The sequence below is a fragment of the Primulina eburnea genome, chromosome 3 (genome assembly GCF_022965805.1).
Source record: "Primulina eburnea isolate SZY01 chromosome 3, ASM2296580v1, whole genome shotgun sequence".
Taxonomy (NCBI): domain Eukaryota; kingdom Viridiplantae; phylum Streptophyta; class Magnoliopsida; order Lamiales; family Gesneriaceae; genus Primulina; species Primulina eburnea.
The window spans coordinates 26,234,578-26,306,666 of record NC_133103.1 but is presented as its reverse complement, the minus strand read 5'-3'; the positions used below and the strand labels follow the sequence as shown (position 1 = coordinate 26,306,666).

The 72,089-nt window shown below is 37.9% G+C and overlaps 4 protein-coding genes, 1 long non-coding RNA gene and 1 other non-coding gene across 12 annotated transcripts in view; 3 read left to right on the top strand and 3 right to left on the bottom strand.

Moving 5' to 3' along the window:
- LOC140828441 (protein PIN-LIKES 3-like) overlaps window positions 1-3,199 on the top strand; it is a 5,512-nt gene extending 2,313 nt beyond the window's left edge. For 4 of the 7 annotated variants that reach the window (XM_073191403.1, XM_073191402.1, XM_073191405.1 and 1 more), the window contains 10 exons: window positions 1-92; window positions 221-300; window positions 377-501; window positions 943-1,064; window positions 1,217-1,417; window positions 1,762-1,854; window positions 1,946-2,046; window positions 2,132-2,184; window positions 2,288-2,473; window positions 2,680-3,198. The exon at window positions 1-92 is cut by the window's left edge. In XM_073191403.1, coding sequence (XP_073047504.1) covers window positions 1-92; window positions 221-300; window positions 377-501; window positions 943-1,064; window positions 1,217-1,417; window positions 1,762-1,854; window positions 1,946-2,046; window positions 2,132-2,184; window positions 2,288-2,473; window positions 2,680-2,807 — 1,181 coding nt within the window. In that variant the 3' untranslated portion in view covers window positions 2,808-3,198. Of the gene's footprint in view, window positions 93-220; window positions 301-376; window positions 502-942; window positions 1,065-1,216; window positions 1,418-1,761; window positions 1,855-1,945; window positions 2,047-2,131; window positions 2,185-2,287; window positions 2,474-2,679 lie in introns of all 7 variants that reach the window. The other 3 variants (XM_073191406.1, XM_073191409.1, XM_073191407.1) reach the window with 1 other exon arrangement.
- Window positions 3,200-3,533: 334 nt separating this feature from the next.
- On the bottom strand, window positions 3,534-10,255 carry LOC140827495 (pyrophosphate--fructose 6-phosphate 1-phosphotransferase subunit alpha). Its single transcript, XM_073190168.1, has 19 exons — window positions 10,104-10,255; window positions 8,901-9,073; window positions 8,644-8,756; window positions 8,285-8,359; window positions 8,076-8,189; window positions 7,920-7,987; window positions 7,633-7,716; window positions 7,034-7,087; window positions 6,758-6,838; window positions 6,563-6,656; window positions 6,422-6,495; window positions 6,072-6,182; window positions 5,938-5,982; window positions 5,798-5,854; window positions 5,052-5,156; window positions 4,612-4,728; window positions 4,407-4,510; window positions 4,060-4,225; window positions 3,534-3,954 (listed from the first exon to the last, which is right to left on the bottom strand). Exons 1-19 carry the CDS (start codon window positions 10,191-10,193, stop codon window positions 3,829-3,831), a joined length of 1,851 nt encoding a protein of 616 aa, XP_073046269.1. The 5' UTR covers window positions 10,194-10,255; the 3' UTR covers window positions 3,534-3,828.
- Window positions 10,256-18,886: 8,631 nt separating this feature from the next.
- On the top strand, window positions 18,887-26,557 carry LOC140828440 (uncharacterized). The gene is made up of 3 exons (XR_012117202.1): window positions 18,887-18,994; window positions 19,518-19,577; window positions 26,381-26,557. It is a non-coding gene; the product is annotated as an uncharacterized lncRNA (long non-coding RNA).
- Window positions 26,558-48,913: 22,356 nt separating this feature from the next.
- On the bottom strand, window positions 48,914-49,020 carry LOC140828756 (small nucleolar RNA R71). The gene has a single exon (XR_012117322.1). It is a non-coding gene; the product is annotated as a small nucleolar RNA R71 (small nucleolar RNA).
- Window positions 49,021-50,893: 1,873 nt separating this feature from the next.
- LOC140827186 (uncharacterized) lies at window positions 50,894-55,680 on the top strand. Its single transcript, XM_073189803.1, has 3 exons — window positions 50,894-52,393; window positions 53,354-53,378; window positions 54,374-55,680. Exons 1-3 carry the CDS (start codon window positions 50,894-50,896, stop codon window positions 55,678-55,680), a joined length of 2,832 nt encoding a protein of 943 aa, XP_073045904.1.
- Window positions 55,681-62,371: 6,691 nt separating this feature from the next.
- LOC140827494 (bZIP transcription factor 60-like) lies at window positions 62,372-64,358 on the bottom strand. The gene is made up of 3 exons (XM_073190167.1): window positions 63,839-64,358; window positions 63,348-63,571; window positions 62,372-62,829 (listed from the first exon to the last, which is right to left on the bottom strand). The coding sequence occupies exons 1-3, from the start codon at window positions 64,255-64,257 to the stop codon at window positions 62,528-62,530; spliced, it is 945 nt and encodes a 314-aa protein (XP_073046268.1). The 5' UTR covers window positions 64,258-64,358; the 3' UTR covers window positions 62,372-62,527.
- Between the last annotated feature and the right edge of the window lie 7,731 nt (window positions 64,359-72,089).

Genomic DNA, 72,089 nt, shown 5'->3' with positions numbered 1-72,089 from the left:
TGAAAGTGCTTTTGGTGACTGGACTGGGATCATATCTTGCTTCAGACAGTATCAACATTCTTGGAGATGATGCAAGGAAGCATATGAATAATGTAGGCATTTGATCCTCGTCTTGAATGTTTTGAACTCGGACTTCATTTGGCTCCTATTATGCTACTTACGTTCATGAAACATTATGCACAGGATTCTTCGAAATAATTTCAGTGTCTTTTGTGGACAGGTTGTGTTCTATGTATTCAATCCGGCACTCGTCTGCAGCAACTTAGCCAAATCGATAACATATGAAAGCATGGTTAAGATGTAAGCTGCAATCTTGCTCTATCCTTTTACTTTCATGCTGTATCGATTTCAAGTACAAGTCTAGCTGATTTTGCAGGTGGTTCATGCCTTTTAATATCCTTCTCACATTCATCGTGGGTTCGGTCCTCGGATGGGTGGTCATTCAAGTTACAAGAGCTCCTATGCATCTCCGAGGACTTGTTATAGGTTGTTGTGCTGCAGGTACTTATAATAACCTTTAAATAAACAGTCGCCCCAGCCCGCGTAAACTTTTCTGTAGTCAAGTTTACCTTTGTGTATGATCCCCCTAAGTTGATTCCCTGGCTAAGCCACAGTATAAATATGCACCAGTTGTAGTAACATTATGAAGTTATTAGTTTTCTTTTTTCCAGCCAAAGATGCTTCCTCCGTTGTCCGTTCAATGATACACACATTAATGGTTACTATATAACAAAAAGGATCCAGTTACATTGTTCATTCAGTCAGGAAGCATCTTTTAAAAATGTGTATCAAATGGATTATAGTTTTCATGTGACTTAAAATATCGGCTCTAGAGGTTATCTGACAAGGGCGAAAAGAAGAAGAAACCAATTAAGGCTCGCATTCTGTTATATCGAACAATTTATCTGGAACCTAACATGTTCACTATATTCGTGTGAACAGGGAACCTGGGGAACCTGTTTCTCATCATAGTTCCAGCAGTTTGTAAAGAGCAGGGAAGCCCATTTGGAAATCCTGATGTTTGCCATACATATGGAATGGCTTATGCTTCTCTTTCGATGGCTGTAAGTTTAAGCTAACAATGCTAGCTTGTTAGGAAACATGACTAATCAATCGAATTTGACCATAGGTTAACAATGATTCTTAAATGTCATATATTCTGTGAAGTTAGTTTTGAAATTGAATTATGTTTCTTCTTACTCTTCTTCCGGTTTAGATTGGAGCAATTTATCTGTGGTCTTATGTGTACAACATCGTTCGAGTATCATCAAGTAAGAGCTTGATGGAAGTTGAAATAAGTAACTCTCCAAAATCAAGCTCGTCGCCATCCGGAAAGACTTGGACCGAACCTTTACTTTCGTCAGATGAAACTGGATTGACTCTTCCACGAGATCGATTTGATAATAATACGCCTCTGGTAATTGTTCACTTTTTCTTTGAAGCTTCATAACTTCATAGGGAACATATATTAATGCCGTTAAAATCATGGAAAATGTTGAGATTTTATGTTCAGTGTTAGTATCAACCATGTTCATTCAGTGTTACTGTACATGCAACATTAAACAAGAATGACCGACCGACGAATGTAATTCCAAATTGTACCATTAGGGCTAGACATGCAGCCTAGGCAGGCAGCTGCTTGCGATCGTTTTGTATTTGCAAGAGAAGCAAATAGTCCTAAACAACTGGCATTCCCTGTTTGGAAAGAAAAGTTACAAAAGACTTAAACTATTAAGCTTTTGATATCTGACGCAATTGCAGGTAGGTGTTTCAGATAAAATAAAGCATCACTTAGAAAAGCTCTTTAAAAAGATGAAACTCAAAAGGTTGCTCGCTCCATCAACAATTGGTGCAGTATGTTTCTTTCTTTCCTTGATATGCATTATGGAACTCGTTTGTATGCAACTTAATTATGTGATAACATTTGTCAGCTAATTTTGTGCAGATTGTTGGATTTATTGTTGGACTTGTACCACAAATCAGACACTTGCTGATTGGTGATACGGCTTCTCTCCGCGTATTCCAAGATACTGCTCTTTTGCTGGGGTATAGAAGCTGTGTGCTATATACATGATGACCTTCCATAAGCTTATGAAGCTGAATACATATACTCTTTGGTCCTAAAATGCAGGGATGGAGCCATTCCAGCTGTTACACTGATCATGGGAGGAAACCTTTTAAAGGGTACGTCACATGTATGCGAATGATCATTGAATCTAGTCGATCATTTCTTGATCCTGTCCGGAAGTTTTCTTTGCTGAAGGCTTACTTATGGTTCTTCTGTCAGGCATAAAAGGGTCAGGAATTGAGAAATCAGTTATTTTCGGCATTATTGTCGTTCGATATGTTGCAATGCCTCTGATAGGCATTGGTGTTGTCAAAGGGGCAGTTCGGTTTGATTTAGTGCATGACGATCTATTGTATCAGTTCGCTCTCTTGCTGCAGTTTGCACTCCCTCCTGCAATGAACATAGGTACATCAAATCTTGAAGCATTCCCTTTCCCCATTTCGTTGTGGTGTATAACTAAAGTTACAGCTTCCCTATGCCCACGGGAACACACAAACAATACATTACACAATAGACAATATTGAAAACATCATTATCTATCTTAAATTTACAAAAACAATTGACTCGAATAGTGAAAAGAGTTACTTGATTATCTATTTACACGGCCTCAGGTACCATAACCCAGTTATTTGGGGCTGGAGAGACAGAATGCTCGGTCATTATGTTGTGGTGTTATCTGCTGGCTTCGGTTGCGTTAACATTTTGGTCGACGTTCTTCTTGTGGCTTCTGCTTCAATAAGTTGTGCCTCGTCTGTTTGGGTTTACATGCAATGTTCTGTCACTGGACCATCGGTAGTTGGCGCATGATGGAATAGTAAATGGCCAGAATGGCACAAGCGACAACCAAATGAAGAAGCATTTGGGTGATTTTGTCAGCCAACAACCTATGATAATGAAATAATAAGCATTTTTTGTAGGAGCTCGAGTATTGATTAGTGCGTTGGCATTTTGATGTAGAATTTTAGCAGGAATTCTAATATGGCAGCGGTACAAATATCTTGCAGAAATTAGTAATTTTTCATGTCGTGTGTTGAGACCAATGCATGTTCAGATTTAGTACTAAATGCACCAAAGCTATAACTCGAGTTGGTTTCCATTGAAATATTAGAAATAATTCCTTAAAACATTTCTGCTTATTTTTGTGAAAGGCTGGAGGAGATACGTATCGCCCCCACTACCGTGCTTACAATTTACACAGACCATTACTTTGAGATAATGAGACTACAAATCTCAAAATCAATAAGAACTACAGCATTATTAAAGCTTTCTAGTTTTTTTTTCAACAAAAACTTTCGGATAATTTAATTTTCAGATTAAATTGTTAGAAACCAAAAAAATCAAATTTAAAATTTTATGTATCAAAAGTTCAATTTAAAATATTATTTTAGAAATCCGGAGCAGAAGTGAAGTAGGGACATAAAAGAAGGATTTCGGTGTAAATGTACAGCACAATTGAGAACTAGCCTGAAGCAGAACAAGTTCTTAAGATATCTTCAAACGAATAGAAAAACTAGTTCTTGACATGTTAAAAGGGGACTAACTTTCCCATTAGCCGCAAAGCAATTCCTCACTTTATTTTTCAATCTTACATACAGCAATAGAAGAAACTGAAACATAAAATCAAAACTGTGTTTGTTACCCTCGTCTTATACGTCTATACCTGCATAAAATTTTCACTGAGATGAAAAAGAAAACGAGAAGGGGAATGAAGGAGAGGTGGTGTTTCGGCAGCAGGAGAAATATCTCAACAGTAAAAATCTTTAGAAGGGAGTAGTCCCACTTGAAGGAGAGGACATCACAGAAAGAATGTCAGTCACAGAAGCCATTGCACTCAAAGCAGCTTTAAGAACATCTTGAGAACATCCTGGTTTCACAATCGAACGCACCTGGAAAAGTAGCAGGAGAGGGGGAATCAAATTAAGTTCAAGAATCGATGATGAATTAAAAGGATTCAATTTGAACCCGATGACTATGCTGGGGAAACGCAGTACCTTGTCGAGGTATTCCTGCAATTTCTTGATGCGACCCATGTAATCCTGATCTTCAACACAAAGGCTTACGGCCTTTGCGTCAGCCCCAGGGCCGTCAAATTGAAGGGGTCCTGGGTTTCTATATACATCATCCATTAAAAACTTGGTTGCGTTTTGTCTCAACAACCTGGCAAGCACAACAAACAATGATAAACAGCAAAGCACCAGTAAGTTACCTGCCATAGAGTACAACGAACAAAAGTTGTTTGAAACTGAATAATGAAGACAAAATAGATATTTCAAAGAAATCATTTTTGAGTTATGGGTTAATCAAGCATGAAGCAAAGGGCCACCGAGGTATGACATACTCATAAGCCTTTCCCTTCAAATCAACAGTTGCAGGATGCAGAGCTGGTTTTCCAAGGGTTGAAGCCCCATGGCCACGGCCATAACGCTTAACAGTCATCATAGCCTGGAGATGGAAGTAAAAAACCAGGTGGAAGTTAATTTATTGTTGGATAATCATTCACGCAGTTATGTGTGTATAGCTCAATGAAGAAATGGGAAACCTACGGTTATAGGAGCAGCACCGCACCGCCACTTGTTTACAGGATTTTTCAAATTTGTTACAGTGGCCATATAACCATTCAATCCAGATGCGAGTACGTGATAGCAAATATGACCAAGCACCTGTAATAAAATTATTGTTAATTTCACTTTCTCAACATTTTCGTTGAATAATTAAACATAGGTAAATACATTGACAAATTAAACCAACAAAAGAGGAATCCTGTTTCTCTAGAATTAAACCAAAATTCTGCACTACTTGACAAATTTCAAGATTCAAAAGTAGGTAAATACACAAGCAATCATCATATCAGACAGGAAGGTGACATAATCCAAGAATTGCCCTGCTTTTGCGACTAACACCACTACCATTTGCATGACTTCGCTTTACATCCACCATTACAAAACATAAAGAAATAGTCAAATGTATTTCACGTAAAACTTACATAGGCATAGTCACAATCAAATTTTGATGGTAATGAACCTCGAGCTTGATAACCGAAGAAATGGCATATACCATTGAACTTCTTTCCCCTGTAAGTTCCTTCTTTCTGTACAGACACAAAAAGCATATAAAAATTAACTGCTAGTCTACTAGGCATGATATTTTGGAACAAAACAAACCCATTTTATCTACAAATAAGTGAAATAATAAATAATTCTATTACTTTCTAAGGCCGAAAAGGATTAATTAAAATTTAAGCATCAGAAAGCTTTCATATGGTAAACAATGGTTTTTGAGCAACAAGATATAAGTGAAGTGAGATGGAAATCCCATTTAATTTCCACACATCTACAAGAGACTATAAGAAAGATTTTTAGCCAGATAGTGTCGAATGGCATCAACAATTCATTCAGCCAAATCCTATTCATATAAGAATAACATAAGATCCCTGAGACAGTTCAGTATAGTTGAAAAGCAGGAGTAGACATTCTAAACAAGAAAATTAAGCTGTATACAAATGTACTAAATGTGAAAGAAAAAGACAACAGCCAACCAACATCACAGGGTTTGTTCATTAACATAAACAAATTCTACATTCATGTGTTTGAGGAATGTTTAATTCGGTGATGAAATTATAATAGCATGAAGAAATAATAAAAATATGTAGAGACAGATGCCCAAGGCTCTGAGAATTGATTCAGCAAATATTAGGAAATAAATCATAAAAAAAATGCTGAGACAATTTACCGATCGCTTGTTCATTTCTTCTTCAACCAGATGAGCCAGCAGCTTTTCTGTCTCGATCTATCAACGTAGGAGAACAATATTAACCAAAACAAAATTAAGATACCACTTTGGGAGATATAAAATGAGCAGATTCAATTCACCTGAGATAGTTGAGCAGAGTCATCTGATTCAGGATGAAGAAGAAGCTAACATGATATAAACTTCAATACAAGTAAGATAATGAAGAAATTAATAAGATGAAAAAATCAATCAAAAAAATTGCATGAAGAAGTACCTGTTTCCTTATAAAAGGTGGCAAGAATTCAAACAAGGCAGAAGCCCATGGTGACAGTTGAGCAGAAATATTATCAGCAGAGACACCTTGCTTGAGCAAACCATGAATTTCCTGGGAGGTAAAATATTTCAATGCAGATTCAAGAGAAAATATTCACACTTATCAAGTAAAACCAAACCATACACAACTTAAGCTCTCAACATTTCAAGGCACTTTCTATATGATAGGGTCATCAAGAGGAAAATCGAACATCTAGTTCATCTATATTATCTTCCTTAAGCAGATAATTGGAATCAGGGAGTGAGTAGAAAAAAACATGTCATAATAACAAGTCAAATAACTTTCCATACCTGCAATAGAGCATAAACCTCTGGGATGCTTTCTATTAGCCCCTCCGGCAACAGGATAACACCGTGGTATTTATCTGAAACAAGAACCAGTTAGCAGGCAATGGTGAACTGATAACATTAATGGCGCCTAATGTATAGTACCTTGTTCGCCCCTGGCTTGAACTGCATCACATATTTGTTTTGTAATATCAAAAAGTGTAAGCTTTGATGCAGCCACCTCTTCCCCTAGAATGACCTAAAAAGAATGATCAAAGCTCTATAATGTAAACAGAAAGAAATTTAAACTCATTGCTCTATCAAAATTTCAATCAACATGACACATAAATCAATACAAACCATATTGGGATGGGATTGGAGAGTGCATTCCAAGGCAACATGCGATGCTTTGCGCCCCATTAGCCGAATAAAATAATAATACTGCAAATAAACAGTGAGAACAATAAAAAGGAAAATAAGAAGCTAAAAAGTAAAATAAAAACATTTTTAATATCCTTGTAAGCAAACCGAGTGAAATATTCGAAGATTTTTTTTATAGGTAAAGAAAGAATATTCCATAGTCCTTCCTGATAGAAACCCAAAAAAAGAATGCAGGACATGAATTGAATCATTTACCTTCTCTGCAGAGAGGGCATCAGTGCAGACATTGCTTATCAGCTGTGAATTAACCTGTAACGTCAAAAGGTCATTCAAAATTTCTCTTCGAAGAAAAAAAATTCAAAGAAAGAGGTAACCAATATTATAGAGGTATAAAACTATCTAGCAAGATCACAGTCAATTAAGATAATGTAAAGGGATAACATGCCATGAGCAAAGGAGATTGAAGAAACACTTTTCAGCATACTATCAACTATACTTTAACGAATAGAAATATTTCAAAGATAGAGACAATCCATATTATCTAGGCATAAAACAATCCATCAGGATCACAGACAAATAATATAATGTAAAGGGAACACATGCCATGTGCAAAGGAGATTGAGCAAACACTTTTCAGCATACTATCAACACTTAACACCTCGTTAAATGGATAAATTGTTCAGATCTATGTATTTTGAGCATCTTCGAAACGATAAGAAAATGTTAAAACAATCATATATAACAAAATCCACAAGCTCACATTACCATCACATTGCTGAACACATCAACCTTCAGAGAGAATTGATCAGGTTAAGGTTAAGGTACAATAAATTTGGGAAAGATAAATATAATACCTTACATATTGTATCAAAGCCCACATTTGTCTCAACAAATTGGTTTTTAAGATCTCCATTTAATGTGACAGGAACACCAACCACCTGAAGAATTTTATCACACTTATATCAGAACGGTTAAGAAAAATAAGAAAGCAGGTGAAAGGAACACAGTACAAGATTTATAGAAACATGATGCACCTAGACCACATTTGAAGAGATCTATGACCGTAGAAAAGTGGAAGTAACTAATTAGATAGTAAAACTGGACCAAGCAATTATTTTGATCAAACTATCAAGTGATATACCTTTGTGGGGCACTTTCTTTCTGCAAAAGTCTCGGCAAGTTGGGCAGCATCTGTGTTTGATGTCACTCCTTAGAAAGAAAAAAGGGCTTGTGTCAACAAACCTATAGTACTACATTCTGGATTATTATGGAACCTTAAGAGACAACAAATGAACACCTCCAATGATGGCAAGAGCATCCAACTTCAAAGTCGTGCATGCATTGAGTGCTGCATTGACTTGCTCAGTAGTTCTAATTTGATCTTTTGTTCGTCCCAGCAAGTCATAACCACCTTTGAAAGGTTAAAAAGAAAAAACAATGATGGTAATTTTATCCCGAGGAGAATATAATGCGAGTAGATATATTTTGTTTATGACCCTCGCATACCCTGGTTTTTATAAGTTGCAAGAATATCATCGGTGACCTCTAAAGTTTTCTGTGCAAACAAACCTTCAGAACCACCTGGTAGAACACAAAAAAGGTTCCAACATGAATCAGCTAAAAAAACATATTGCATCATGAAACAAGAAGGAAACATAGAATAACTACTTAGGAAACATAGAATAACTACTTCGATGATTCGGCAGATCAGACAACAGAAAAAATCATTTTCCCGTCAAAAATAAGAAAATTTAAGCTGATAGAGATTAATACATGGTGGTGTCACAAAAAGTATGGAATTCCAGCCCTAAAAGATCTTAGATGGCGAGAAACATCAGTCTAAGGAAAGAAATGAAGCCCCTTACCTAAAAAACCAAGCAAAGTACTTTTGGGGTTGTGAACTTTTAGAGCATCAAGAAGACCCCAAATAATATTATGTCCTCCGGGTGACTGACGACCACAGAAAACCAGTCCAACTCTGAGAGAAGGTACGAAAGAATGGGCTCATGACAATTTTTTCTTAGCAGAAGCAGACAGATGATAACTTTGAATGAATCAAAACATGACAAGCACATGAAGAATAACATAATACAAAAGCACCGCCAATCCCAATGCAGTATACCTGGTAGCAGGATGATCAGTAATTACTTGAGCGTCAGGGACCTTAGCAGTTGCCCTCAAAAAGTGAGCTATAGGTTGACCGTAAGTGTGAGGAAATGACCTACTAATGGTGTGAGAGCCTGAGGGGTCCGCAGCTGTGGTTGCATCACCAAACTCTACACGGACTGTAGTTCCCTGTCCAAGTCACAATAAGATGATAGATGCTGAAAATTAGATAAAGAAATTGGAAGGGTCTACAGATGAGAAAAGTGACAGGTGATATCTGCATAAGGGGATTCAGCTAAAAACGTACACGTAAGGATCAAAATTATATCTGAACTTTCTGCATGCAAATAAAACTGATACAGAAGAATTACTTCAAACTAAGACAGCCACTAGATGGCGCAGGTGGTTTACAAAGCAAAATTACTTTCTATGGGGATCTATGCTTAACACGTAATATGTAGATAGATGATTCATAGTACACTGTTCGCATATGATATGTCCAGATTAAACAGAAGCAAATAATAAATTTCAGATAGACAACTTTGGATGTTTGCTTGTGATGTGTGTGTTTTGAAGGTTATAAAACACGTCCACATAAATTTTTAGCCTAGGTGCAAAAACATACTACAGGCCAGACAGAATCAGCTCTAAGAAGGCAATAATTTAATCTCTGCACCTGAAGTTCCAGATTATCGAGTAAAATAGACCAGAGAGAAACTCGAAAGAAAAACGTTCTCCACCTGGGTTCTACAGAACAAAAAACCCAATCTTGGCCCAAGCATAAAGGCCGAAATCCAAATAATCTGCATTTTAGTGACATGTGTACTTTTTAAACAAACAAAAAAATTTAATTCCCGGAACGATACTGTGCAAAATCAACGACAAGCATGGCATCAAAAGGCAGGAACAAAATAAAGATAAAACAATAGAGGCGATCCAACAATACATCTATTCTCTTCGACGTTACAATTCGTGGAAACACAGTAAAATTCGGACTAGATTCATTCCCCAGCGCATGCATAAAAATCTCCGCCAACTCCGAAATCAATCCTCCAAAAAAAAAAAACAAACTTGTTTTGCAAAAATTCCAATTATTAAAAAAAAACTGAAATGTAGCATTTGCAGTGCAAGAATCGGTGATACCTCAACCCAAAAAAATTAATTAATTCATTAAAAAAGCACGCAAGCACGCACACACAGCTAAAGATATAATTAAGACCTGAAGGCAGGGAGGTAGCTCGGGGCGATACTTAGATCGAAGCTTTTGCAGATCGGAGAGTTCTCTCTCGATTCCGAAATCTGAATCCATTTGCTCTCTTTCTTTCTTTCTTGCGTCGCAACATACACTCACCAAACCTACTGATAAAATTGGCACTACTATGTTATATGTATATACATATATACATGTGTATTATTTTATTTTATTAAGGAAAAAAACGAAGGGCGATACTACCAAGTACCATTTATAGTGTGTTTGGTAACAGGATTTGAGAGAATTTCGTGGGATTTGAAATTAGATTTAGAATTGGATTTGGAAATTCAAGTATTTGAAATTTCATTTGGTGTTTGGTTTAAAATTTAAAAATGATATTTACAAATTCATTTCTTGTTTCGAGAAAAAAAAAGATTCAAATTTGGAATTTTAAAATTTTATTAAACTACCCTTAGAAATCATATAAACATAACTAACTAAAAAAAGTTTAGAAATTAATATTTCTTCTCTATTATTTGTATTTGTAAATTCAAAAATTAATTATTATTTATTAATCATGGTGCACATAAAATAATAATTAAAAAACCATCAAACAACTTCAAACTTTAACATGAAATTAATTATTAAACGTAAAAAGAGGCTTCGATAATTACTATAATTTTTATTATATTAATCAATAAATAACACAAGAAACTTATAAAATTTAAACGAAATCTTTCAACTTATAAAAAAAATTTAAAAGGAAAAAAAGTCTAATCATTTAGAAACTTTTGGTGGAGAATGATGTGTCGGATAAAAAAGTAATTTAATGTTTTTAAAATCCAAATCCCACCAAATCTTATTTTGATGGGATTTAGAAATACTTGTTGAAATCCTATGAAATCCCATGAAATCCTAAGCAAATCCGAATCCTTTTTTTTTTAACATCTTGCCAAACAGTAAAAATAGGATTTTGAAATCTAAATCCCATGAAATCTTCCCAAATCCTGGTTGTCAAACACAATGTTACCAAACCACGAGCGAAAATTGATTTTAGAATTTAGGGAGTTTGTGTTGTCCCTTCGGATCGGCTAATTTAAAAAATAGGAGTGAGACAGAAAGTATTTCAAAAAACAAAGACTCTAAGGGGGTGTATTCAACGTGGGAAATTTATTGACTTTTAATGACTTTTGTAGATTTTAAAAATCTAGAGATATTCAATCAAGATTTTTGCAAACTCTATAAAAGTCTTGTGGTATTCAAAATAGACTTTCATGGAGTTTTAAAAAGTCAAGTGGTATTCAACATTGACTTTTATAAACTCTATAAAAGTCTACAGGTATTCAAATTTTCCATGCACTTTTAATAACTCAATGGAATTCATTGAAATACAAACATTAAAGCCTAAGGTACAACTACAAATTGTAAAAATTTGTATTTGGTTCACCCCAAAGATTTGAATGGATTTTTAAAACTTCTAACTCTCTCTCTGTCGCTTCACATCACATATCTTCATATCTTCTCTCATCTCATCTATTTCTATTACTCTCTCAAATTTTCGAAGTGTATCTCTATATATATTTTCATCTTTCTTTTTCAAATTTTTCATTTTTTGGCTGATTGTTCATTTAATAATTTTTTTATTTTAATAACACAGGGAAATTTTGAATTATAGAATTGATTTTGTGATTTTTAATTTATGATTTATACAAATTAATGTAATATTCAATAATAATAAAAGATGATCAAAAAAATGTTGTTTAATTCTTAATAATTGAATAGTTTCGTAACAACAATGATTTTTTAAATTCATTTTCGTATTTTTAATTAATATGTAAGCTATGATATTTTTATACAAAATTATATTCACACAATAATAAATAATATTATTTTTACATTTATATTATCAATTTAAAAATAAGATTACATGTTAATCAATTGATGTATTTTAAAAAATTTACAAACATGCATATAAACCCACATATATATACATGTAAGGATTAAACGATTTAACTTTTAAATAAGTAAATTTATTTATTAATATAAATATTAAAAATAATTTCAAATTGAATATGTTATATATGTCAATTAATTATTGGTTCAAAGAAATTAATAAAAAATCACATATTATAGTTAAGTACAAAATTTATAAAATTCTATAAAAAAAATCTACAAAAGTCTATAAAAATCTTGCAAAAAAGTCTACATAAATCCACATAAATCTGTTCATAAATCTGTGAGATTCCATAAAAGTCAATAAAAATTTATCAAATCCATAAAAATCTATCATTTAAAAAAGTCATTAAAAGTCATCAAAACTCTGAATTGAATACACCCCACTAAAGGGGTGTTTTGGTCATAGACTTTTAATGACTTTTATGGAGTTTAAAAGTCTAAATGTATTCAAACTAATCTTTTATATACTCCATAAAAGTTTAGTGGTATTCAATGTAAACTTTTTACATTGTAAAATTTTAAAAAGTCATGTGGTATTCAAACTTGAATTTTAAAAACTTTACAAAAGTCTATAGGTATTCAAAATGTCAATAGACTTTTAATGACTCTATGGAATTCTATTAAGTACAACAATAAAATGTCAACAAAATCTTTGATTCAACCTAAAGATTTGGATGTACATTTAATACAAAATTTCGTTCTTTTCTCATCTATTTATTTTTCCTTTTATTTGTACTTTTAAAAACTAAAATTTAATTTTTTTTATTAATTATTATATAACATTTTATTTTTAATTATTTTCTTTAATTTTAGTTAATATATCTTAAATTATTGTATAAGCAAATTCATATCGATATTATACCAAAATTTTCGGTATATAAAACCAAAAAAACCTTACATTTTAAAAAAAAAATTATAATTTATTGTTTTAAAATATTATATATTTTAAACTTTTTGTATATTTTTCCGGTATTTCGGTACATACCAAAATTTTCAAATTGGATATCGTTACCGTACCGAAAAATTCGGTATTGTTACGGTACCGTACCGAAATCTTCGTTATACTTAAAATTCGATAAATTCAATATTTTTTTGTTACGGTAATCTCGGTATCGAAAATTCTGTATTTTTTCCCACCCCTAACAGGGCTTGTATTGGCATGTGCTATATTACACAATTTTCTTTGAAAGAAGTGTCAATTTGATGAATTTCAAATTGAACTAGATAATGAAGTTCAATTGTCTTCATCAGCATAAGTTTATGAAGGTGACGACTTTGATCAGTTATTTAATACTCAAAAACAACAACGAGCAAATGCTAATGCATGGAGGGATATCATAACCAATGGAATGTAACACGATATTGATCAAATTGTTAGTAATGATTAGATTTTTTTATAAAAGACTACTCATTATTTTGAGTGTTCTTTTAATAAAATTTTATTATGAACTTATAAAAATATTGTTCATTAATATGTTGAATTGACATAAAGAATTAAAATTTTGATTTCAATAATTTGGATAGTTCATTTGTCGTTTTTCACAAATTAAATTGATTTAACATTTAAGTAAGTAAAATTCATTTACATTCATAAATAAAAATACTAATTTAAAATTGAAGAGGTTATCTATGTCCAATAATTATTTTAAAAAAATTAATAAAAATAAATCGCAATTATAAACTACAAAATTCACATAATTCTATGAAAAAATTTACAAAAGTCTACAAAAATCTTGAAAAAAGTCTATAAGAGTCTATGAAATTTGTTTTACAATTCTATTAGATTCCATAAAAGTCAATAAAAATCCATCAACTCCACAAAAGTCCATTATTTAAAAAAAGTCATTAAAAGTCTTTGAAAGTATAAAATGAATACACCCTCCTAACTTTTTTTTAAGAAACAAGGAGTTAACTCCTGATTATTATATTAGCCGTAATTAAACTTTTAACTTAATCAATTAATTGTCCTCTTCTTTTTCTTCTCGGTCGAAACAAATATTCCCCAATTAAAATTTACGAGCCATCTATCCTTTCACCCAGAAAAATTGATCGATCAAAATTAAGTTTTGTCGATCAAAAAGACTTTTCTTGATCGACCAAGAAGAAATTTCTTCTTGGTGGACCAACATTTTGTCCACCAAGAAGAAAAAGAAATTTCTTCTTGGTGGACCAACTTGGTCGACCAACAAAATTTTGGGTCGAACAATAAAATTTTGGGTTGATCCAAAAGACTGGAATTTTGGGTCTACTCAAAAGGCTGGAACTTTGGGTCGACCCAAGTTGGTAGATAAATGTTACTTTGTCGACCCAAGTTAAATATGTGTTTCATATGTTAAATCATGTAATATTATGTAATAAAATTATGATTCATATGTTAAAATATGTAAATATAGTTGTGAAATTATAATCCATATGTTAAAACATGTAATTCATTGAAATTGTTATTCATATATTAAAACATGTGTGGGGACCCGGACGCTAATCATGTTCTTAATCATCATTGGAACTAATTAAAACAATTATAATAAACAGGGTCTAAATTTTTTTTTAAAATAATGCGGAACGTAGTGACATAAAACATATACATCTCATTATATAAAAGTACTAGTCATGTACCACATACATTTATTCAACTAACTAAGGTTTAACATCTAATGTCAAGTGTCCAAACCCTATCTCTAATCCAAGTCCGGAGCCTCCAATTTAATCACGATCTCTCCTCATCTCCTGGACCCTGAACATGTCCCACCTGTTGTCAAGTACACATACAAACAAGACAACATCCGGATAATTCTGGTGAGAATATAATCCCAGTATAAATCAACGAAACATGCAATCATATGATAAACATAAAAGCATGGACATCTAACAGCAATTATATATCAAAAGCTGAAACATAATCAATATCAAACTGTCGACAATGCTCGTGACTCCACGACTCAGACTAGACTCAATCATAGCCTAGGGATCCCGGTTTCCAGACATTGGCATTCCATATCAACCAACAGTAATAGAATAGACTCCAATTCTATCCACGTCAATATAGCATCGATCACCAATAATAGAAGAAGCTCCACATCGGTATAGTATCGATCACCAGTAATAGAAGAAACTCCGATTCTATCCACATCGATCAACAATAATAAAAGAAGTTATAATTCTATCCACATCGATACAGTACCGATCACCAGTAATAGAAGGATCTATAATTCTATCCACATCGATAGCCAATTATCCAGTGACAGACTATGGCACTACCGCCAATACACTATCTCATGACATCGTGCAATGTGCCCGTGGCGATCCCACCACTAACAGGCACTTCTGTCATAAGATTACTCTTCTAATACCTGCTATCTATAAATCAAGAGAACAAGTACATCAATCAAATTAATGCAAATATCAATGCAATAAAATAAAGTATGTGATTTAGGGAAACTCAAGTCTAAACCGACTCAAGTCGATCTCCCAATACACATTGACTTATACTTTTCGTTCGTAGTCTCAGTCTGAAGCAATATTAGTTCTTAACTCAAGACTGTCTCTGTAAATCTGAATGACATATCGAGAATACTAATATCAATATTCCATTCTCAATTCAACACTGAATCTGATTAATCTGAATTTAATTCAATTCAACAGCATAATGACACAATCTCGATATTCCCGTCAATACCAAATCAACAGATATCAATTACAAATCATAACCCATATCTGGTACAGTCCATAATCAATCCATAATCCAAATCTGTCCCATTTCCAATCAATATAATCATAAATTCATAACAATTCCATAATCAGTCTGTTCTTCGATCTAACTTCGATTCTATGATGTCTAACATATCATGAACATCATATATGAATCATATCAAATTCCTACAACATCATATTTTCAAATGATACCAAAACTCAATAAAACTTACGTCCAGTTGTAGCTCGTAGCAAGAGGAGTACAGTACTGTGTACGGAATCAAATTATGATAGACGGATCTTGCAAAATCGCAATTTAAATCAAAATAAAGTCTCGTGGGATTTCCTAGAATTCTTCTCGTTTCCTTGGCTGAAATCGTTTGTGAAGGAATGAATATTTTATATCAATTTGCATGGTGAGGAAAAGTGTCCCACTCAATTCCATTAATTGCCTTTTAGCCCCTGAAATCTTTACTATTTGCAATTTGGTCCTCACAACTCTTTTTAATTCAATTTCAATCCTATGAAATTGTATAACCATGGAATATGACTCAACATTCCCAAAATTCATAAATTAAATAATCTCGGATTAAGATAATAAAATCTCGGGCCTTACAATTCTCCCCCTCTGAGACATGATTTCGTCCTCGAAATCTCAAGCAATCATATCACAGGCAATCAAATCAGAAAATAACAGAAACTGAAATAAATACTCATATCAGAGAAATAAGTCTGGGAATTCCTGTCTCATGTCTGATTCAGTCACCCAAGTAGCTTTTTCAATGCCATGACGAGTCCATTGAATTTTCACAAGAGGGATCGTCTTTGTTCTGAGCTGTTTTTCTTTACGATCGATAATCCGAATCGGTTTTCGACATAACTCAAAGATTCATCAAGTTCGGCCTCGTCTGGTTGAACAACATGTGAATCATCAGGGAGATACTTCAGCAGCATCGATACATGAAAGATATCATGTATTCCCGATAACGAAGGCGTCAATACTAGTCGATAGGCACGATCTCCTATCTTTTCAAGAATCTCATAAGGACCGACGTATCGTGGAGACAACTTCCCTTTCTTCCCAAATCGGACAACACCCCTGAAAGGAGAGATCTTCAGGAACACTTGATCTCCTGCCTCAAATACCAACGGTCGTCGTCGAAGGTTGGCATATTTGGCTTGTCTGTCCTGGGCTGCCTTCATTTTCTTCTCGATAAGCTTCACTTTTTCAATCATATCTCTGATCATATCAGGTCCAGTCTCCGGAACTTCAGAGATATCATCCCAATATAATGGAGATCTGCATTTCTTTCCGTACAACGCTTCAAATAAGGCCATCTCAATACTCGTCTGATAGCTGTTGTTGTACAAAAAATCGCAAAGTGGCAATGCATCTTGCCAGCTAGTGCTAAAATCAAGCACTACAGCTCTCAGCATATCTTCCAATGTAATCGTTCGTTCTGACTGTCCGTCAGTCTGAGAATGATATGTGGTACTTAGATGTAACTTCGTACCGAGAGCTTGTTGCAGACTCTGCCAGAAGTGCGAAGTAAACCGAGGATCACGGTCGGAGACAATCGACTTCGGCACTCCGTGCAGTCTAAAAACTTTTTTGACATAGATATCTGCCATTTGATCAAATCTGTACGTCATCTTTTATGGAATAAAACATGCGGATTTGGTCAATCTGTCAATCACGACCCAAATCGCATCACAGCCTCGGGAGGAACGTGGTAACTGTGTCACAAAATCCATGGAAATGTGATCCCATTTCAATTCAGGAATGGACAAATTCTGCAACAATCCTCCTGGCTTCTTCCTTTCAGCTTTCACCTGTTGGTAATTCAGACACTTGGCTACAAATTTAGTAACATCAGATCTCATTTGTTTCCACCAATACTGTGTCTTTAAATCATTGTACATTTTCCTGCCACCAGGATGAATGCTAAAACGACTGTTGTGCGCTTCTGACAGTATTCGCTGTCTTAATTCCGAAACATTCGGCACAACAAGACGATTATTCACATACAAAATACCATTTTGCATCTGATATTCCGATCGATGTCCCGCTTTAACCATAGCAATCGACTTCTGTATATTCTGATCACCTTTCTGAGCTGCTTTAATTTTCAAAATCAGCTCTGGTTCAGCTTTAATAGTATATAATCTCAGAGACTGGCAATCTGTTTCAAAAGCTAATCCAGACAAACAGCAGTCTTCTATCAAATTCGAGACACCTATCTTCGATACGGATAAAGAACATACCTTTCGACTCAGTGCATCGGCTGCTGCATTAGATTTTCCTGGATAGTATTTGATTTCACAATCGAAGTCTTTCAGTAAATTCAGCCATCTCCGCTGCCTCATATTCAATTCGGATTGCGAAAACAGATATTTCAAGCTTTTATGATCAGAATAAATTTCGAATTTCTCACCGTAGAGGTAATGTCGCCATATCTTCAAGGCAAAGACTATGGCTGCCAATTCAAGATCATGAATTGGATAACGAGATTCATGTGGTTTTAGTTGTCTCGAGGCATAAACGATAACATGTCCTCGCTGCATCAACACACAGCCCAATCCTCGGTGAGATGCATCACAATAAACAACAAAGTCATCAGTACCTGAAGAAATCGTCAGCACAGGAGCACTGGTCAATCTTTTCTTCAATTCGAGAAAACTGGTCTCACATTCCTCAGACCAAACAAATGGAGCATTCTTCTGAGTCAACTGTGTAATCGGTTGGGCAATACTCGAAAAATCTTTAATGAATCGGCGATAATAACCTGCATGTAATGTCTGAAGTAAATATCACAAGTTGTTGATTTAGTAATGTGAGATTACTAAATAATTAATGAATTTTAAAGAATGAAATATGACATATCTTGATCATATGAAGTCCAAATGATTTGAAATTTGGATATACCGTAGAAAACTCAAAGATATAGAAGTTTCATGTTTTGAGTTTTGGAAAATTTGATCGTTTGACTGGTTCAAGGGATATACCGATGTTAAAATGTTAAATATTATATATTATATTATATTATATTATTTTATTAATATAATATAATATAATATTTAAAAAAAATTTAAAAAAAAAATGCATTGAGTCGAATGAATTCCCCCGAACTCGGCAAGGAGACAGACGTGAGGTGAGAGGTGAGAGGAAAATAGAATTTCGATTTTATTTTCGATCGTGCGACTTATCAGTTTATCCAATTGACGAACCGACTTCAGTTCTGGAATCGTTGACACGAGGTCTTCGATTTGAGGTATAAATTTTATAGTTTTGGTGATATTTGAAATTCGTCGATTTCTGGAATAAATCCGTTAAATTGTCAAATCATACAGAAATTGAATATTGTTGAATAGTGTATGGTTTTAACGAAGTAGAGAAGATTATTGTGTTGTTGTTTTGAATTATTCCTAATTTATTTTAATTAGGGATTTTTAATGTTTGGATTGAGATTGAAGAGTTTTGTCAGTTGTTATTAATTCTGATTATATATTCGGAGTCTACGAAGTATAGGCTACACGTTGATATAAAGTTTTCGCAATTTGACGGATGTTGTAAAATAGTCTATTATTTGAAGTTAATTAATTAGGGTGTATTTAATGGTAGTATTGTGAATTAAATACACCAGATTATTAAATTGTTGAACAATACGAATTTATAATCGAGTTTTATATTTTGTTGAATTAATTGTTGTTGGGCTATTTGATGTTGTATATTGAGGCTGTTATGATTGTGTTGATACGGTGACAATGATCTGATATTGTTGTTGAATTATTTAGATACATCACAAGCCTCGGGATCAAAGAAATAGCCAGATTTTATATATACTCGATTATCAGGTACGTGTTGACGTACGAGCATATGTTGTTATTGTTTAGTATTGATGAATACTATTGCGTTGAACGATGATAAATCACCGGAAATGGGTGATTTGATATTATATTTGTTGTTGTTTATTATTGTTGATATTGTTGACTATCGTTGTTGGGAGACGTCTTGTTGATGTTGTCACGTTGATGTTGTTCGTTCAACGATATTGCTGTCGCCGGAGTTGGGATGCGACGTATCGTTGATGTTATTCGTTCGACGATATTGCTGTCTCCGGTGTTGGGGTGCGACGTATCGTCGATGTTGTTGTTCGTTCAACGATATTGCTGTCTCCGGAGTTGGGGTGCGACGTAACGTTGATGTTATTCGTTCGACGATATTGCTGTCGCCGGTGTTGAGGTGCGACGTATCGTCGATGTTGTTGTTCGTTCGACGATATTGCTGTCGCCGGAGTTGGGGTGCAACGTATCGTCGATGTTATTGTTGCAGTGTGATGTTGTTGAGATTGTTGATGGCTGATTGTCCAGAAACGGCAAAGGGGGTATTTCTGTTATCATTTCAGTTATATCTTATGTTGTTGTTAATATAACTGTTATGTATTACGATGATGATTGTTGTATATGCTCACCCTTTGGGGGCTGTTTCTGTTGGGCAGGTTACAAGACTATGCATGAGACAGGATGGTGGTGAAGGACTAGGTGTGTCTAGTCAAACGGTCTTGTAGTTGATAGTAGATAGAGACAGTATAGCTTATTGTCTTATTTGAGTTGTATGTGTGTATTTATTATACTGTTTCTGCTGCATTGACGTAGATAGTGTGGTGATTGCACTATTTTTGTCGTATATGCATTATATTATAACGTCGTTGAAAAGAAATTTTTTATGCATATGACGTCACATGTTGCATGATTACGTGGCGAGATTTGGGGCGCCACATTTGGTGGTATCAAAGTATATGATATATGTCTGGGATGGTTAGGAGTTGGGTTTGTGATGAGAGAGTTAGATGACGATATTATCTGCGTGTGTCTGTGCATTTGACTTGTTATTGATGATTTCTCGATGGGATTGATTGTTCTTTAGTTGCGTGTGCTTTCGTGCGAAAGTTGTGATGATGATTACTGGATTGTAATTGTTAAATGTTATGATTAACAATTTGATTTCCAGTGATGGCAGCTAGAGAACAGGTACATCCACACGAGGAAACAGACGAGGTTGACAGTGGGTTTGGGCAGATGAATCCATTGCCACCTCCTCCTATGGGACAGGCACCTGCAGATCAGCCTTTACTGCCTGGTGAGTTGACTTTGGCACAGTTTAGCAGTTATCTTCCACCGAGATTTGATAGTTCTGAGACGGGTGAGCGAGCAGAGGAGTGGAATAAGAGGATAGAGCAGATTTTTGTGACCGCTCCGTGTGCTAGGTCTGCTTGGTTACGATTGGCTACATTTCAGCTTTCGAGGAATGTACTATTGTGGTGGCAGACGACTGAGGCCGGATTGAGAGCTCAGGGCCGTACTGTTGATTGGGATGTGTTTCGCTCTCGTTTTCTTGATAAATATTTTTCTATAGCAGCCAGACAGAAGAAAGAGAAAGAATTTGAGGATTTGAGATAGGGTAGTATGTATGTTGCTGAGTATGAGACTCGATATTCTGCATTGTTGAAATATGTGCCACATGTTGCTACGAATGTTCATGCGAAGATGAGGCATTTCTTGAAAGGGTTGAAGTTGGAGTTATTTGATCGTGTGCAATAAAATAACCCGGTATCATTTGAGGATGCAGTGACGAGGGCTGAGATGGCTGAGTTGGTTATGCAGGAGTATGGGGCTCAGGGACGATTATCAGAGCCGACTAGGGAGTCATTGCAACCGCAGGGACAGTCTTTTAAATCTCATAGAGGTTCATCTTCTTCTTCAGCATCATCTGGGAAGCGTCGATTTGATTCACGACTTGTTGATAGTCGTGGGGGCAGTTCTCAGTCTGTTCAGGGGCAGAGAGGAGAGTCCAGAGCAGTGAGATGTTTTCGTTGTGGGGGACATCATCTGATCAAACAGTGTACACAGACCGAGATCACCTGTTTTGAGTGTGGCGGTGTGGGCCATATAGCCAGACAGTGTCCTAGACGTGAGGGACAGTGAGAGCCCAGTAGTGATAGATGTAGATCCTCAGGGAGAGGAGGACGACAGCCTCAGCAGTCTACACCGCGACCTTCTGGAGGACAGCCACGTATGCAGGGAGCTGGTCCGCCTCAGGCACAGGTGTATGCTTTGACCCGGGAGCAGGCAGAGGAGGCACGAGAGGAGATGATAGCGGGTAAGTGTTATTTATGTTCTTATCCTGCTTATATTCTTATTAATACTGGTGCCTCGCATACATTTATATCGAAGAGGTTTGTGGTTGAGCATCATATGCGCTCGTCTCCATTGTCTATGCCTCTTTCTGTTTCGACACCTTCTGGAGTTGATATATCAGTTGTATCTATGATATCAGATGGTATTATTTCTTATGAGAGCTATGAGCTGAGATCTGATATGATTATTCTAGAGATGACTGATTTTGATTGTATTGTGGGAATTAATGTGCTGAGGAGATATGGTGCGACGGTTGATTGTTATCAGCGGGTAGTATACTTTTATACCGATGATAAAGAGCGTTGGACTTTTTATGGGAAAGGTTCTCGTCCCCGTGTTCCGTTGGTATCTGCTATTCGGATGTCTCGGTTATTGGAGCATGGACATGAGGGTTATATTATTTATGATGTAGATGTGATAGAGAAGAAGAAGGATGTGGGAATAGAGGAGATACCTATAGTTGCCGAGTTTGCTGATGTATTTCCTGTTGAGATTCCAGGCTTCCCACCAGCTCGTGAGGTGGAGTTTGGGATCGAGTTGATGCTAGGTACTTCCCCTATTTCTCGTACTCCTTACAGAATGGCACCAGCAGAGTTGAGAGAGTTGAAAGCCCAGTTGCAGGACTTGCTGGACAAGGGATACATTCGCCCTAGTGTATCGCCTTGGGGTGCACCAGTCTTATTTGTGAGAAAGAAAGACGGAACGATGCGACTTTGTATTGACTATCGGCAGCTGAATAAGGTAAAGATTAAGAATAAATATCCCCTCCCTCGTATTGATGATTTGTTTGATCAGTTACAGGGAACCTCAGCATATTCGAAGATTGATTTGAGGTCAGGATATCATCAGATACGAGTTAGAGAGGAGGATATTCAGAAGATAGCATTCAGGACCAGATATGGGCATTATGAGTTTTTAGTTATGCCGTTTGGGTTGACGAATGCTCCAGTTGTGTTCATGAGTTTGATGAATAGGGTATTTCAGCCTTATCTCGACCGGTTTGTTATTGTGTTCATTGATGATATATTGATATATTCCAGGAGTGAGGCTGAGCATGCAAGGCACTTGCGTTCAGTGTTACAGGTGTTGCGAGATAGACAGTTGTATGCCAAACTCAGTAAGTGTGAGTTTTGGTTGGATCGAGTGGTCTTCTTGGGTCATGTTATATCGAGAGATGGGATTTCTGTTGATCCAACGAAAGTCGAAGCAGTGTTACAGTGGTCTGCACCTACATCTGTACCAGAGATCCGTAGTTTATTGGGTTTAGCAGGTTATTATCGTCGATTTATCGAGGGATTTTCAAAGATTGCTAGGCCTTTGACACAGTTGACTCAGAAAGGTGTGCGATTTCAGTGGTCTGAAGCATGTGAGAGGAGTTTTCAGGAATTGAAGCACCGACTGACGACTGCACCGGTGTTATCAATTCCTACAGAAAATGAGAGGTTTGTTGTTTATACTAATGCATCATTACATGGTTTGGGATGTGTTTTGATGCAGGATCGACATGTTGTGGCATATGCCTCGAGACAGCTGAAACCACACGAAATAAGGTACCCTGTGCATGACTTGGAGTTGGCAGCCATTATCTTTGCGTTGAAGATATGGCGACACTATTTATATGGTACCTCGTTTACGATTTATACTGATCATAAGAGCTTGAGATTTCTGTTTACACAGACAGAGTTGAATATGAGACAGAGACGGTGGCTAGATTTGCTGAAGGATTATGATTGTGCGATTGAATATCATCCTGGTCGAGCCAATCTTACAGCTGATGCATTGAGTCGTAAAGTGAGTTGTACTGCAGAGGATGTGAGTCGTTTATCAGCTATGATGATGTCTTGTTGTTCATTGGGATATGATTTTGATATCTCGACGACTCCTATCCAAGTATCTACCTTATTAGCTGAACCTAATATATATGGTTGTATTCGTGATGCACAGATGACAGACGAGAGAGTTCAGCAATGGAAGGAGTTAGTTTCTCAGAAACAAGATACTCGTTTTAGAGTCGCTGATGATGGCAGTTTGAGGATAAATGATAGATGGGTAGTTCCTGATATATCTGAGTTGCGTCAGGGTCTGTTGCGGCGTGCACATTGTAGTCGATATTCTATCCACCCTGGTGGCAAGAAGATGTATAAGGATCTACGCTCTCAGTTTTGGTGGAAGGGAATGAAACGTGATGTGATTGATTTTGTATGTCGATGTCTCAATTTTCAACAAATCAAAGCTGAGAGGAGAAGGCCAGGAGGTGAGTTGAGGAGTTTAGAAGTACCGACTTGGAAATGGGAGCACATATCGATGGATTTTGTTACTCATTTGCCAAGAAGTACTGGAACTATTGATGTTATTTGGGTGATTGTTGATCGATTGACGAAAGTTGCACATCTTATACCTTATAGCATGAGTAGTACGTACTTGATGATGGCACAGTTGTATATACGAGAGATTGTACGACTGCATGGGATTCCCGTGTCTATTATATCTGATAGAGATCCTCGATTTACTTCTCATTTTTGGGAAGGACTGCAGACTGCGATGGGGACAGAGTTGAGATTGAGTACAGCTTATCATCCTCAGACAGATGGTCAGACTGAGCGTACTATTCAGACGCTGGAGGATATGTTGCGTGCTTATGTTATGGATTTTAAATCTTCTTGGCAGTCATCTATTCCATTGGTAGAGTTTGCGTATAACAATAGTTATCAGAGTAGTATTCAGATGGCTCCATTCGAGGCATTGTATGGGAGACGTTGTAGATCTCCGTTATACTGGGATGATGTTGATCGAGCTGCAGTCACAGGTCCTGATATGATTTATGAGATGCAACAGAAAGTAAAGTTGATACAGCAGCGATTGAAAGCAGCTCAAGACAGACATGCCGCCTATGCAAATAAAAGACGAAGACCCTTAGAGTTTCAGCAGGGCGATCGAGTATTTTTGAAAGTGTCTCCATTTCGTGGCACTGTGCGATTTGGTATGAAAGGAAAGTTGGCACCGAGGTATGTTGGCCCGTATGAGATATTGCAGCGGGTAGGCACTTTGGCTTACCGATCGGCTCTACCTCCATCTTTATCTGGTATTCATGATGTATTTCATGTGTCGATGTTGGGGAAGTATGAGCCGGATCCTTCACATGTATTAGATATTTCTGAGGTTCAGTTAGATCATGATGTGTCTTATGTTGAGAGACCAGTTTGTATTTTGGATCGATCTGAACGGAAGCTTCGTAGTAAGCTTATACCGATGGTGAAGGTTCAGTGGGAGCATAGAGGTGTCGAAGAGGTCACTTAGGAGACAGAGCGGCATATGAGGGAGCTCTACCCCTACTTATTCTGATGGTATGACATATCTTTATTTATGCATGTTATTACTGTTGTTGATTAATTTCGGGGTCGAAATTCATTTAAGGGGGGTAGAAATGTAATGTCTGAAGTAAATATCACAAGTTGTTGATTTAGTAATGTGAGATTACTAAATAATTAATGAATTTTAAAGAATGAAATATGACATATCTTGATCATATGAAGTCCAAATGATTTGAAATTTGGATATACCGTAGAAAACTCAAAGATATAGAAGTTTCATGTTTTGAGTTTTGGAAAATTTGATCGTTTGACTGGTTCAAGGGATATACCGATGTTAAAATGTTAAATATTATATATTATATTATATTATATTATATTATATTATTAATATAATATAATATAATATAATATTTTAAAAAAATTAAAAAAAAAAAGAAATGCATTAGTCGGTGGAATTCATTCAAAAATGAATTCCACCGAACTCGGCAAGGAGACAGACGTGAGGTGAGAGGTGAGAGGAAAATAGAATTTCGATTTTATTTTCGATCGTGCGACTTATCAGTTTATCCAATTGACGAACCGACTTCAGTTCTGGAATCGTTGACACCAGGTCTTTGATTTGAGGTATAAATTTTATAGTTTTGGTGATATTTGAAATTCTTCGATTTCTGGAATAAATCCGATAAATTATCAAATCATACAGAAATTGAAGATTGTTGAATAGTGTATGGTTTTAACGAAGTAGAGAAGATTATTGTGTTGTTGTTTTGAATTATTCCTAATTTATTTTAATTAGGGATTTTTAATGTTTGGATTGAGATTGAAGAGTTGTTTGTCAGTTGTTATTAATTCTGATTATATATTCGGAGTCTACGAAGTATAGGCTACACGTTGATATAAAGTTTTCGCAATTTGCCGGATGTTGTAAAATAGTCTATTATTTGAAGTTAATTAATTAGGGTGTATTTGATGGTAGTATTGTGAATTAAATACACCGGATTATTAAATTGTTGAACAATACAAATTTATAATCGAGTTTTATATTTTGTTGAATTAATTGTTATTGGGCTATTTAATGTTGTATATTGAGGCTGTTATGATTGTGTTGATACGGTAACAATGATCTGATATTGTTGTTGAATTATTTAGATACATCACAAGCCTCGGGATCAAAGAAATAGCCAGATTTTATATATACTCGATTATCAGGTACGTGTTGACGTACGAGCATATGTTGTTATTGTTTAGTATTGATGAATACTATTGCGTTGAACGATGATAAATCACCGGAATTGGGTGATTTGATATTATATTTGTTGTTGATTAGTATTGTTGATATTGTTGACTATCGTTGTTGGGAGACGTCTCGTTGATATTGTCACGTTGATGTTGTTCGTTCAACGATATTGCTGTCGCAGGAGTTGGGGTGCGACGTATCGTTGATGTTATTCGTTCGACGATATTGCTGTCTCCGGTGTTGTGGTGCGACGTATCGTCGATGTTGTTGTTCGTTCAACGATATTGCTGTCGCCGGAGTTGGGGTGCGACGTATCGTTGATGTTATTCGTTCGATGATATTGCTGTCGCTGGTGTTGGGGTGCGACGTATCGTCGATGTTGTTGTCCGTTCGACGATATTGCTGTCGCCGGAGTTGGGGTGCGACGTATCGTCGATGTTATTGTTGCAGTGTGATGTTGTTGAGATTGTTGATGGCTGATTGTCCAGAAATGGCAAAGAGGGTATTTCTGTTATCATTTCAGTTATATCTTATGTTGTTGTTAATATAACTGTTATGTATTACGATGATGATTGTTGTATATGCTCACCCTTTGGGGGCTGTTTCTGTTAGGCAGGTTACAGGACTATGCGTGAGACATGATAGTGGTGAAGGACTAGGTGTGTCTAGTCAAACAGTCCTGTAGTTGACAGTAGATAGAGACAGTATAGCTTATTGTCTTATTTGAGTTGTATGTGTGTATTTATTATACTGTTTCTGCTGCATTGACGTAGATAGTGTGGTGATTGCACTATTTTTGTCGTATATGCATTATATTATTACGTCGTTGAAAAGAATTTTTTTATGCATATGACGTCACATGTTGCATGATTACGTGGCGAGATTTGGGGCGCCACACTGCCAAACCCATAAAGCTGCGTATTTATGGTACAGATGTCGGTCTCGGCCAAGAAATCACTGCCTCAACCTACTGGGATCAACTGATATCCCGTCTCCAGATATAATATGACCCAGAAATACTACCTGTTTCAACCAGAACTCGCATTTCGACAATTTAGCATACAGTTTCTCCGTCCTCAAATTTCTCAACACAGTCCTCAGATGATCAACATGCTCAATCATATTCTTTGAATAAATCAGTATATCATCAATGAATATGATAACAAAAGCATCCAAATATTTCTGATAAATACCGCCGGTGCATTCGTTAACCCAAAAGGCATGACAATAAACTCATAATGTCCATACCTGGTTCTGAATGCTGTCTTTGAGATATCAGAATCCCTGACTCTCAGTTGATGGTATCTAGATCTCAGATCGATCTTGAAATATACTGAAGAACCCTGCAACTGATCAAACAAATCATCAATACGAGGCAATGGATATTTATTCTTTACTGTTGCCTTGTTCAGCTGCCGGTAGTCGATACAAAGTCTCATCGACCCATCTTTCTTCCTCACGAACAGTACGGGAGCACCCCAAGGAGATACACTAGGTCTGATATACCCCTTGGCCAGTAATCTTCCAACTGTTCTTTCAACTCTTTTAACTCGATCAGTGCCATTCGATATGGGGCTCTCGAAATCGGAACTGTTCCTGGCATCAATTCAATACTGAAATCGAGTCCATCATTGGCGGATTTGCCAGTGGTATGTGAGTTTGCTGATGTCTTTCCAGATGAAATTCCTGGATTGCCTCCGATACGACTCAGCATGCTCACACATATTCTTTGAATAAATCAATATATCATCAATGAATATGATAACAAAATCATCCAAATATTTCTGATAAATACCGCCGGTGCATTCGTTAACCCAAAAGGCATGACAATAAACTCATAATGTCCATACCTGGTTCTGATTACTGTCTTTGAGATATCAGAATCCCCGACTCTCAGTTAATGGTATCCAGATCTCAGATCGATCTTGGAATACACTGAAGAACCCTGCAACTGATCAAACAAATCATCAATACGAGGCAATGTATATTTATTCTTTACTGTTGCCTTGTTCAGTTGCCGGTAGTCGATACAAAGTCTCATCGACCCATCTTTCTTCCGCACGAACAGTACGGGAGCACCCCAAGGAGATACACTAGGTCTGATATACCCCTTGGCCAGTAAATCTTCCAACTGTTCTTTCAACTCTTTTAACTCGATCGGTGCCATTCGAAATGGAGCTCTCGAAATCGGAACTGTTCCTGGCATCAATTCAATACTGAAATCGATCTCTCGTATCGGAGGCAATCCAAGAATTTCATCTGGAAAGACATTAGCAAACTCACACACCACTGGAAAATCCGTCAATGATGGACTCGATTTCAGTAAATCAACTGAATAAACCAGGAATCCATCCGCTCTTTTCTGCAACAATCGAGTCATATTCATAGCAGATATCAAAGGAATTCTGGCACGAGAACCCTTACCATAAAATTTCCACTCCTCAGCCATCTCAGGTCTGAATCTCACTATCTTGTGGAAACAATCAACTGTAGCTCGGTACTTAGTCAACGTATCGATACCGATAATACAATCAAAATCAGATATACCAAGCACAATACAGTCTAGTTCAATCGTATGCCCATCGTACTGCAGCATACAAGATTTCACAGACTTCATCGGTATCAAACATGTCCCTAACAGAGAAGAGACAGACACTACCGCAGACAATGACTCAATAGGTAACGCATGACTCCATGCAAACCTCTCAGAAATAAAAGTATGTGATGCACCAATATCAATCAATACATATACAGGATAACCAGAAATAAAACATTTACCTGCCACGACATCATCAGGTGCATCCTGTGCCTGCTCCTCAGTCAAAGCAAATAGTCGGGCCTGCTGTCTAGGAGGCTGGCTCGCTGTCTGGCTCCCTCCTGGCCTCTGCTGTGACTGAGTAGACGGTGCTGGCTGAAAGAAATGAACGGTAGAAGATCGTCTTCCTGTCTGAGCCACTGATCCAGATGACTCAGCGGGCTAGGATCCCTGAGCACCTCGCTGTGGACATACTCGGGCAAAGTGTCCTTGCTGTTTACAAATGCGGCAGTTGCCGAACACTCCTCGGCACTGTTCGGTGGAATGCTTCCCTACACAAGTGCTACAGTAGGGTCCTGTATAACGCTGGCCCTGACCAGCCTGTCTAGAGCCACTTGAACTGGATGAGCTACTTCCAGCTTTCTTGAATTTCTTCCCCTTAGCTTTCAGGAAGTCTTTCTTCCCACTACCACTGCTGCTCTCAAATCGAGGAGCTGGTGGAGGCAGCTGTGATCTCGGTGCTGAAGGCACAAACGAAGCCTCTCTCTGTCTCATCAGACCGGCTTCGGCTCCCTTGGCTCTATTCAAGGCATCAGTGAAATTGTTTTGCCTCCCGGTATTCACCAAGGTAAAGATTTCAGGATTTAGGCTATTTATGAACTGGTCCGCAACGGCCTCATCATGTTCAGCCACATGAGGAGCAAATCGGAGCAGAGTAGAGAACTTGGCCACGTATTCCTCGATATTTAGTTGGCTCTGTCTCAAGTTGGCGAACTCGGATCCCTTGACCTTCCTATATGAAACTAGAAAGAACCTTTGATAAAATTCAGCCTTAAACACATTCCAGTTAATGGTCGTACCTCGTTGTTCCAATGCCCGTTTCGTCGTGATCCACCAGTTTTTGGCAACGTCATGCAACTGATGTCCGATCAGTTTCACCCTCTTCTCATCAGTATACTCCAAAGATTCGAACATCATTTCAATATCATCCAACCAGCTCTCACATTCCACGGAATTCTCCGTACCCTTCAAGGTTGGTGGATGGAAAGACTGGAACCTTTTCAACAATTTCTCCATGGGAGTAGCTGTCACATCCATGGGAGGATTTGAAGTACTACCCTGTTCAGGTACTCTTCTCGGAGGCATATCTCATAATCGAAGAGGTTCTACTTCCACTTACCACATATCAGTGTCAATCTTCCTCGGATCATCTTACAGCTGATCCATTCCAAATAATACACAATACCATATCAAAATAAGATATTCAGGCAAACATGTATTAAAATAGGAATTCATGCTAGCAATCAAAAGCAGGAAAGAAAACCTCAATCTACCCCGCTCACTAGCCTCTAACTCAGTCGCAAGGATCTATCGCTCTGATACCACCTGTTGTGGGGACCCGGATGCTAATCATGTTCTTAATCATCATTGGGACTAATTAAAACAATTATAATAAACAGGGTCTAAATTTTTTTTAAAAAATAATGCGGAACGTAGTGACATAAAACATATATACATATTAGTATATAAAAGTACTAGTCATGTACCACATACATTTATTCAACTAACTAAGGTTTAACATCTAATGTCAAGTGTCCAAACCCTATCTCTAATCCAAGTCCGGAGCCTCCACTCTAATCACGATCTCTCCTCATCTCCTGGACCCTGAACCTGTCCCACCTGTTGTCAAGTACACATACAAACAAGACAACAGCCGGATAATTCTGGTGAGAATATAATCCCAGTATAAATCAACGAAACATGCAATCATATGATAAACATAAAAGCATGGACAGATAACAGCAATTATATATCAAAAGCTGAAACATAATCAATATCAAACTGTCGACAATGCTCGTGACTCCACGACTCTGACTAGACTCAATCCTAGCCTAGGGATCCCGGTTTCCAGACATTGGCATTCCATATCAACCAACAGTAATAGAAAAGACTCCAGTTCTATCTACGTCGATATAGCATCGATCACCAGTAATAGAAGAAGCTCTGATTCTATCCACGTCGGTATAGTATCGATCACCAGTAATAGAAGAAACTCCGATTCTATCCACATCGATATGACATCGATCAACAGTAATAGAAGAAGTTATAATTCTATCCACATCGATACAGTACCGATCACCAGTAATAGAAAGAGCTATAATTCTATCCACATTGATAGCCAATTATCCGGTGACAGACTATGGCACTACCACCAATACACTATCTCATGACATCGTGCAATGTGCCCGTGGCGATCCCACCTCTAACAGGCACTTTTGTCATAAGATTACTCTTCTAATACCTGTTATCTATAAATCAAGAGAACAAGTACATCAATCAAATTAATGCAAATATCAATGCAATAAAGTAGAATATGTGATTTAGGAAAACTCAAGTCTAAACCGACTCAAGTCGATCTCCCAATACACATTGACTTATACCTTTCGTTCGTAGTCTCAGTCTGAAACAATATCAGTTCTGAACTCAAGACTGTCTCTGTAAATCTGAAATGACATATCGAGAATACTAATATCAATATTCCATTCTCAATGCAACACTGAATCTGATTAATCTGAATTTAATTCAATTCAACAGCATAATGACACAATCTCGATATTCCCGTCAATACCAAATCAACATATATCAATTACAAATCATAACCCATATCTGGTACAGTCCATAATCAATCCATAATCCAAATCTGTCCCATTTCCAATCAATATAATCATAAATTCATAACAATTCCATAATCAGTCTGTTCTTCGATCTAACTTCGATTCTATGATGTCTAACATATCATGAACATCATATATGAATCATATCAAATTCCTACAACATCATATTTTCAAATGATACCAAAACTCAATAAAACTTACGTCCAGTTGTAGCTCGTAGCAAGAGGAGTACAGTACTTTGTCCGGAATCAAATTCTGATAGACGGATCTTGCAAAATCGCAATTTAAATCAAAATAAAGTCTCGTGGGATTTCCTAGAATTCTTCTCGTTTCCTTGGCTGAAATCGTTTGTGAAGGAATGAATATTTTATATCAATTTGCATGGTGAGGAAAAGTGTCCCACTCAATTCCATTAATTGCCTTTTAGCCCCTGAAATCTTTACTATTTGCAATTTGGTCCTCACAACTCTTTTTAATTCAATCTCAATCCTATGAAATTGTAAAACCATGGAATATGACTCAAAATTCCCAAAATTCATAAATTAAATAATCTCGGATTAAGATAATAAAATCTCGGGCCTTACAACATGTAACATAGTTGTGAAATTGTAATTTATATGTCAAAACATGTAACATAATAAGTTAAAACATATAACATTATAGAACATATTTGTGATTATGTAATTGTGATTTATATATTCAAACATTTAACATAATTGTGAAATTGTGATTCATATGTGAAAACATGTAACATACTTGTGAAATTGTGATTCATTTGTCAAAACATGCAATATAGTTGTAAAATTATGATCCATATGTTAAAACATGTGATTGTGATTTTTATGTAAAAACATGTAACATAATTGTGAAATTGTTATTTATATATCAAAACATGTAACATGTAGAACCCGTAAATCAGTCTACGTATAAGCCATGCATAATTCTAGATTTTTAAAATTTAATTGACTTCATTGCATGATTATTTTAAATGCATTTCTTTGAAGTTAATTATTTTATTATTTCAGTTCAGTAGTTGATTTTTAGCATTTCAGTTATTTCAGTGAGGCCGGACCGGAGTTGGAGTTTTGAGATAGAATTTAAAATTTGAGAAATATTTCCAGAAGTTAATTTAGCTAGCAAGTAAGTTCATTTAAGTTAAAAAGAAGGTGTGAGGATTTAATTTAAGTTGCTTGAGGTGATTAAGAAATAAGCCCATTTAAGTTGCTTAATTAAGGGGTTAGCTCACTAAATTAATTAAAGGATTAGTAAGGATTTCAAGGATTATTAGTTGACTAGATAACCAACACTTCCCACTCATTTTATTTGTAGATTTTCGGCCACACCCCTAGAAGAACAAACTAGGACTTGCCAACTCACCTTTGACCCATTCTTGGTTGATTAACATGCTAATTCTTTTAGCTATTTTTCCACCTTAATTAATTAATACTAGACCACTATCCTAACCCTTGATTGGCATGATAAAATCGGCCACTATACTCTAGAACCACCCAAGAGATCATTTGATAGCAATTCAAATTCAAAATTCAAATGCATGAAGACTTGGTCTTGATATCTTCCTTATATCTTGCACCTATCCTCCTCACTCCCATAACCACTTATTCCCCTCCGCCTTGCACGAAATTTAGAGACATTTCAGAGTAGAATTTCATGACCCTCATAGCTAGATACAGGAAAGAAAGATCGAGCAACAAGGTAGAATAGAAAGCGCTCCACCTCCTCCGCGCCGAGTCGTCGCATCCTTTCGTTTTTCCATCAAACGAACCAAGGCATGTTTATATCTCCTTTGACTCTTCAATCAAGTCATATAGATATTTTTAAATATCGCAAGTACATGATTTTAATGCAAGAAAATCGAAGTTGTTCATATTTAATTATGTTATTTAATTATATTACGTGCATGAAAACAGAAAATGATTATTTTTGAGATTTATGCGATATGGCTTGTGGTGCATTCACTATGTGGGAGCATTATTTATACGGTCGCCAGTGACCGCTCAGTTCAGGTTGGTACCACCCGGTCACCAGTGACCGATCAGTTCAGGATGGTACCATCGGGTCTTCAGTGACCGCCAGCTCAGTTCCAGGCTCCCCGGTAGTCAGTTACCGATCAGTTCAGCTTAGTGCAGTGGCCACAGGCGTAAAACATAATCTCAACAGAAAATTTTACCAGTCATTTCAGTACAGGCTCCAAGGAGCAAATATTTTTACTGTGATTATCAGTTCAGTTATGCACGTAATTTAATTGCTCAGTACAGATTATTTTCAGCATATCTCACGAATATTTTACTTCAGATTTTACTCGTTACCTGCGATATATGCATGCTGAGTCTTTAGGCTCACTAGACTTGATTGTTGTAGGTACTGATGAGGTCAGGGCCGAGGGCGGGGACCAGTGAGCCAGCTTGGGTCGGCAGTAGTGGCACCCGAGGACCTCAGTGCAGCAGTGTTTATTTTATTCCGCAAACAATTTTTTTTGTCGTGGATATTTTTAAATTTAAATTGTTGGCAAACTTTATTTTCTTCTGCTGCTTTATTTTTAAACATTGAACTTGATTCACCGATTGATTTTATGAGAAAGGCCATTTAAGTTCTTTTAAAAAGAAAATTTTTAATTTTTCGCAAATTTTAAAGCAAGAAGTGTGAAGGCCCTAAAACTGCTTGCTTTAAAATTTGCGGAAAATTAAAAATTTTCTTTTTTAAAAGAACTTAAATGTCCACTTTCATAAAGTCAACTGATAAACAAAGTCAAAGTTTAAAATATCGCAGCGGAAGAAAATAAAGTTGCCAAAAATCACAATTTAAAAATATTTAACGACTGATAAAAATATTGTTTGAGAAATAAAATAGCAACTGCTGCACTGAGGTCCTCGGGTGCCACTACTGCCGACCCAAGCTGGCTCACCGGTCCCCGCCCTCGGCCCTAACCTCATCAACACCTACAACAATCAAGTCTAGTGAGTCTAAAGACTCAGCATGCATATATCGCAGGTAACGAATAAAATCTGAAGTAAAATATACATGGGGTAAAATATCATGTCATGAGGCATACTGAAAATGATCTGTAATCATGCTGAAATTAAACTGATCTGAGCAATTATAATACGTGCATAACTGAACTGATAATCATAGTAAAAATATTTGCTCCTTGGAGCCTGTACTGAAATAACTGGTAAAATTTTCTGTTGAGATTATGTTTTACGCCTGTGGCCACTGCACTAAGCTGAACTGATCGGTAACTGACTACCGGGGAGCCTGGAACTGAGCTGGCGGTCACTGAAGACCCGATGGTACCAACCTGAACTGAGCGGTCACTGAAGACCCGATGGTACCAACCTGAACTGAGCGGTCACTGGCGACCGTATAAATAATAATAATGCTCCCACATAGTGAATGAACCACAAGCCATATCGCATAAATCTCAAAAATAATCATTTTTCTGTTTTCATGCATGTAAAATAATTAACTGACGATAATGAAAATATCCTGAAATTTTACCAACTGGAATGGATCGTCCCCAGGCTCGCTGCAACCTAAAAATGCCATGAAAATATGCAATGGATTTTTCTTAGGCAAATTTATGCAATTAAATTTCTAAAATGCGACAACTACGTCTAACGACCTCGTATTTATTCATGAAATCCTCAAAAATTTTACTCGAAAATTTTACGTCTAACGTCTAACGACAACTACGCTGCAACCACAAGCCAGGCTCGCTATTGCTTATATGAAATCCTCAAAATTTTACTCGACTAGCAACCAAGAACCATTAATAATTTCTTAGAAATTCTACAAGTCTCAACAGCATTCATAATTTCAAGAATAACTTATAACCCATAAAGAGGACATCAACAATACTGAACTAAAAATTAATATAGTCAAATCATTTTCAACCTCTACTAAAGTCCAATATTCGAATTCTTAGACATGTCCAATTCCAAACGTACCCAACATGCATAATTCCATAATTTATTTTAAATGAATACTGAAATACTGAAAAGATCTGATTGTAAACTAATTCATGGAAGCATGCTGTCAAAGTAATTTGTGCTTTAAATAAAATGCTGAACTGTAAAACTTACAGACCGAAGACGTGGCTTCGTGAGCTTCTCGCGGTCAGTAGTAGTGTAACCCTATACAGAACCACCGCGCTGATACCAACTGTAAAGGCCCTAAAACTTCTTGCTTTAAAATTTGCGAAAAATTAAAAATTTTCCGCAAATTTTCAAGCAAGGAGTTTTAGGGCCTTTACATAACATAATAAGCTAAAACATATAACATTATATAACAACACTTATGATTGTGTAATTGTGATTTATATATTCAAACATGTAATATAATTGTGAAATTGTGATTCATATGTCAAAACATGCAATATAATTGTGAAATTATGATCCATACGTTAAAACATGTAATTGTGATTTTTATGCTAAAACATGTAACATAGTTGTGAAATTGTGATTTATATGTCAAACCATGTAACATAATAAGCTAAAACATATAACATTATGGAACATACTTGTGATTTATATATTCAAACATGTAACATAATTTTGATTCATATGTGAAAACATGTAACATAATTGTGATTCATATGTCAAAACATGTAACATGGTATATTAAAACATGTAACATTATAAATACATGTAACATTATAAAACATACATGTGAAATTACGTGATTCATATGTTAATCAATTAATGGATTAAACATCTACTATTTTCGAGCAACATTGGTCAAAATTATGTAATTATCCTTCAATTCATGTGTTAGAAAAATGGTCGACCCAAAAACAACTTTGGTCGACCCGAAATCAACATAGGTCGACCCAGAGATCGACGCAAACTCAATAGAAGAAATGACTAACCAAATCCGATAATGATTCTTAAATATTAACATAGATCGACCCACAAATCACCGACCAAACGAGGATGGACCCATTAGGTCGACCAACTCAAGCGTGAGTTGACCAAGACCTAAATTAAACAATCACTTGGGTCGACCCAAGACCCAAGTGGATCGACCAAGACCCATTTTGGTCTTGGTCGACCCACCCATCCCAAGCAATTGCTGGGAAGTGGTCGACCAAGACCAAAATTTTGGTCTTGGTCGACCCAAGCAATTGTTTGGGCAATTGTTTGGAAGTGGTCGACCAAGCCCAAGAAATTTCTTGGTGGGTCGATCACTTGATCGGTCGACCAAGACTAATCTTGGTATGAGTGGACCAAAATTTTGGTCGACTTATTTGTTTTTAAGTAAATTGATTAATTTCAATAAATCGAAATAATCGTGATAGACTATTTGTCTTGAGGACGAGTCGACGGAAAAGAGATTTAGAATCGCTTGAAATGAAAATGAATACAATGTTAAGGGTTTCTAAATCAAATTTAATGATATATTTTTGTTTAAACTGAAAGACATTTATGTAAATTGAGTTATGAATCTTTTCTTTAAAATAAGTCACCGTACATTCCTTTTTCCCTAAATTCCCCCCCTTCGGATTTAGTCCTATGTTTAATTATTACTAATTGCATAGACAGAAATATGTGATGTGTGCTGGAGTATATGTTTAACCATTCAATTTGTAAATTGAGTTTTACGGACAATTACGTAAAACAATTTTTTTATATTAAATATAGTGATTTATATGTTTGAGTCGGCGTCCAACGAGAAAAACTTATGTATTAGGTTTTATTGACTCTAATGTAAAAACGATCTTTATTTTAAAATATTTTACGAGTTTATCCCATTATAACATTTAATTTTATTGATATATTCATGCGAGTTGCATAGATAAAGTTTTTTGAATATATAATATGTATCATGATGTCTGCCTCTAAACATAAGACTGTGAAACTCATTAGAAAATGTACCACATGTTCTAAACAAGTTCTTAGTTGAATTAACTGCCTAAAATAAGGATAAAGATCGAGACTAGCATCTGCGATGAAAATGACATGTTTCATTGATAAGGGCATGAAAATGTCCACATATAGATAGGTAGTCATATGATGATGCACTGAACAACCCTATCTCGAACTGTCCAAGTGGTTCTCACTTATCGAGTTAAATAGTTTGTCCTTATGGTTGTACACTATTAGTGTTGGATCGGTTTACTACTGGAATAAGTGTTTAGAAGGGGGATGAATAAACACTTACGTTTTTGTAGCTTTTGAAGAATATAGTGTCAGTTTTGTAAGAAACTGAAACTAGAAATCTTGTCGGTCGATAACAATCAGTTTAACTGAGAAAACAGTTGCGGAAGTAAACTGACTGAAAGATAGAATATGTAACTGAGATAAAATGACATACAAGAGTTTATGGATGTTCGGAGATTGAATCCCATATACGTCACCCCTTCTATCACAAAGATTGGATATTCACTAAAAGAATTTGAACAATACAAAGATTGTATAGACCCACTTCAGTTTTAGACTTAACATTGTCAACACTGAAACTCTTAGTATACAATTTTCTTACAGTTCGTAAACCGATCTTAGCACAACTTGAATGAATATACAACAAATGACTTGTGCTATTTAAGCTCAAAATATAGCCTTGAATGATACTGATATTTCTGATAACTGTGAGCTAGTGAATGTTCTAGAACAGCGTAACATCAAGATGAATAGAAGCTTGTTATGTCTTCAATTGCTCTTCTCGCATATTTATAGGCATCTCTTTCAACGGTAACAATAAATACAATTTGATTCTTTATAGCCGTTGATTGCCACGTCAACATTCTTTTGACATTTGTACACTGTAAACTCTGAAATGCGGTGTTCCACTATGAGTTTCAGTCTGTTGTACTATTTGTCGGTTGTCGTTCTCAGCTGATGATGTGTACAGCTGAGAAATCAACTGGAAGACACTCTGCTGGAAAGCTCATAACTGATTGTTTCAATTGATCGGTCAGTTAGATACTGCTCAAATGATCAGTTCCACGTAGATAAGATTCAGCTGGCTTCAGTTGTCGTTGATAATGTCCGCATTAATCTTCTACTATTGGCAACTATCAGTTGTATGATTTTAGTCAGTTAAGTTCATTCTCCTTTGATCAGTTATTCCAATAAGTTTAAACTCTTAGTTTGTCAAACTACCAAAACTTAGTTTCCAACAATTCGTCTTTTGACCTGGGACAATGTAGATGTTCTATGTACTAGCATGCATTTTGATTCGTTTATCGACTACGATGAGGATCATCAGGTGATGAGTTGTGTGTAGTTTCAAAATATGGAGGAGAAAATGCATTGTAGTCGGGGATTCACCGTTTGCCTACGGGTGAAGATAGCATATGTGATCTGATAATTTAATATTGCGAGGAATATCTGGCCAAAGTAAGACATATACATTTTGAAAATGTGTTTCATCGGTTGGAAATACCATATCGTTATTATTACTCAAAGATATATCACATCGGTTTCAAATTCATATGCAACTCTAGATATACCAATGGTTGTAGATTCGATCAGGATATATGAGTTGAATGGAACGTACTGTATGCTAACCATATCTTAAAGTTTTTACAACCATTATCAGTGGAATTAGGGATGTAAATGAACCGAACTGTTCGCGAGCTTTTCTGTAACGAACCGTACTTTTACTACTTAAAATTTGCGGAAAAATTAAAAATTTTCTTGAGTGCGAAAATAAAGTCAATACGGTCGTCAATACATCATCCATTCACCGATAAAATTTTGTTAAAAGATAAGCTTGCTCAAATCATCTCGCACCAACATAAAATCAGAGTATGAATATTCTCATGCTTAAAATCTTTAAAATAACGTGGGCGGTCCTCGGGTCTAGCCTCCCTCTCAGTCCAAGTCTGCCCCTTGGTCGCCACCTCCTGTCTCCTCAACAACATACTTACCTGCATCGACCAAGTCTAGTGAGTCTAAAGACTCAACACGTATAAACTGGAAATAACGAGTAATACGTAATAAAACCACATGCAACTTGAAAATATGACATACATACTTGAAACTTGAACTTGTCATAAACTTGAACATACGTACATACATACTTAGACGTGTCATCAACATAAACTTTTCTTAAACATGCTGCATACTTGAACATACATACTTCATCATTTTGCATAGAGGATGTTTCAAAGCAAGTGACCCATACATAATAAACGCCTGATCAGACAAACCACAGTACTGGGCCGACAGGGACGTATCCACTGCCACATACATGAGATCCCCGTTCATAATTTAACGGGCTGGTTGGTCCCCGTTCATAATTTAACGCTTTCCAACCACGATCTAACCCGTTCATAATTTAACGGGGTGGAGAGGTCCTCGGCCACGTTCACCGACTTCCAAACCCATTCATAATTTGGTCACAAGACAATTAGCATACCTCAAAAATTTATAATATTTTCTTGCACGTCAACATACTTACTTGGCGTTGAGGGATTCGTTGGACTTCGACTGGGGCCGTCGCTGCTGCACATACTAACATGAATCTGCATACTTAACTTGCATAGCTTAGATGTATCAATCATACTTACTTACAAGTTCATTCAATTCCTTAGGACGTTCTAAAATTCCCATGACTCGACCTCGTAAATCATTGTACTAAACCATGACGTCAAACCTCAAAGCATATTATAAGATTTTCCCCAAAATATGAAGGACACGGACCCCGTGCCCAGGTCCGGCCCCGGGTCCGTGTAGGCTCGGTAAAATGTGTGCGAAGGAAAATGGGTGGCACGGACCTCGTGCTAAGATCCGGGTACAGGTCCGTGTACTCACTGTAATGGCGCACCAAGGGAACAACAAAGACACGGACCCCGTGCCAGGGTCCGTGCTTGGGTCCGTTTACCTGCGGGACAAGCGAAGTTACGAAAATTCTGTACATGTTTTGTTTAACGCTCTCGACTCGATTGTACGGACTATGAGTGGACACCTCGAGACCCATCCTAGCTTTCCATAACATCAAAACAAATTCGTATAAAATCCCAAAGAAACGATGTTCACCTTACGACACATATCATTCAAAAACGTGACAATTGACACCGTATCGTTTCCTACGCCTTCTAATTAATCCAGTGCCTGTCGACATGAAACAAAACCTCAATAATACTCCCAACATCATTACAAGTATACCTTTATGCAGCAACGGTCACCCGTCGATCCCCAACGAAGCCTGCAACATTAAAACTTCAAGAACACATCAATTTCATAATTTTCTGAAAACGCAGTTTGAGCAGCCCCACGAAAAACACCATACCTCACTCAATTTTTATCCAAATATTTTGAATTTACTGACAAATCTAAGGTATCAAAAAGTTTTACAATTTTTACGTTTAAAGTTTTCTCAGAATCACGACCGAAAAGTCGCAGTATTTAAAAAGACAGTAAAAACGTGATTTTAGATCTAAAATTAATTCAAAACTGATCCGAATCGTTTTCTGCTCAAACGACGAACGTCGCACATATATTTTTACGCATAAAAATAACACAACACATAATATGACAAGATCGATGCAGAAAGAACAGAATATACGTGCCTTTTGAATCTTAAACGTTACCGAACGACGACACCGAAGCGGAGATAGAAGCGAGGTTGATCCGGGACGAACGTGGCACTATTTTCTCGCAATGAAATTTAAAGAAAAGTTGCTGGAGAATTCGAAGGGAAGGGGCGGCTGCTACCATCTCGAAGAACCCTATTTTCTTTTAAAATGATGATATGAAATTGTATGGTGTGTGTTGTGTTATACATGTGTGTGTGTATAGGTGTGTGTGCGTGAGTCAACAAATAGATTAGGGAATGATTTTTGCTTAATTACTCATTCACAATACTAATTAAAAATGAAAGGCTAATTAGGTGTCTACTTAAAATACTGACTAAATTATTAGATTAATTAAACATATCAATCCCTATAAATCTTGAATAAAATTCCTTAATTTAAAATGAAATGCACAAGTGATACATTTTAAAAGTTTAAAATCATAAATTTACCTAATAATTAAATTAGGCTATAAAAATGCTTAAACTAAATAAATCATTTAAAATGCCCCTTCCTTGACTTAAAATAAAATACCACATTTAAATTTCCAACAATCGTCACCGGGTCTTTTGAGATATCCCGCCTCGAATAATCGCCTGAACCAAGAAACTCAAGAAAACGTTTTAACGTGTACCCACTAAACGCATAATAATTTAAAATAATGAAAATTCATAAATCATGAATTAAAACACCGATTAATAAAATAAACATGCATTAAAATTATTTAATTAAATACATAAAGAATTTAATAACTTGCACGCACGTGGTTCATGTGGACCTCAAATTTTCGAGACGTCACAATCTATCCCCCTTAATTTGAATTTCGTCCCCGAAATTCGCTTATCCTTGATAATCCAAAAATTTAAGATTCTTAATTCTAGTATCCCAACGATCCACGCTACCGTTGCGCTACTCTGATATAAACTTAAGTCATAGGCTGTCCCTACGTCTCTTCAATCCCCATTAAATCACCTATCAAAACCTCGTTTGCGAGTCACAACTTAAAGAGCGACTTATGGCGTCTTATTTTTACTTTACTATGAACTCGAATTTTGACTTTTCTCACAATTCCCAATATTAGAAATAGAGGTTCAAACTTATCGTAACTTACTTTCTCATACCATACCCCTAATGCTCATCGAACTATTACATACGCATTTATGCAGTCCAACCTAAGAGGTCTTAGCACCAACGGTTACTGATCAACTTCCAACCTCAGCAATACACTTAAAAGTTAAATCTTATCTTAATCCTCATAATAATGTTGGCCTACAATCCTTGAATCGAATATTTACCTTACGACACAAACTTACATAACTTAGCTATTTACGGGTACGTCCCAAATATAAAATTGTTTCCAACCTTTAATTTCGAGTAACATAAATCCGTAAAACCCCAAATATATAATATCGATCATCTCCTTAAATAGGAAAAACTTTCTAGCATCAATCACAAGCTTAAACTATTTTCTTCACGATTACAATATAATTAAAGCCTAAGACACTTGACCCTTCCTCATTGGAACGAATGTTCTACTTAGACGTATCCTCAATACTCAATTAATTCTAGTGTATAAAACTTAATAAGTTTCCTTCGTTAATGATGGGCTACCTCTAATATATCAACTCCACTTATAACCCATAGAATTCTAGAATCCCCATAACAAGCTTTTAGATTTCTTACTCAATAAAAATCTTAATATTCCTTCATTGATAACTCATGTTGAACACCACTTTCCCTTTTTGTTTTTATTTCACCCAAAAATTCCGTATGAACAAATGTCCCCATAAATTTGAAATTCACCCTTACTCAACCCAAATAGTTTTGGATAACATAATTCCAACACACATATTCACTTACTCCCAAGTTTTTTAATAACTTACAAAAATTTCCCAAGACAAGGTGTCTACCTCAATTCTTACATGCATCGTCTATCAAATAACCAAATCATCAACCATACCCAACCTTCTAGAAAGATCAAATTCCAACAAAGGTACAAGCTTAACTGTTACAATCATGACTAAAACTTATGACACATCAACTTAAGTTCCCCAAATTTTTTTTTTCGCTAACTCAATGTCTATTCTTATAACTTAGCTAACCGATCAACTTTACCTCAAATCGTTATCACCCTGAATTTTAAATTTGCCGCAACATCAATTCACTAGCGCTTAACTTTTCGAACCCAATGTCGATTCATCTTACAATCCCCTTGATTACCATTTCTTATAATATCATAACCCAGATACTTTAAGGTTCTAATGATCCCTTCGAGCTTAAATCATCGAAAATCCCTATCATTTAAACCATTCAATTCTCACTTACTGCTAAACTAGTCCCCCAAATTCCTTAAAATTGTAGCATTAATTCATTATTTCCTCAAAATTATCCAGTTTGTCCTAAATTTCGGAAATTCCACATTTACCCATAAGTTCTTGGTGTTCATAATTCCATTGTATAAGTTTCTCGCAACATAAAATTCAAAAATTTTAAGCTTATTAGACCCAAATTCAATTCTCATAGCCTCAAAATTTACTGATTTAACCCAAGTGTTCCTCAAAAATTCGAATTTAATCCCCAAAATTTTCTGAATTTGCAATTTGACCCTTAAAGTTCTCGAACTTACATTTTTTGCCCTACAACTCTTCAAAATATGCATTTCCGGTCCCCAATAAAATCTTCGATTTTAGTCTCACTAAACCTTAAAATCCTCGAAACTCGAAATTTAATCCCAAACGATAAATTCGAAACTAGTCCTTTAGGATTTTTATCTTTGCACTTAGGTCCTGAAACTATTGGACATTACCACTGGGTCCTTAAAATTCTCCATTCGTGCAATTAAATCCTTAAATCCAACTAGGGGGAGCATGCATCCTAAATAAATTTTATGCTTGTATACTTCCAAATATCGTCGTAGTCTCAAATAATTAAACCTTACATGGAGTTCTCAAAAAGCAACTCAGCTAGCAACCACAAACCATCAGTAATTTCTTAGAAAATCTACAAGTTCCAAAAGAATTCGTAATTGTCAAGTTTAACTTATTACCCACTAGTATAACATCAGTAATATTAACCAAAAATTAATATAGACAAATCATTTCCAACTTTTCCAGACGCCCAATAGCAAAATTCTTGCTCATGTCCAATTCCACCGCACCAGCATGCAATAAAATTAAATAATTTCTCATTTCATGTCGTAACATGCATAAATTTTTAATGATCCAATCTCAATTCATAACGACAGATAAACATGTACTCTAAAACGTATGTCATGTAAACATACAGGTGGTTGCATTAAAATATGCACATGCTGAAATCATGACTTGAATGCTTAATACATGAAAAAATTTAAAATTTTAAAACTTACAGACTTGAGGTGTGACTTCGTGAGCTTCTTGCGACTGGCAGTAGGCGTAACCCTTTACAAGAACACCGCTCTGATACCAACTGTAACGAACCGTACTTTTACTACTTAAAATTTGCGGAAAAATTAAAAATTTTCTTGAGTGCGAAAATAAAGTCAATACGGTCGTCACTACATCATCCATTCACCGATAAAATTTTGTTAAAAGATAAGCTTGCTCAAATCATCTCGCACCAACATAAAATCAGAGTATAAATATTCTCATGCTTAAAATCTTTAAAATAACGTGGGCGGTCCTCGGGTCTAGCCTCCCTCTCAGTCCAAGTCTGCCCCTTGGTCGCCACCTCCTGTCTCCTCAACAACATACTTACCTGCATCGACCAAGTCTAGTGAGTCTAAAGACTCAACACGTATAAACTGGAAATAACGAGTAATACATAATAAAACCACATGCAACTTGAAAATATGACATACATACTTGAACTTGTCATAAACTTGAACATACGTACATACATACTTAGACGTGCCATCAACATAAACTTTTCTTAAACATGCTGCATACTTGAACATACATACTTCATCATTTTGCATAGAGGATGTTTCAAAGCAAGTGACCCATACATAATAAACGCCTGATCAGACAAACCACAGTACTGGGCCGACAGGGACGTATCCACTGCCACATACATGAGATCCCCGTTCATAATTTAACGGGCTGGTTGGTCTCCGTTCATAATTTAACGCTTTCCAACCACGATCTAACCCGTTCATAATTTAACGGGGTGGAGAGGTCCTCGGCCACGTTCACCGACTTCCAAACCCATTCATAATTTGGTCACAAGACAATTAGCATACCTCAAAAATTTAAAATATTTTCTTGCACGTCAACATACTTACTTGGCGTTGAGGGATTCGTTGGACTTCGACTGGGGCCGTCGCTGCTGCACATACTAACATGAATCTGCATACTTAACTTGCATAGCTTAGACGTATCAATCATACTTACTTACAAGTTCATTCAATTCCTTAGGACGTTCTAAAATTCCCATGACTCGACCTCGTAAATCATTGTACTAAACCATGACGTCAAACCTCAAATCATACTATAATATTTTCCCCAAAATATGAAGGACACGGACCCCGTGCCCAGGTCCGGCCCCGGGTCCGTGTAGGCTCGGTAAAATGTGTGCGAAGGAAAAGGGGAGGCACGGACCCCGTGCTAAGATCCGGGTACAGGTCCGTGTACTCACTGTAATGGCGCACCAAGGGAACAACAAAGACACGGACCCCGTGCCAGGGTCCGTGCTCGGGTCCGTGTACCTGCGGGACAAGCGAAGTTACGAAAATTCTGTACATGTTTTGTTTAACGCTCTCGACTCGATTGTACGGACTATGAGTGGACACCTCGAGACCCATCCTAGCTTGCCATAACATCAAAACACATTCGTATAAACTCCCAAAGAAACGATGTTCACCTTACGACACATAACATTCAAAAACGTGACAATTGACACCGTATCGTTTCCTATGCCTTCTAATTAATCCAGTGCCTGTCGACATGAAACAAAACCTCAATAATACTCCCAACATCATTACAAGTATACCTTTATGCAGCAACGGTCACCCGTCGATTCCCAACGAAGCCTGCAACATTAAAACTTCAAGAACACATCAATATCATAATTTTCTGAAAACGCAGTTTGAGCAGCCCCACAAAAAACACCATAACTCACTCAATTGTTATCCAAATATTTTGAATTTACTGACAAATCGAAGGTATCGAAAAGTTATACAATTTTTACGTTTAAAGTTTTCTCAGAATCACGACCGAAAAGTCGCAGTATTTAAAAAGACAGTAAAAACGTGATTTTAAATCTAAAATTAATTCAAAACTGATCCGAATCGTTTTCTGCTCAAACGACGAACGTCGCACATATATTTTTACGCATAAAAATAACACAACACATAATTGATAGAACTCATTTTTACGTGTTTTTAGTGTTGGTTTCGAGTCGCATTCATACATCATATTAGCTTGTTCTAGTTTATTCTTGCATTTTGTTTGCATTATTTAGCATATGACTGATTTCGTGTGTTTTGTGGTATTTTGTAGGAATGGAACCAAATATAGCAGAAAATGGGCACAACAACGAAGAAGCCTCGCTAGGGCGGTCAAAACTGACCGCCCCAGCGAGCATTCTAGTCTTACCGAGGATATCGAACAGAAGACCTCTCGCTAGGGCGGTTAAAACTGACCGCCCCAGCGAGACTGCTAGCCTGGACAAGAGAATTTAACAGAAGATTTCTCGCTCGGGCGGTCAAAAGTGGCCGCCCCAGCGAGACTAGAGAGAAGGCTCAAAGTTTTTATTCGAGAGTCACTCGCCCCAGCGGTCAATACCTACCGCCCTAGCGAGTTACGCGATCCAGCAAGATTCTGCGAGATTTGTTTCTATTTTCATGGACTCTATCCAAGACCACTAACCTAATACACGAGATTGGGCGCCGTTTTTCAGACTTACACATCATATTTTCATCATTTTTTCTGGGAGAGAAGGCTAGGAGTAAGGAAGACTTTCGAAGAACTCGAGAATTCCAAGCGTCGCAGCCATCTTCCATCGTCATATTTAGTATTTTATTATTCAGTATTTTATTCTCTTGCATAGATTGTTGATTTTTAGTATGAATTTGGTTGGCTAAACTCTAAATTTGTTGGGATTTGAGGGGATCCTACCCATACTCGTTGTTTAACATTATTTCTTGACATTTTTACAAGTGATTTGTTTATGCTATTGTTATTTCTTGTTTCAAGCGAAGCCTAGCTATCTTCCTTTGATTATTGCATGTTGTTAACGATTTCGACAGACTAATTAACAATAGGATCGCATAGTATAAACCACGGACTTACAATTTTAGTAGACATACGGAATTGGGTACGTGTCGATAGTAATAGTTCACCCGGATGAAAGCTAGTGGATTCCATAGAACGTAATGCAATCGTGAACTGTTAAATAATTGAGGACACTTGATTACTGCATGTTTATGATTAGTATTAATATAGCTCGACAGAGTATATTGATTAGTCTAGGGAATTCCGTCGAATGCACGAGTAAAAGTCGAGTCTAATTATCTGAACACGAGTGGTAGGTGAACTGATAATTCCCAAAAAATTCGTTTCTCATTTGATTTTCATCCAATTTAATCATTGATTTCTTGATTATTTGTTCTTGCATTTTAATCATTTTAGTATTAAATTCACTTTAGTTTAATCACCAACTCCATCTATCGTTGCTAGAGAAATTTAAGTGAAAATAAGAATAGTGTAACGCAGTCCTTGTGGATCGATACTCGTATTCACGTACGTTTATTATAACTTGACTATCGTGCACTTGCGATATTTTAAATCGAGCTTTCATGTATAAAACAAATTTCGGGACTATTCACTGTGCAAGTTTGGCTCGATCAAGTTTTTGGCGCCGTTGCCGGGGACTGTTGATTCACAATTTTTTATTTTTCATTTAAATTCTTTAGTATTATTTATTTTATTGTTAGTTGATACTCCTATTCTGTTGCAGATTTTTCTTGTGGTGCATGCGAAGATCACTCGACGTGGAGCTTGAATTTGACCCTGAAATCGAAAGAACTTTCCGCAGACGAAGACAGCAACAAAGACTCAAAGAACAGATGGAAAGACACGAGCAAGAACGTGGAGAGGAACAGCGTGACAATAGACAAGTTGAGATACCACGTCGCATTCCGATGATGGATTATGCACAACCGTCTCTTGAGGGAGCACGTCCAAGCATCGTGAGACCAGTCATCCGAGCTAACCAGTTTGAGATCAAGCCAGCTATCATTCAGATGATTCAAAACACTGTTCAATTTGGGGGAAGTGCACTTGACGACCCTAATTCTCATATAGCTGATTTTCTTGAAATTTGCGATACTTTTAAGTTTAATGCTGTGTCTGATGATGCTGTTCGTTTGCGTTTATTTCCATTTTCACTAAGAGATAAAGCTAAGGCGTGGTTAAACTGTTTGCCTGTAGGGTCTATCACTACATGGGAGGATATGGCGAAGGCATTCCTGACCAAGTACTTTCCTCCGTCGAAGACTATGAAGCTGAGAGCCGACATTACTACTTTTGCTCAATATGAGCTTGAGTCACTTTACGAGGCGTGGGAGCGATACAAGGATTTATTGAGGAGATGTCCACACCATGAGCTACCTCTTGGGTTAGTTGTTCAAACTTTTTACTACGGTCTGCTTACTTCTAACCGTACCATGATAGATGCTGCTGCCTGTGGTAACTTGCTGAGAAAAACGGCTGAGGAAGGATATGAATTATTGGAGGAGATGGCTGCTAGCAGCTATCATCCTCATTCTGATAGGCAGAAACGAGGTGCGGGGGTTAATCAAGTTACTGATTTGTCTGCGGTGTCAGCACAGTTGGAGGCTTTGAACAGAAAGATTGATGGGATGAGTGCGAGTGGATCGGTTATGCGTCTGCAAGAGATTTTCTGTGATAAGTGTGGAGGTGAGCATGACGTGCAGGATTGCCAAGATGGCAATCCATTCTATGTGCCTGAGGGAGCAAAACACGTGGGATTCCAGAACCGTCCTAGAAATGACCCTTATTCAAACTCCTATAATCCGGGATGGAGGAATCACCCAAACTTTTCGTGGGGAGGTCAAAACAACCAAAACCGCCAACAAAGAGGGCCACCACATGGGATGCACCAAGGATTCAAGCCAGAACCGCCTAGGGAGGAGAAGTCAAATTTAGAGCAAATGATGACTAAATTTATTTCTGCAACCGAGACGAGATTTCAGAATCAGGATGCATCCATAAAAGGGTTAGAGAATCAAATTGGACAATTGGCTAAGTTAATTGCTAATAGGGAGCAAGGAACTTTGCCAAGCAACACGGAGACTAACCCGAGAGAGCATGTGAAAGCTGTGGAATTGCGCAGTGGAAAGGCACTTGAGTCTAAGGAGGAAAAGAACAAGCAAGGTGAGGATGAGGTGGAACAGCAAGGAGGTAAGTCTTCTAACTCTACTTTTACACCTATTGCACCGAGTAAAATTGTTATCCCCCCACCTTTTCCTGCAGCACTGAAAAAAGCTAAGTTAGATGCACAATTTGGTAAATTTCTTGAGATATTCAAAAAACTGCATATTAACATTCCTTTTGCTGATGCTTTACTGAATATGCCAAGTTATGCAAAATTCTTGAAAGATATCTTAGCAAACAAGCGGAAGCTAGAAGATCATATGACTGTGAACTTGACTGAAAATTGCTCCGCTTTAGTTCAAAACAGGATGCCTCCTAAGCAAAAAGATCCAGGGAGTTTCTCTATACCTTGCATTATTGGTGATATTAATTTTCATAAAGCTCTATGTGATCTTGGTGCGAGTATTAATTTGATGCCGTATTCTGTGTTTAGGAGACTGGGATTGGGTGAACCCAAGCCAACTAGGATGTCATTGCAGCTGGCTGACAGATCTGTCAAGTATCCACGTGGGATTATCGAAGATGTCTTGGTGAAAGTGGATAAGTTTATTTTTCCTGCAGATTTTGTAGTACTTGATATGGAGGAAGATTTGGAGATGCCTTTAATCCTAGGGAGACCATTTCTGGCTACAGGGAAAGCACTGATCGATGTTGACGAGGGAAAATTGAGACTGAGAGTTGGAGAAGAAGAAATTATTTTTGATGTCTTTAATACTCTCAAGCACACAATGCACGATGATAGTTGTTTTCGCGTTGATGTCTTAGATTCTCTTGTTTGTGATTTTGTGCAGGATGGATTGCAAGAGCCATTGGAGGCTACTCTCACTACTGAAAAACAGGAGGACGAGCTGGACAAGGAAAGGATGGAGATGGTAGCTCATTTGAATGCCATTCCACCTTGGAGAAAGCAAGTGAGGCTTCGACTAGAGGAATTGGGGGATAGAAAAGATTTAGTGCCTCAAAAGTCAAGCCTAGAGGAGCCACCCACTTTGGAGCTCAAACCACTACCTCCACATCTCAAGTACGTATATTTAGGAGAAAATAATAAACTGCCTGTTATTATTTCCTCTTCTTTGACAGACGATATGGAGAGTAAGCTCTTGGGAGTCCTTAAGGAGCATAGAGGAGCATTCGCTTGGAAAGTTTCGGACATCAAGGGGATAAGTCCTTCGATCTGCATGCACAAAATCCTAATGGAAGATAAGTACTCACCTCTAGCACAACCACAAAGGAGACTCAATCCAAAGATGCAAGAGGTAGTAAAAGCTGAAACGATCAAACTTCTGGACGCAGGTATTATCTATCCTATCTCTGATAGTGCGTGGGTAAGTCCTGTACAATGTGTGCCTAAAAAGGGTGGGATTACTGTTATTACCAATGAAAAAAATGAGTTGATTCCCACTAGAATCGTTACGGGTTGGCGTGTGTGCATGGATTATAGGAAATTAAATGATGCAACCCGTAAAGATCACTTCCCCTTGCCATTTATTGATCAAATGATTGAACGATTAGCCGGTCATGAATTTTACTGTTTTTTGGATGGATATTCGGGATACAACCAAATCACAATTGCCCCCGAGGACCAAGAGAAAACTACTTTCACTTGCCCTTATGGTACTTTTGCGTTTAGGCGTATGCCCTTTGGTCTATGCAATGCACCTGCTACATTTCAAAGATGCATGACCGCTATTTTTCATGACATGATTGAGAATTTTCTTGAAGTTTTTATGGATGATTTCTCTATTTTTGGCTCTTCATTTGATGAATGTTTAAAAAATTTGAATTTGGTGCTCATTAGATGTGAAGAGAGCAATTTGGTGTTAAATTGGGAGAAATGTCACTTCATGGTGCAAGAGGGGATTGTGTTAGGACACAAAGTATCGGAGAATGGAATCGAGGTCGACAAGGCCAAGGTGGAAGTGATCAAAAATCTACCACCACCTTCATCGATAAAGGGAGTTCGAAGTTTCCTAGGCCATGCGGGTTTTTATAGGCGTTTTATTAAGGATTTTTCTAAAATTGCTAAACCTTTATCCTCTTTGTTGATGAAAGATGTTGAGTTTAATTTTGATTCTACTTGTCTGCAGGCATTCGAAGTACTCAAGAAGAGCTTGGTGACAGCACCTGTGCTGACTGCCCCTGATTGGGAGTTACCGTTTGAGGTAATGTGCGATGCTAGTGATACAGCTGTTGGTGCGGTGCTGGGTCAAAGGAAGAACAAGGTATTTCATACCATCTACTATGCAAGTAAGACCTTAAATGATGCTCAATTGAATTATGCTACTACTGAAAAGGAACTACTTGCTATAGTATTTGCTTTTGAGAAATTTCATTCATACCTTGTTCTGTCTAAAGTGATTGTGTATACAGATCATTCTGCCCTAAAATACTTGCTTGCTAAGAAAGATGCGAAACCTAGGTTAATTAGGTGGATTTTACTATTGCAAGAATTTGATCTCGAGATTCGAGATAAAAAAGGTGTAGAAAATGTGGTTGCTGATCATCTGTCTAGGCTTGAGGATGTTAGAATTAATGGCTTTAACACTGATATAGATGACTGGTTCCCTGATGAGCAATTGTTTGAGGTAAATGCGTGCCCTTGGTATGCCAATTTCGCAAATTTTCTTGTCACTGGCACACCTCCCCCAAATTTATCGTTTCACCAAAGAAAGAAATTCTTTTCTGACGTGAAATATTATTTTTGGGAGGAACCGTTTTTGTTTAAAATCTGTGCAGATGCCATGATAAGGAGATGTGTAGCGGAGGAGGAAACCAGTCAAATTCTGAACCACTGCCATGACCGTGAGGTAGGTGGTCACTTTGGACCCATACGGACGGCATCTAAGGTACTCGAATGTGGCTTCTATTGGCCAACTCTTTTTAAGGATGCTCGTTTGTATGTTCTCAATTGTGATAGATGCCAACGCACAGGTAATATTTCTAACCGTCATGAGATGCCTTTGAATAACATTATTGAGTGTGAAATATTTGATGTGTGGGGGATTGATTTTATGGGTCCTTTTCCTGCGTCTTTTACAAAGAAATTTATTTTGGTGGCAGTAGAGTATGTATCTAAATGGGTGGAGGCGGAGGCTTGTGCCACGAATGATGCACAAGTGGTGTTAAAATTTTTGAAAAAACACATTTTTAATCGATTCGGTACACCACGTGCAATCATAAGTGATGGTGGCACCCATTTTTGCAACAAAATTTTTGATAAACTGATGGGCAAATATGGTGTCACCCACAAAGTTTCCACTCCATACCACCCTCAGACTAGTGGACAAGTTGAAGTGTCCAATCGAGAGATTAAGAGGATTTTAGAAAAGACGGTTAATGTGAATCGAAAGGACTGGTCCATTCGGTTAGATGATGCTTTGTGGGCTTATCGTACTGCGTTCAAAACACCTATAGGCACTACACCATATAGGTTACTTTTTGGTAAAGCATGTCATCTACCCGTAGAATTAGAGCATAGAGCATATTGGGCGACCAAGGCACTGAACTTTGATTTTGCTCTTGCAGGTGAAAAACGACTGTTGCAGTTGAGTCAGTTGGATGAGTTCCGAGGTACAGCGTATGATCTTGCCCTATCTTACAAGGAACGCACCAAAAGAGCCCATGATAAACACATTGTAAGAAGAGAATTCAAAGTGGGTGAAGCGGTGTTGTTATACAACTCTCGCTTACGACTCTTTCCGGGCAAGCTGAAGTCAAGATGGTCAGGACCATTCGTTATAGCCGAGGTGTTCCCATCAGGTGCAGTGGTGTTGCATGACGGCAAGGAAGGGACGTTTACTGTGAACGCCCAAAGATTAAAGCACTATATTGGTGGCACGATTGAGCCACAAATTGGAGTCACTCGGCTCCAAGACAGTCGTTAAGGACATGGGTGAAAAGTCGAGCTCTAGACGATAAATTGAGAACTACTTCTACTCCTTATTTTATTCTTTTCGTTAGTTAATTAATTGCATCATTTGCATTTAGATAATTGCATGGCATTTGCATTAAAATTTTTTTTTCAAAATGATTTCGAAAATACCTCACTAGGGCGGTTCATTTTAACCGCCCCAGCGAGAGGTTGTAATTTGTAATGGATTTTTGGCCGAGCATGCATCGCTAGGGCGGACACTTTTGTCCGCCCCAGCGAGGAATCGAAATTTTCAAAAACATTTTTTCCCGAAAATCCCTCGCTAGGGCGGTCAAACTTGACCGCCCCCGCGAGTGTTACAACTTTTCAAAATTATTTTAGTCGAGGATGTCTCGCTCGGGCGGTCTAAACTGACCGCCCTAACGAACACTCGCGTCTTTTTAAAATTTTTAAAACCGAGGTTCTCCCGCTAGGGCGGACACTTTTGTCCGCCCCAGCGAGCACTCGTAATTTTCGGGCAGACAGACTCTCGCTAGGGCGGACACTTTTGACCGCCCTAGCGAGTCGCGAATGTTTAAAAGCTGCGCCCTCCCTTCTCTCTTCTCCCACTCGCAAAACCTACACTTTTCTCTCAAATTTTCGCCCCTCCACTCCAGATCTGAAGCGATTGACGTGGTTTCTTGCCAATTTACAGGTATATTTGTGAATCTCCATTGTTGCAAAGCCCAAGACGCGATTTTCCCGGCCAAATCTACACTCTCCGACCACCACCCACGCCGCCGCCTCTTCACGTTCCGGCGAGCTTCCAAATTTTCCGGCGACTTCATATTACTTGTGCACTCTACTCTTACCATGGCTTCCAAACGCTCGAAGGTAACCCGCGGTGCCTCTAGTTCTCGATCCACCCCCTCTATATTTGTGAATGATAGGGCTAGGGAGCGATTTGAGCAAGCTAAACTCCATAGAAAACCAATCCCTGAGAGGGGATGTACTTCGTGGATTTTAGATAATATTTTTGAGGAGTTCCAGGTTGCAGGACGAGGGTGGACGAATTTTTTAGCACAACCGAATGCGGCTGTGGTGCCGGTTGTACGTGAGTTTTACGCTAACGCCCCGGAAGGGACTGAAAATAAGGCTAGGGTGAGGGGACGTCAAGTCCCATATGATCCTAAAACGATAAATGATTTGTTGGGTTTACCGGCAGTGGATGATTCGGTATTCCAGGCTTGGGTGCTGAATCCGGATTACGATCTGATCATTCACACATTGTGTTATTCGGGCACTACGTGGAAGCAGCCGGGAACGTATACGGTGTTTCTTGAGAAATTTTTGAAGGTGGAGGCGGCACTTTGGTATGCCTTTCTATCGAAGAGATTGATGCCGGTAGGGCATACGAGTGATGTACAGCGGGATAGGGCGGTGGTTCTTTATGCGATCTATACCGGGATGCCTATTGATGTGGGCAAACTCATATTCGGGCAGCTGACTATCTGTATCAATTGCAACAATTTAGCCTTTTATTTCCCCACTATCGTGACTGAGCTATGTGCCCGCGCGGGTGTGATTTTCGCGCACGATGATGAGTGGCTACCGCCACTGAGATCCATCGATGAGGCTCTGCATACCTCCAAGTACGCGAAGAGACGGGATGAGCTGCCCGCTGATGTATTTTACGGTCACGTGCAAGCCGCTCCACCACCGCCGGTCGTCGGACATCCACCACCACCGCAGCCACGCCGCCGTGCCATTCGAGACCGAGTCGACGAGTTGGGCGCTTGGGCCACCTACCAGACTCATTATCAGGCCATCGACCAAGCCCACACTCTGAACATCGAGTACTTGGTGCAGGGCATCTCGACTCACTTGGGCTTAGACGCTTCCGGCCGGCCGCCTGTTCCAGCATACCCGCCACCTTTCCACTTCCAGTACACGTATCCTATGCCGCCTGCAGCTGACGAGGGCAGTCCACCACCTGAGCATGATGAGGAGGAGGAGTTTTGATCAGGGGAGTTCACTGTTTCCCCTTTCTTTTTCTTTTGCATTTTCTATTGTTGCATTTGAATTCATAAGTTGTTATTGTTTTTCGTGTCTGTTTCGTTTTGTGCGATGAGGGCATTGCACAACTCTAGTATGAGGGGGTCGGGTAGTTTGTTTTGTTTGTTTGTTCAGTTATTTAGTTTGTTAGTTGGGTTTTTAAATCGGTGTATTTTCGTTGTTAGATTGTGAGTCGTTTATGGTGAGTTGACATGATTTATGAGCCGATGATGATGTTGCTTTGAGAAATATTGATTGGGTCAATGCATGAATGATACTCTGGATTGTTGAAACATGAGTTTTGGTGCAAATTTTGAACTTTTTGAGCACATATGTGTGGGGCCTAGAATTTTGTAGGAATAATGGTGAAATTTGAAATTCTTGTTGGTTAACTTGAAAGACATCACGTATGAATTGATTTAGCATGAAAACCCGTGGAAATAAGTCACTAATTGAGATCGTGCATGATAGCATTTGACTGACCTTGAACCGTACATATGCCCCCTTGTCAATATCCTGAATTCAAATACAGTACTCCTAACCAGCTGTAATTCAAAAAGATATATTCTTAGCCTAGGGAGTACATGTGTGAAAATTGTGCATCAAAATGTTGAAATAACAAAGTTCTTGTAAAAAGAACTTTGTGAAAAAAGGAGATGTAAGGTGAGGGGGAGCCGAAAATAAAAGGAATGAAATTCTATTCCTAGGCTAAAAGTTGGAGATGTAAGGAGTCGAGGAAGTCTGACACACAGTCTTGACAATTGCACAATGAAAATGATCGATGTACTCCCAACTTTTCGCCACTTGAGCTTATTTTCTTTCCTTTCGACACCCTTCTATGCACTTAAAAATTGACTAAAGTTCAAAATGATGGTTAGTGATGAATGGACACGGGGATGCATGCTAGTGAGATTTGTATTGAAGTGTTAATTGAGTGACTTGCATAACTTGACGATTGATCTATTTGACGTACGAATGACTAGACCCACCATGACACACACACGTTCGAATTAGTGCCAAGACTTATTTGTAGATGAAAAAGAGTATTTATTTGTGAAATGACTTGATTATGATGTGAAAAAATTTACTTGAGGCACGAACATAAAATTGTTAACTCACCATTAACTTTTTCTGGTGTTGGTTATTTCGTTTTTTTTTATTTATTTTGTCTGTTTAGAATCTCGTGCTTTAACCTATTTTACTCGAGGGCGAGCAAAAGGTTAGTATGAGGGGGTTGATAGAACTCATTTTTACGTGTTTTTAGTGTTGGTTTCGAGTCGCATTCATACATCATATTAGCTTGTTCTAGTTTATTCTTGCATTTTGTTTGCATTATTTAGCATATGACTGATTTCGTGTGTTTTGTGGTATTTTGTAGGAATGGAACCAAATATAGCAGAAAATGGGCACAACAACGAAGAAGCCTCGCTAGGGCGGTCAAAACTGACCGCCCCAGCGAGCATTCTAGTCTTACCGAGGATATCGAACAGAAGACCTCTCGCTAGGGCGGTTAAAACTGACCGCCCCAGCGAGACTGCTAGCCTGGACAAGAGAATTTAACAGAAGATTTCTCGCTCGGGCGGTCAAAAGTGGCCGCCCCAGCGAGACTAGAGAGAAGGCTCAAAGTTTTTATTCGAGAGTCACTCGCCCCAGCGGTCAATACCTACCGCCCTAGCGAGTTACGCGATCCAGCAAGATTCTGCGAGATTTGTTTCTATTTTCATGGACTCTATCCAAGACCACTAACCTAATACACGAGATTGGGCGCCGTTTTTCAGACTTACACATCATATTTTCATCATTTTTTCTGGGAGAGAAGGCTAGGAGTAAGGAAGACTTTCGAAGAACTCGAGAATTCCAAGCGTCGCAGCCATCTTCCATCGTCATATTTAGTATTTTATTATTCAGTATTTTATTCTCTTGCATAGATTGTTGATTTTTAGTATGAATTTGGTTGGCTAAACTCTAAATTTGTTGGGATTTGAGGGGATCCTACCCATACTCGTTGTTTAACATTATTTCTTGACATTTTTACAAGTGATTTGTTTATGCTATTGTTATTTCTTGTTTCAAGCGAAGCCTAGCTATCTTCCTTTGATTATTGCATGTTGTTAACGATTTCGACAGACTAATTAACAATAGGATCGCATAGTATAAACCACGGACTTACAATTTTAGTAGACATACGGAATTGGGTACGTGTCGATAGTAATAGTTCACCCGGATGAAAGCTAGTGGATTCCATAGAACGTAATGCAATCGTGAACTGTTAAATAATTGAGGACACTTGATTACTGCATGTTTATGATTAGTATTAATATAGCTCGACAGAGTATATTGATTAGTCTAGGGAATTCCGTCGAATGCACGAGTAAAAGTCGAGTCTAATTATCTGAACACGAGTGGTAGGTGAACTGATAATTCCCAACAAATTCGTTTCTCATTTGATTTTCATCCAATTTAATCATTGATTTCTTGATTATTTGTTCTTGCATTTTAATCATTTTAGTATTAAATTCACTTTAGTTTAATCACCAACTCCATCTATCGTTGCTAGAGAAATTTAAGTGAAAATAAGAATAGTGTAACGCAGTCCTTGTGGATCGATACTCGTATTCACGTACGTTTATTATAACTTGACTATCGTGCACTTGCGATATTTTAAATCGAGCTTTCATGTATAAAACAAATTTCGGGACTATTCACTGTGCAAGTTTGGCTCGATCAATAATATGACAAGATCGATGCAGAAAGAACAGAATATACGTGCCTTTTGAATCTTAAACGTTACCGAACGACGACACCGAAGCGGAGATAGAAGCGAGGTTGATCCGGGACGAACGTGGCACTATTTTCTCGCAATGAAATTTAAAGAAAAGTTGCTGGAGAATTCGAAGGGGAGGGGCGACTGCTGCCATCTCGAAGAACCCTATTTTCTTTTAAAATGATGATAGGAAATTGTGTGGTGTGTGTTGTGTTATACATGTGTGTGTGTAGGTGTGTGTGCGTGAGTCAACAAATAGATTAGGGAATGATTTTTGCTTAATTACTCATTCACAATACTAATTAAAAATGAAAGGCTAATTAGGTGGCTACTTAAAATACTAACTAAATTATTAGATTAATTAAACATATCAATCCCTATAAATCTTGAATAAAATTCCTTAATTTAAAATGAAATGCACAAGTAATACATTTTAAAAGTTTAAAATCATAAATTTACCTAATAATTAAATTAGGCTTTAAAAATATTTAAACTAAATAAATCATTTAAAATATCCCTTCCTTGACTTAAAATAAAATACCACATTTAAATTTCCAACAATCGTCACCGGGTCTTTTGCGCTATCCCGCCTCGAATAATCGCCTGAACCAAACTCAAGAAAACGTTTTAACGTGTACCCACTAAACGCATAATAATTTAAAATAATGAAAATTCATAAATCATGAATTAAAACACCGATTAATAAAATAAACATGCATTAAAATCAATTAATAAAATACATAAAGAATTTAATAACTTGCACGTACGTGGTTCATGTGGACCTCAAATTTTCGAGACGTCACATTTTCGGATCTCGGCTCGTTAAAAATCTCGTTCGGGCTCGTTCGTTAAGCTTATCGAGCCGAGCCGAGCCCGAGCCTTATTTTGGGCTCGACAATTTTGTTGAGCCGAGCTTGAGATTAATGATGTTCGGCTCGTTAGCTCGTGAACATGTTCGATAATAGGTTCGTGAGCTCAAAATTGAGATCGAGCTCGGCTCGTTTAGGTCGATCGTGAGCTCGAATTTGAGATAATTAATGAGTTATAATATTAAAATAATTATGTATGATAAATAATAATAAATTAAAAATTAAAAATTATATTAAAAAAGATAAACGAGCCATTAACGAGCCGAGCTCGAGCCGAGCCCGAGCTTCATAACTTCCGAACGAGCCGAGCCCGAACTTCAAATCAAAGGCTCGTAAAGATCCCGAGCCGAGCCCGAGCCGAGAAAATAGTTTAACGAGCCGAGCCCGAGCCTGATACTGTTCGGCTCGGCTCGGCTAATTTACATTCCTAAGTGGAATCTAGGAGATCATGAGGCGATGCTACTAGACGTTCTTACCATGATTCGGTGGGTGCAATCATAAATGAGTTCTGAAATTCTTGGTCAATGTGTTGATGAAAAGAATGAGGTTAATTAGGGTAAACCCAAATAAAAATAAATGATATTTTGAATCACGTGGATTTGTGAATACACGACTAGCTGTATCTATGAAATATTGAATGTCACACAATATAGGATTTTATGTTCTCATTGAGAAAGTCTAAATTGAAGGAGTTGAATTTAGCTACAGTAATCTGATGGTTTGATGGAGATCAAACAGAATATTTCTAAATGAGTTTACAAATTTATTCCATAAGATGGAAGAAATGGAAGTTATCTTAATAGCTAATTGAGGAAGGAGAATGAAAATGTCTATTTTGGGAAAGAAGTTCAGAAAACTGGCAGCTGTCAAATATGGACATGAAAATTTTGATTTTCGAAATTTTCAATTTTCATTATATGAACAAAATTTGTATCATTGATACATCAGTGCTGTCAGATCGTCGATCAAGGTTATGATGAGTTTACAATTATTTATTTAGCGAATTTAGAATTTACTAATTAAATAATAAAACTAAAAGTGAATCTCATGTGAAACCGTCTCACGGATCCTAATCTGTGAGACGGGTCAAACCTACCCATATTCATAGTAAAAAATAATATTCTTAGCATAAAAAATAATACTTTTTCATGTATGATCCAAATACGAGATCTGTCTCATAAATACGACTCGTGAGAACGTCTATATATATATATATATGCATCTATCAAAAGTACATTAATGTTTTTATATAGACACTTTATACGGAAATATAAAGATTAAGAGCCTGATGAGACTATGAATTGTGGTGGCATACAACTTGTGTAGTTGTTTTATAAATATGGTATCAAAGGTTGATAACGAAAGAGAGTTTTGCACACAACAAATTTCACCAAAATTCAACTTCCCTTTCCAAGCACAAGTCTCGGCCACTCTAAGAAAGTTAGGAGAGAATTTTCGGCCAAACACTTTCATCACCGCCTCGTCCCGTCAAGGCTGCATCGACTCCAGATACATAAAAATATTTTTTTATAAATTGGGTCGTGTCGAACATCTATCTCACAATGTTGGCATATGAGACGGTTTGCGAGATTTGTTTAAAATATAATCAACATTTTATAAATATGATATTAAAAATTTTATTTTAATTTTAACTGAAGAGGGGATTGCCTCACCAAAAAAGAAGAGATTAAACGGGATAATTCCAAGAGAATATGTCAAGTTCTTGGTAAGATACATATTCCATACAGTTTTCAAATATTCTATGATCACTGAATCAATTTTAGAAATATGAAAATAATTTTGCAGCAGTAAATCAACTATACATCATAAATTGACTTTCAAATGTTATAAAACTTTTATATAAACTAGCTACTCTGCACACGCGGTGCGTGTGTGTACAATTTTTTTTTATAATTATTTATGGACTAAAATGAAATTTGACAAATTATCAAGGTACTAAAGTGCTATTTGAATAATTGTAATAAAAAAAATAAAAACAAAAATGTAATTTTGATATCAAATAGGGGCAAAATAGGGAAACCAAAAAACAGACCAAAGACACCAAAAACAATTATTCTAATATACTTAAACTTAATAAATAGTAAAAGATAAAAGATAAGCAACAAATCAAAAAATAATTTTATTATATGCTTAGAAAAGCAAATTATGCCCATTCTAAATTCCACAAATGGACAAGCACAACATCCGAAAAGTACACCTACTGTCAGGCATATAACTGATTAATATGAAAATAAATTTAGATATTATTTATCGATTTCCCGAGTGGATAATTTTAAAAAAAATTAAGGGTTGACTGCGCAATTGTGGCACAACCACCTGAGATATTGTTATTTAATTTTCTACTAATGAATTTCAAAAGAATTAGAAATTATTATTAATGCAATAATCCACTCCATTAAATCAAAAATATCGATCGTCGACTTTGAAAATTAATGGGAATGAATAAGAGCCATCCCATGTCGAAAAGAGAACATTCAAATCAAAACAGTTTATAAATATCAAAATTATATAACAAGCTTTGTTTAAAAATTAAATTATATATTTTTTAAAAATAATCAAAATAAAAATTATTAAAATTAAAAAACAATCGTTCAGGCCAAATCAAACCAGGTTTGGTTGTTAATTATTAATGTTTTGATTACTTTTTTTTTTACTAGGAAATTTGGTTAAATAACCTCGATCAATTTTTTTTTTTTAAAGAAAATGATCTCCTCAAATATATTTCAAACACATATGAAAAGATCATTTTCGTAAAAAAAAAGTTGATCGAAGTTAAACGAAAATTACCCCTTGTTTTACTACTTGATAAAACCAATATATTTGATTTGGTTCGAGTTTTTATAGGTTGAAGGGTAAAGGCAGCATGTCCCTAACTTCAAGAAACAACTGGTTAACATGATACGTTTTCAAGGGCAGCAAAACCAGCTGTTCGGACTGTGTCAACTAAAGATTCATACCAACATTTGACAGAGACATGGGCTCGAATCGCTGGAGCATATTTAAAAACAAAAAAGGAGCAGCATACTACCGAAAAACACAGGCCAAAGACCTGTTTCCTGACGTACCCACACAAGAAGTATATAATTATTTGTTTAAGTTTATAACTACATCTATCTACAACAAGAAAAGATGGGAATAGCGGGGGAGAGGTGGTGGTTAACTAACTAATTAATGAAAATACAGGAATTCTAGGAGTCTTGGATAAAAGGCCACTGCTGGATTCTACTATCCTTAACCGCATCCTTGATCTTGAAGCTTTGCATCTTTTGCCCATCATAAATAAATCAAAGGGATGGATTTTACGAGCCTCCATCTCCACTTTTCTTGTTGCCTCGCTTTCCCACTGTTCGCCTCCCACGTCTTCGCGAAGAGCCACTTCCAGATTTGTCAGGAACTGACTGCCCAGAATTAGAAGGTATATGATGCCCATGAACCCAAGCAGGGAACCCAACAGCAGGGATTCTGTAGAATTCACCGTTCGAAGTTAAACATCACCACCACGACAAAAGGCTCGATAAAGACATGAAATTTAACAAAGGGGTGATATGAGCAGATAAGTGATCAAGAGCATATCCATTTAACAGAATGAAAATATAAATTTGTAGAAAAATGAACTAATTGAAATTAAGGCAATGCAACACCACCTGGCAAGAAATAGTTCAATATATAAGCCACACACCTATATGGTTTATTATAGGATCAAACTATGCATTGGTATTACAAAATGGGCTTGTCGTGACAAGCAAATATGATACAATTCTCGCAGTGCTTAGGAATCGGAGCAATGAGTTACAAGTTTAAAGAAAGAGAAAAGTAAATACGAATTTATTTCCGATTCAGACAAAGAGCAAGAAAAACTGCACACATAAATTAATGATTTTAACACAAAACCAGAGCATGTCATCACGAGAAACAAGAATATTCTATCAATATCACAGTATAACTAGGAGAATCACATAGTGGGAATTCGAAGTCCTCACCCAACAAGAGCACAGCAGACTCCTGCTTGTTCATGGAAGCATCAAATGCCTTACTACTGTGCAAAGAAAGCCGTAATGCTTGATTCTCGGCAAGAGAGAATTGGAGCAAAGTCCCAAGCCTCTTGCATTCTGCTTCATAGTACTTACTCTTCAACTCAAGATCCCTCAGGTACATCTTCTTTCTTTCCCGTGATCTTACAGCCGCATCCCTGTTCCTGATTTGCCTACAATTCATAACCCAACTTTAGAGATTGCAATACAACAAATTTCACTCGAGTATATATAGTGATGGACTGATGGAGCTCAGGAAACACTAGCCACTTCAAAGAAAAAAGGCTAGAGCAAGCCAAGAAACACGAAGAATACAAACATGAACCCGTTTCATTCATAAATACGGCACCTAAACCAACATTAATCAAGGAAACAAAAAAAATCTAAATCAAAAAATGAAGGAGAGGCAAACATGTTCAGGGTGGCAAAAAAAGTAACACCTTTTGCGTTTTTTATCGACGGGATCATCAGTTTCTCCGGCATCACCACCTTTACCATCATTGATCTGATGGGAGCTATCTTCCTCTTCTTCTTGTGCCTCAACCACCACCGAGTCAGGGCTGGCGGACGAATCCTTAGAGAGATCCGAACCTAACCAGGGCCCATCAGGCGAATCCAAAAGCAAGTCCGAGAAAAACTCATCGGTCAAAGAATCGCTGTGTTCTTCAACTGATTTATCGGAATTGGACTCGTCATTCATAAGGTATCGCTCGATGTCGTCGATCGAAAAATAAGAATCCATACCATCTGCGGCGGCTGCCGCATCATCAAACAAATCGAAACCCAACTCATCTGGGACGTTATCTAACAAACTTTCCTCATCAATCGCCTCTTTATCTGTAACTCCAGTCTCGATCATAGCCGCTGAAGAAAAAATAATCCAAAATCAAGCATTTGAACATGAACTGAATTCAGGGAGTGGTTTTATAGACGAAGCGGATCCTTGGGCAGTTTCCCGGTCGTTTCCACTAGCCTCCCTGTTAAGGACAGGAGGAGGGATTATCTGAGCCGTAGATATTTGAAAGATTGGACCACATACTCCGTAATGTACATGAGAACTGTCTTTCCTCAAAAACACATCACCCAACCAATCAGCATTCAGACTTAAGGGACGGGGCGACGGGCTACTCCAGGGAAGACTATGCTGCATCACGCGGTACTACCAATTTTTGTATTTTTATTAGAGATCTATAAATTTTTATTTTCTCTTCGAAATCAATCCTATTATTATGATTCTTCAATACTATACAAAATCCCCACGACGAAGAGATACAATTAAAAATATCATACATTAAATAATCATTAACTTTATTTTATTCTAATATTTTTTTTTTATTTCTAATTTTTTTAATTGTTTTCCCGTGTTCTTACGTTTTGATGAATATTGAAATCGTTCTTGATCTTATAGATAAAGTGGTGGGTGGTCAGATGAATACCATGCTATGTGCTAAGCTTACTGATGAGGAGATTCGTAAAGGTGTTTGATATGTATCAATCTAAAACTTCAGGAACGAACAAGTTTATTGTTCTTTTCTATCAGAAACTATGACCGATAATTGATAAGAATATATGAAAAAGTGAATTAAAAATCATAAGTGATCAAGAAGGTTTGGCATATTGGAATGCTAAGCTCATCACACTTATTGTGAAGGTTAAGGAATCATTGTATTTGTAGGATTTCAGATCAATCAGTCTATGTAACACTTGTTACAAAATAGTTTCTTGCGCAATCACTAACCGGTTTAGACCAATTGGTTTAATCCAATTCTTCCTCAAATTATTGATTATTTTCGAAGAACATTTATCACAGACAAGTTAATTCTTGATAATGTGATAGTTAGGTTTGAGTGTAAGTATTGGATTTGAAATAATAGGAAAGACAAAACATGATTTGTAGCCATCAAATTAGATATGAGCAAAACATAATAATCGAGTTAAATCAGTTTTACAAGTGATTCCTTCTTATACAATGTCCTACTTTAAAATTCCAATTACTTTTTATCAGGAGTTGGAACAAATTAGTGCAAAATTTTGGTGGCAGGACAAAAATCGTAAGAGAAAAATGCATTGATTAAAGTAAGATAACTTATGTTGCCCAAAAGGTATGGGTGGGTTGGGCTTTCGACAGTTTTCAGTATTCAGCAAAGCATTGCTCGCCAAACAAGTATAGAAGATCATTCAACTGTCTGAGTCATTGAAGGCAAAAATACTAAAAGCACACTACTTTAAACATGTCGGGGAATTATCCGTTGTACATTTGACACTCATTACTGTGGAGTCGGGAGTTGATAAAAAAAGTTTGTGCTTGACAGTGGACAATGGACAATGTGTTATAGCAAGGAAAGATCCTTGTATCTCGAAGCTGGTATCATGATGTACTTGTGAGAAAGAATTTTCCACTCGTGAAGTTGAAAAAAATATTGATATTCCATTAAATCGAAGTGGTGATGATAATATTAGAGTGTGGATAGGTAACAAAAATGAGAGATACAATGTGAAAGAGGGCTATTCAAAGGAAGAAACAACTTGGGTTTTTGCCTCGGTTTCGGGTTGATAAATGAATATATTTTTCTCGGATTCTATGATTTTTGTTCAAATGGTAAGTGCTTAACCCCTGTGGAGAGTTTGGTCATCCAGGTATATTGGCTTTGGAATCCACGTTAGAGCTCGATAACTTCAAATCTATTAAGATTAATTGTGCGATGCATTTTGATACCCCATGGATGGGCCTAGCCTAGATGGAAGACATGGATAGACCACTACTCTTGGCTCATCTCTAGCCCAAATGAAAGACAAGTCCATCAAGGGTTCAGGTATCCTCCTATAAATACCAGGTTTGATTGTTCAGTTAGATTATTCACTATATTGTTTTCAGCAGCACCTTTAGCTACTCCCCCATATATCCTCAGTCTCTGACTTGAGCGTCGGAGGGGCTACACCAGGACACCCTCATGGCCCCCTCCTAACGATCTTATCTGTGATTTAAGGCTCAGGGTAATTTCAAAACCTGCGTCTGGACTAGAGACACTTGCTGGGAGCGGACCCTAAATTATCCGTGAGTATCACTTGGCGCCATCTGTGGGAAGTTTGAGTTGAGACGTAGATATGGTAGGGAAGAGAGGGAGTGGAAGAGCTACATCAGCATCATCGCGTCCTCGGAGGGGACCCGAACCATCTCATGCTGAGACAATACAGGAACAGCCGCATCTTGAGACGAGACAGGAACAACCTCGTCAAGACGAGAACCGAGCAGCCCATTCACGAGAAGAGAACCAAGCAGCCCATTCATGAGACGATGGTCGAGCAACCCGTCCCAATGAGAATGTGGGGAACTTGACCCTGGAACAGCTGGGCAAATTTATCACCCGAACTGTGGATGAGGCCATGAAAAACAACCGATAGTCTATTTTTGCTGAAGAGCAGGCCACTCGCCAGAAGCGAGAGGAAGATGCTGAGGGCCACCAGAGCAGGGTTAAAGAGACACAGCCCCACCAAATTGGGGAGATTAGTGAGATAGGAGAGATGTGGAAAGAAATACGGATGTTGAGGCAGCAGTTTGGAAGCAGAGCGCCGGCACCCAAGAGAGTAAGTCTTTTTTCACTAGCCATTTTAGAAGAAGGGCTTCCTCCAAATTTTCGACAATCGAATGTGGGAGAGTACGATGGACATACTGACCCCGAAGAACACTTGGGGAGATTTGAGAATGCGGCTTTGTTGCATCAATATTCAGATAGAGTCAGGTGCAGGGTGTTTTTGGGCACGTTGGTGAGGTCAGCCCAGCAATGGTTTATTACCCTGCAGCCCAACTCCATATAGTATTTCGAAGTTTTTTAGACGGATTTTGTGCGCCGGTTTTCTTGCAGGAAGAGGCATCAGAAAAATTATTTGAGTCTGTTTGTGATGAAACAACAAGAGGCTGAAACTTTGCGAGAGTTTGTCCAGCGCTTCAATAGTGCAGGGCTGGAAATACCAGCGGCTACCCTTAACATCATGATAAGTGCATTTACCCAAGAACTGAGTGGAGGAAAAATTTTCAAATCGCTGGTCAAGAAACCTCCGTCGAGCTATGATGATTTGTTTGCTCGGGCAGAAAAATATATAAATCTAGAGGATGCCCAGTGGCACAAGAGGATGGAGCAGCGGCCCGGGGGAGGAAGAACTGAGGGAGCGGAGAGAGGAGGAAGGAAGAGGGGCGCATGGGAAAGAGATGAGAATAAAGCTAGGGACAGAAGAAAATTCTCATCACATGTTCCTCTGGATAGGAGTCGTGACGAGGTGACGGAGGTGAGGGAGCCCGAGGAGAGGTGGGAGAAGTCGCGAAGGGCTAAGAGCAGTGCTAGATTGCCTGCGCGGGACAGACGAGAAGGATGCGCATCTGGGAGTCGACCGAGGTCTCGCCCGTCCCCTAGGCGTGGTCAAGGCCCTCCATGGATAAATCAGAGGGTCGGGAAGCAGAGAGGGGAAGGTCGAGGTCAAGATGTCCCTCAGGAACCCGTCGAACCGAGGAGGGGAAGGAACGATGATAACCACCCTACGAGATGAATGATTCATATGATCTCGGGGGTGCTACTGATGGAGACTCTGGGCGAGCTCGGAAGGGCCATGGGAGAAGGTTGGAGAACTTTGAGATATCTAGGGGTGCAGACTTACCACAAGACCCCGTCATCAGCTTTGGGCCGGAAGACCTCCGAGGCGTTGTGACTCCATATAACGATGCCTTGGTGGTGACAGCCACCATTGCCAATTATGATGTGGCGAGGATATTTATTGATAATGGAAGCTCCGTGAACGTCTTGTTCAAAAGCACGTTGGATCAAATGAAGGTGGAAGGATTTGAGTTTGAGCCGGTCTCCACCCCACGGTATGGGTTTGCAGAACACGTCATCCTGCCTTTGGGTCAGATTGTTCTTCCCCTATCCTTGGGGACTTATCCTCGGCGGGTAACAAAAATGATATCATTCACCGTGGTGGATAACTCGTCAACGTATAATAGAATTCTAGGACGGACAACCCAGAAGGTTTTTAGAGCAGTGCTTCCAGTTATCATCAGAAGCATAAGTTTCCTGTGGGAAAAAGAGTTGGAGTCTTGTGTGGGGACCAGAAAGTTGCACGTCGTTGTTATGAAAGAATCGTGAAGGAAGAAGAAAAGAGAGGTCATGAGCATTCGCATGGAAGCTTGAGCTCAGTCTTACAGTTGTAGAGTCATTCGGAGAAGCTTCTAAGTGGGTAACTTTGTCCTGTGGAGGTACAAGAGAAGCAGAGAGCAAAGTTGGAGAATACACTGGGTAAGGCTCTAAAGAGACCTGAGAATGCTTACCACCTTAAAGAATATTAATCTTGACTTTATTTTTGATGTATTTCATTCCTGAATTTGTCTTATGTTATCAGTTGATATTTAATAAAGTCAAGTTCTTATATTAAGTTCGTGGTTGTTCTTGTATTATGAGAATGATATGAATTAAATTTTACCTACTTAAGCTGCGCCTAGTAGAGGAGAAGAGTGGGGAGGAGAAAAGTTATGTTTTTCCTGCTAAGGCATCGCCTAGCAGAGGAGCAGAGTGGAGGAAGAGAAACAAATTTTCCTGCTAAGGGATCGCCTAGCAGAGGAGCAGAGTTGGGGAGAAGAAAATTTTTTTTTCCTGCTAAGGCATCGCCTAGCAGAGGAGCAGAAGTGGGGAGGAAAAAAAATTTTATTTTCCTGCTAAGGCATCGCCTAGTAGAGGAGTCAGAGAGTGACGAGGTGAAATTTTTATTTTCCTGCTAGATGTCGCCTAGCAGAGGAGTTAGAGGGTGAGGGTGGAGAATCTTTAATTTCCTGCTAAGGCGTCGCCTATCAGAGGAGTTAGGGGGTGAGGGTGGAGAATCTTTATTTTCCTGCTAAGGCATCGCCTAGCAGAAGAACAGAGTTGGGGATGAGAAAAATTTATTTTCCTGCTAAGGCATCGCCTAGCAGAGGAGCAGAGTTGGGGATGAGAAAAATTTTTATTTTCCTGCTAAGGCGTCGCCTAACAGAGGAGTTATAGGGTGAGGGTGGAGAATCTTTATTTTCCTGCTAAGTTGTCGCATAGCAGAGGAGTTAGAGGGTGAGGGTGGAGAATATTTATTTTGACTTTATCAGAGGAGTTAGGGGGTGAGGGTGGAGAATCTTTATTTTCCTGCTAAGGCATCGCCTAGCAGAAGAACAGAGTTGGGGATGAGAAAAATTTATTTTCCTGCTAAGGCATCGCCTAGCAGAGGAGCAGAGTTGGGGATGAGAAAAATTTTTATTTTCCTGCTAAGGCGTCGCCTAACAGAGGAGTTATAGGGTGAGGGTGGAGAATCTTTATTTTCCTGCTAAGTTGTCGCATAGCAGAGGAGTTAGAGGGTGAGGGTGGAGAATATTTATTTTCCTGCTCATACGTCGTCTTGAAGAGGAGTTAGAGGGTGAGGATGATAAGAATTTTATTTTTCTACTAAGGCATCACCTAGTGGAGGAGCAGCGTGTAACAGAAAAATTTTATTTTCCTACTAAGGAATCACCTAGTAGAGGAGCAGCGTGTAGAAGAAAATTTTTATTTTCCTGCTAAGGTATCACCTAGCAGAGGAGTTAGAGGGTGGAGATGTCGAATTTTTATTTCTAAGGTATCACCTAGCAGAGGAGTTAGAGGGTGGGGATGTCGAATTTTTATTTTTCTGCTAAGGTAGCACCTAGCAGAGGAGTTATAGGGTGGGGATGTTGAATTTTTTTTTCCTGCTAAGGTATCACTAGCAGAGGAGTTAGAGGGTGAGGATGTTGAATTTTTTTTTTCCTGCTAAGGTATCACCTTGCAAAGGAGTTAGAGGGTGGGGATATCGAATTTTTATTTTCCTGCTAAGGTAGCACCTAGCAGAGGAGTTAGAGGGTGAGGATGTCGAATTTTTATTTTCCTGCTAAGGTATCACCTAGCAGAGGAGTTAGAGGGTGAGGAGGTTGAATTTTTATTTTCCTGCTAAGGTAGCACCTAGCAGAGGAGTTAGAGGGTGGGATGTTAAATTTTTATTTTTCTGCTAAGGTATCACATAGCAGAGGAGTTAGAGGGTGAGAGTGCTGATTTTTTATTTTCCTGCTAAGGTATCACCTAGCAGAGGAGTTAGAAGTGAAGATGTTGAATTTTTATTTTTTTGCTATGGTATCACCTAGCGGAGGAGTTAGAGAGTGGGGATGTTGAATTTTCAATTGCCTGCTAAGATATTACCGAGCAGAGGATTTCGTACCATGCCGATTTTATTCACCCTAGTAGGTTTAAAGGCATCAGAGATAAATTCAGAAGAAGCAGTGAATGCAAACACAAAATACTCAGTACGAAAGAAAACGAGTTCGTACATGCTAATAGTGCGCGAAAGAAAATAACCAAATGTAAACATCGTAAAAGCCGCAAGGATGAGCTGCTGACGATCACAAGTGTGTGCACGCTCGTGCGGATAGGGCAAGCGTGGCGAGGGGCGAGCTCGCGCAGGGGTGTGGCGTGCTGGTCGACCACTCGTGGTTAGGGGCGAGCATGGGGTAAGGCGCGCTGGGGCGCAAAGGGGGAGCGAGGCAGGAGGCGAGCATGGCACGACGCTCGGGCGATCGTGGTAGAGGGCGATCTCGGGATGCTATGGCAGGTGCGCTGGGCAAGACGCACTCGGCGAGCTAGCGAGGGCGAGTAGGCGGCCCGACGAGCTGGCGAGGGCAGGGTGACTAGGCGAGCCGTGGCACGCTTGGCGAGCGTGAGGCGGGCTCAGGCGAAGATGAGGCGCACTTGGGCGAGCTCGGCGATGGCTTGGCACGGTGCGCGCAGGCGAGACGTACCTGGGCGAGCCACGAGGGCTGGACTGTGCTAAGGCGAGGCCGGCATGGGCTAGGGCGCAGCGATGGGTAAGCAGCACTAGGGTTTACGTACGGGAGAGAACTAACAACTGAAGGGAGTAGTAAATTTTGTGGAAGAGAAGTGAGAAAGAAGCAAGGAGGGGACCTCTATTTACAGGGGGAGCCCGGACCAAATGTTTCCATGCAAAACAAGATTGCGATTTGATTTGATATCTTTCTCTTTGGAGACTGACGAACAGCAGGAAAATTCACGGCCTCACCCTTGCGAGTGCTTACTTTTGAGGCCGTAATTTTCGCAGCGGCAAACATCGTTCGTTAACGACAAACGAAATAATTTTTCTATTACGGTACGTCCTCGTCGCCGATAAACCAAGGACAACACAATTAATCGAACTTTGAACCTACGATTCAGTTCGATTCGGGAGGGGGAGACGGTTGATACCCCATGGATGGGCCTAGTCCAGATGGAAGACATGGATGGGCCCACTACTCTTGGCTCATCCCTAGCTCAAATGGAAGACAAGCCCATCAAAGGCCCAGGTATCCTCCTATAAATACCTGGTTTGATTGTTCAGTTAGATTATTCACTATATTGTTTTCAGCAGCACCCTTAGCTGCTCCCCCCATATATCATCAGTCTTTGATCTTATATGTGATTTCAGACTCAGGGTAATTTCAAAACCTGCGTCTGGACTAGTGACACTTGCTGGGAGCGGACCCTAAATTCCTCGTGAGTATCACATTTGTTAGCTCGCATGGCCTTGATTTTTTTGACACGACTAAATGGCTAGATGGTGTTATTCCATAATGACTTATGAACATTGTATCTCGGGATATTGTTTATTAATTTCTATATTGTTTTA

Bases quoted from the DNA above. Each gene is read 5' to 3' on its own strand.
- LOC140827495 (XM_073190168.1), bottom strand. From the start codon at position 10,193: ATGGATTCAGATTTCGGAATCGAGAGAGAACTCTCCGATCTGCAAAAG. The intron at 8,360-8,643 runs GTAAGGGGCTTC...GTGTTCTACCAG, and splicing joins TACTTTGCTTGGTTTTTTAG to GTGGTTCTGAAGGTTTGTTT. The intron at 3,955-4,059 runs GTACTGCGTTTC...CTACTTTTCCAG, and splicing joins TGCAGGAATACCTCGACAAG to GTGCGTTCGATTGTGAAACC.
- LOC140827186 (XM_073189803.1), top strand. From the start codon at position 50,894: ATGGAGAGTAAGCTCTTGGGAGTCCTTAAGGAGCATAGAGGAGCATTC. The intron at 52,394-53,353 runs GTAAATGCGTGC...CGACTGTTGCAG, and splicing joins CTGATGAGCAATTGTTTGAG to TTGAGTCAGTTGGATGAGTT. The intron at 53,379-54,373 runs GTACAGCGTATG...GCCAATTTACAG, and splicing joins TCAGTTGGATGAGTTCCGAG to GTATATTTGTGAATCTCCAT.
- LOC140827494 (XM_073190167.1), bottom strand. From the start codon at position 64,257: ATGATCGAGACTGGAGTTACAGATAAAGAGGCGATTGATGAGGAAAGT. The intron at 63,572-63,838 runs GTGTTACTTTTT...TATGAATTGTAG, and splicing joins GTCGATAAAAAACGCAAAAG to GCAAATCAGGAACAGGGATG. The intron at 62,830-63,347 runs GTGAGGACTTCG...TGAATTCTACAG, and splicing joins GTCTGCTGTGCTCTTGTTGG to AATCCCTGCTGTTGGGTTCC.